This window comes from Peromyscus eremicus, chromosome X (assembly GCF_949786415.1).
Source record: "Peromyscus eremicus chromosome X, PerEre_H2_v1, whole genome shotgun sequence".
Taxonomy (NCBI): domain Eukaryota; kingdom Metazoa; phylum Chordata; class Mammalia; order Rodentia; family Cricetidae; genus Peromyscus; species Peromyscus eremicus.
Genome location: NC_081439.1, coordinates 9,752,708 through 9,824,796, shown reverse-complemented (window position 1 = coordinate 9,824,796; position 72,089 = coordinate 9,752,708).

Below are 72,089 nucleotides of genomic sequence, written 5' to 3'. Positions count from 1 at the left end.
CGCCACCGCGTGGAGGCGCATGGAGAGGGTCTTACATAAGCCAGGGGTATCTTTGAGCTTACTCAGCGACTGGGTCTTACGACCCCTTTTTGGTTCCTTTCCACCCTTTTCTGTTTCCATCCGGTCATTGTGTTTACTGAGTGAACCCAAACTGCAGTGCCTAAGAGGAGGACCCCTACCACCTGGTAGCTGCGGTGGTGCCCCAACTCTCTTCCCCACCTAATTGGTACTGCTACTAGTCCTTGAGCTCAATGCAGAAAGGTGACGTCAGTCCTTCAGCTCCGACCGGCGATGGGCTGCGTGGTGCACCTCGCTGAGGGATGCGCCCTTCTGTGCGCAGGAGGAGGGAAAAAAGGGGAGGAGGGGGCTCCGGGCTTATGCCTTACCTCATCCTGTTTGGCAATTCATGGAATCAGTGCAGGGCTGACACTGCAGTGATTCACTTGCAGAGGTGGGTGGTACCTAAAGACCATTCCCAGTTCTTTCTCTCACCACGTAGATGCCCCCCCACTGCCAGATCCCTCTTCCCACCTTAAGACACAGCCACCCTGCAAAGGAATGAATACCTGCCCCCCCCCCATAATCTGGGTCATTCCAGCTTCCAACGCAGTCATTTTGAAATGACTCTTGAAAAAAAAATCTTGCCTTTGGTTGTTTTTTTCTTGCCTTTCCCACCCCAATATTAGGCCTGTTTTTGCTTCAAATGTGGAACACAGTATTGAATGGGGTACCTATATTCAGACTGATGGTAAACTGGATTGTTTGCAATAGCCAAGAGCGGAGCTGAGATTTATTATGTATTGAAAAATACCCCTAATGTGTCTAGGCTTTTCTTTGCCACTGACATTGGTGATACTTCAGGTCTGGAAAACCATGGAGTGTGGCGGCAACACATACTGGGGCTCTGCAATAAGATAAGAGTAGCATGATCGAGACAGCCCACCATGTAAGAGAAACATAGGAGCTGACGTTTTATGGATTGGAAATGACACAGGTTGAATCATCTCAGTAGTGGAATTGTGGGCTAGCTATACATTCAAGGATCTTGTTATGTATGCCTGGAAAAAGCAGTAATGCTTGGTGACTGTCCAACTTCGCAGTAGCCATTGCTGGGAACTGGTTTAGCTCTTTATATATCTCCTTCAATCTGTTTTTGTTTTGCTTTTTGTTGTACACACTTCCTATTTGTTTCTGGAGTAAATAAATCCATGGATGATTGTCTTAGGCTCCTGAAAAAGAAGGTTTATGGTGCATGGGGAGTAAGGAAGGTTGTTTTCTGAGCATCTCTGAAGCCTGGTAAAGAAGGGGTTGTTCCAGGCTTCCACTTTTCATCTGGATTATTTAACTCTTTTTGTTTCACAGTACCCCCACCACCCCCACCACCCACCATCCCCCACCCCCCACCCCTGCGCGCCTCCATGAACCCAATTGCTTACTGACTTCGAAAACATCTTAAATGATCCCTGTGTTGTATGCCTTCTGAAAGTTCTTCATGCTGGCATTTAATTTTATATTTTGTACTTTCAAGATTTTCATATTCTTAAGTATTTACCCAGAGTATTTTCAGTAGTTTAAATATGATTTAATGATCATTTCGTACTTTACAATAAAAAGAATGAGCTCTCTCCAGATAATAGGTCATTTTAAAGATGGTTTTCTTAATAAGCCGTAGTCCAAATGCTGAGTTTTTTTTTAACTGTACCTTGAATGCTATTTTAAACAAAGCAGCTTTATTCAGACGTAATTCATATGATATATGTCAGCCATTTAAAGTATGCTGTATAAATATATTATTAACATGTAAATAGTTGACATTTTAGTGTGTTTCTTATCATTTTAGTGTTTTCACGGATACAGCCATTACTACAGTTAATTTTCGATTGTTTCATCATTGAAAATGATGAGAAGAAACCCTGTTCTGTCCTTTAGCTCCCATTTTCTCTCCCACTTGTCCCTCTTCTGGTGCCAGCCCTAGGCAACCATGAATGTACTTTCAATTGCTATAGATTTACTATTCTCAACATTTCATATATGTGAGCTCATGTATTTGCCCTTCTGTGACTGATAGGTTTCAGTTAATGAGAACTTCATGATTCATCCATGTTGTCTGTGTGTGTCAGTACTTCAGCTTTATGGTCAAATAGAATTTCATTTTGTGAATATACTATATTTTGTTTACCCATTGATGAATATTTGGGCCATTTGACTCTTATGGATGATGAGGTTATAATGATTTATGTGCTATTTGTTTGTGTGTGTGTGTGTGTGCCTATATTTTCATTTTTCTTGGTTATATACCTGGGGGTCTGTATGAAATTACTAGGTCATATAACACTACGGTTAATTGAAGAATGCCCATACTGTCTTTCAGAGCAAGTGTTCCATTTTATATTTTATATTCCCTTTGACAGTTAGGGTTCCAGTTTCTCCATATGCTTACCAGCATTTGTTACTATCTGGCTATTTAATTGTTACCATCCTTGTGCACTTATATATCTTACTGTGATTCTGCTTTGAATTTCCTTGATGAATGCTAATGTTGAATATTTTAAAATGCTTAATGGTCATTGGTCATCTCTTTGTATACTCATATTCTTTGATCATTTTATTTGGTCTATTTATCTTTTTATTACCACATTATTAACCACTCATATTCTAGGTACAATCTCCTATCAGTATGAAAATTTTGCAAACATTTTTTCCCATTCTGTGGCTTCCCTTCTTCTTAGCTGTCTTTCGAACTGTGAACATCTATGTAAAATATATCTATGTGTATATATTAATGAAGTGCAAATGGATTGGCTTTTCATTTGTTGCATTGTTCATGCTTTTGATCTCATATGGAAGAATCCTTTGCCAAAGATCACAAGAATAACCTGTTAAAAACTGTTTATAAGAGTTATTTCTCAATTCAGTAAATATAATTGATATATTACTATTTTTTGAATACCAAGTACTATGTCTGGCACATGGTAAGTACTCCATTTTTTTTACATTTCTGGAATTAAGCCATGTAATATAGAAAAGGATGACCTTGCACTCTTTTAAGGGGAATGTGGAGAGATGACTAGTCAGAATTATTTCCATCGTGTTCCTAGTGAATTGTTTTAGACTTCTTTTACTTCAATTTAGGTTTAGGAGTAGAAGGTGTTTCATCTTAAAATGGTCATAGGTTAGTAGCATCAAGAAGTACTTTGGCCTGTACCAAACCAGAAGACTACTGTTATGAAAAAGAGATCAATGTTTTTATTTGTATTTTTTGTTTGCAACCACTCTCCCTGGCTGCCATATTTTGCTAAAGTTCTGATTCTCAACAGGGAACAATTTCTGCATATTTGGCCATGTCTAAAGACTTTTTTTTTTGTTACATCTGAGGTGGGTTCCACAGGCATTTAGTGGGTAGAGACCACAGTGTTGCTAAGCAGCTACATGACAGCTGATGACTCCTTTTTGGGGTTGAGCCCTGCCCAATATCTGGCTCAAAGGGTTAATAGTGCCAGTAACCTTTACTGTATTGGAACTGAGCAGTAGAGTGCTGTGAAGAAAAGGAGAGCCGGATGTGAAATTCACTGTATTTACCATACCACAGCATGCTCAACACAATTACCTGTCAGAAGAAAAACATTCTCTATGATGTGCCATAATTGTTTGAAGATTAAAGGTAAGTGACTCTTTACAGATTGTGTTCTAATGGATAGGATGGTGTTCCTTCCAGTTCAATGACGTCACCTGAGTGCTAATAACACATTCTTATTTCCCTTGATTTTTATGTTTTATTTTCAGGTTTGGAGTTAGAGGGGAATAAACACCTAGGAGTAAGTTCTCTTGTGTGTAGTTTAAAGACTAGAAACAGTATTCCATGGTAGTTTACTTGGGAAATATTTATATTCTTAATAAATGAATGAAAACTGAAATTTAGTGATTACTCCTGGCTTAGTTATTTAACACAGCACAGAGGAGTAGAGCTTTCAAAGGGGTACTATTTTCAGTCTATCTGTGGTGGATTAAATGTGTTCTTCCTATTCACATGTTGGTAGATGACCAGGGGTCTTAAAAACAAATGGCTTACAATAAAGACTGTTAAATCATTATATCTTTGTGATTTCTTTTGTCAGATATTTTAATGAATTGTAATTTATCTTAGATTTGCATAAAATATCTCTTGCTCTATATAAAACAAAGGTTCTAATTTTCATGAGAAATGTAATTCAGAAGCAAACAAGAAAACCTTCTAATATGTTACTTATGAGAAAACTGTTTTGTTTTATAATTTTTTATGGACTTTAAGTACTCATCTGCATTTCAAGGTAAGATTTAAGTTGACTACTTCTGAACAGTATTTTGTAGAGAAACATCCTTTGCTTCATTCTAGTGAATATTGGATTTGATTATTTCATTGTATAAGAATGTAATTAGCTTACTAATAGTATTGCTAAATCTTTTTATGGTGAAATACCAGTGATTTCTCTTTTCCTTTGTAAAACATCATTAATCATTTGGGAGTAATTAAAAATAATATTTTTCTCTATTTTCAGCTAGGAACTTTCAGGGATTAGGTTTAATAAAGAGGAGAAAATCTAACATTTACAGTGTTTGAGAAGGACACATATTCCTGCCAAATTTTTTCACATATCAGTTCAGTTCAACGAACATTTATTGAATATCTGTCATATGCCAGATATCATTTATTCTGTAAGATATTATCTGTTCACTGCATGCTGCATTTGACATTTTAGTTGGATTTATCAGTAATAGTCACTTCCAAATTGTTCATTTTTAGGTATTATCTAATTGTTGTCATAGTATAGAAAATGAAAATGTGGTTTCTTTCTTTTTGTATGTGTGATTTTTTTTCAAGACAGGGTTTCTCTGTGTAGTTCTGGTGCCTTTCCTGGAACTCACTTTGTAGACCAGGCTGGCTTCGAACTCACAGAGATCCACCTGCCTCTGCCTCCCAAGTGCTGGGATTAAAGGCGTGTGCCACCACTGCCTGGCAGAAATGTGATTTCTTTGAACTCTTCTTTTTCTCTCAGTTTATCACACATCATTTTGTGTAAGCAGTGGGTTGTGATGAGCTGACTAGGAAAGTCTCTTTATAGTGGAGCCATGTAGTATGGATATTATGAATACTTATTCAAGTTTTTGTTTTCCCTATAGTTAGCAACCACCTTGCTTTTCCCTTTGCTTTTAGTATATTTACTAAAATTCATTTCCATATTCTTTTCAAGAATTATATGTCTTTGTTTAGTGTATTAAAGCACTGCATGTATTCTTTGTGTGGCCTAGTGTGAGGGAGATTTGTCTTACATCATTTTTGGCTTTCAACTTGGACTAATGTTCTCGGGCCTTCTGCTATGCTGAATCCTCAAAGTTCCTAGATGTTTGTTTGTTCTCTTTCTTGATTTTTTTTCTCTTCATTTTGGTAGAGCAAACTTTCAAGTAGTTTTCTTTCTGGAAAAGGGTATATGGGAAGTCATATAGTGAAGCCTTTACAAATTCAGAACTCTTATTTGATGATTAGCTTGAGAGTTTGGCTGAATATATAATTGTAGTTTAGAAAGCATTTACCCTCAAACTTTTATCTACTTTCTACCAAAGTCGTCTTGTTATTAATGTTGAAAAATTAGATATTGCTATGATTCTTCTTGAATCCTGTTTTCCCCCCTCTGGGAGTTTTTTTTTCTTGCATATTTACAATGCTCTGAAATTTTTCTCTGAAGATATTAGAATTTTTTTTAAGTTTTTCTTTATTTCTTCATTGTTTCTTCCAAACTATTTTGTTTTGGACCATGTTATAATCACAGATGTCTGGGGTTTTTCTGCTAATTGTTTTATATAAGTTTAAGAGGGAGTCATTTAAAACAGATTTGGGAGCTGTTAGTATGAATCTATTCCTATGTTTGTTGGTTGTAAGTTGTGTGGCTTTGTTAGACTAGATGAGCTTTAGGACCAAGATCAAGATTTTTATGCCTTTGATTTTTCTGTTGGTCTGATCATATGACCTACAGAAAAATCCTTTCATTTCTCTCTGAACAAGAAGGTAGGGATACAAGAGAGACACCATGTGCAGTATACAAATATCCATTGCGCTCCTGTCCTGCTTCAGAGACGTTCTGCTTTACTCTCCAGAGAATACATCTCTGAACCTATGGTAGAATGAGAGAAAAACCAGAGATAGGAAGTGCTCTTCAAAACGTGTTTTACCAGCTCCTCCTTATTTCATCCTCCTCTAAGTCAGCTGTCTATGTCTTCTGGAGTGTAAATACTTTATTCTAGGCTTTTCCAAAGCTACTGCCATAGTTTTTGTTAGCCCTCAGGATATTAATATGGCTGTCTTTTCCACTCTCTTTATTATTGTGGTTTTTAAAAAAGATCCCTTTAGTGTCATGTCTGTGGAATTTTGGGAGTTAGCCAAGATAAATGGATGTGTTCAATCCATCATCTTTAACTAGAAATCCTTTCTATCTGTATCTCTACTTTGCATGCTTTTAAATAAGCAGTTGATTCTGAGTGATTGTATAGAAAATCTAAAATGGTAATAGTTGGATTATCATAGTAAGTATTGGTATAAACACACACACACACACACACACACACACACACACACACACACACAGAGTTAAACTGAACCTAGAGTTTTAGGCATGCTAGGCAAGCACTTTATCCTATTAATGTATTTTGAAAAAGAAAACCTTTTGGATGACAAGGAAAATATTCTGTGTTGGGATAGGCTTACTAAAGCAATCCTCTAAAAAGTCCTCTGGTTATCAGGGACAGAACAAATAGGGATGAAGCCCTGAAGGTTTCTGGTATTTTGTCTCATGGGTCATTTCTTCCCACTAGGAAACGACTCAATGTGGTGTTTTCTGACTTAATTCAGACTCTACTTGACTAAATTAATGTGCTTGCATAAGAGTTTAGCATATGATATGTGTGTGTGGTTGGAGACTTGATGTTAAATCACTATTTTTATGCTATTATGGTTATGGGGCATGCATATGATAATCTGGAATCTTCTCTTTTTTAGTCAACTTATTTCCCATATACATTGTTAAGTTAGGACATGCGTATTATCTTCTATACCATTTTGGGGAACATTAAACCATTTTTACCTAGCAGCTGCTTAGAAACTAGCTGAATTTTTATCAAAACCAAATGAAATTCATTTCATTTTAATCCCAGCAAGAGTTATTGATTTGACCTCACTGTGTGATACATTATGATGACTCATTGGCTCTTCAGCATTATATCCTGTTTTAAGTAAGTATCCCAGAAGGTGCTGAGAACTGGAAGTCATTTGTGACTGTTTCTTTGTTTAAACACATTAAACCCTTGAGATCGATGACTAATGTACTGCCAAACCAACTGGAAATACACTTTAAAAATATATTCTTAAATTTTTCTCCTTTGATTCCATTACAGCAGTTTCTGATATGAGTTATCATCTCATGGTAGAAAGCAGATCACTGGACTGATGTGTAAATTCCTGCTGTGACAGAATGCTTTTCATTCTTGGCAAAGCATTTTATTCTCTTTTATATAGTGCTTTAATATTCATCAAGAAAAGGATGAAGGAGAGGGGAAATAGAAGAGGAGTTTTTCCTTTTTATTGTTTTCCATTTGGTTTTTTGATCAGTTGAATATGTAAGCATTTTAAACAATCTAATGATAAAATCAAGGATCCTATTATGCCTTGAAATATTTTCTGTAATGATTTTAGAAGGTGAGTATTTCCCATCATCATCTATTTTATTTTAGGAGAAGTTTGTAGGTGTCCATATTGAGATGATTGGTTGGGTCTGGAATAGATACTAATTGAACAAACTTAAATCGGTGACTCTTAACACATTTTGTCAACCAGAAGACTTGCCTTAAGTTTCCCTAAAATAAATGTCTAAACTACATCCTAAGACATCATGATTCGGTTGGTCCAGATGGGGTTCCAGCATTAATAGTTTAAAAATAAGTGCCTAGAGATCCAACTGTGCAGTTGGGATTGGATTGGAAACCCCTGATCCTGAGAACACATAGTAGCTAACAGCAGGCCATTTCGTCTTGAGTCTCCTGCACTTGGAGGTAGCTAGAAAGTATCCAGAATGGATTCACTAATTGAATCTTCTTTGTCTGGGGCAAGATCTACAGTGCCTCCCCCAAAACTAAAATAGCTTTGTCATCCTTGAGAGACCATGCTTGTCATTGCTAAATAAATCGATGCTTAGCTAGTCATCAAGGGTCTTCTTTTGGGCATTTATTTAATTATTGGGGTAGGGGTGCATCACAGTTTGTAAATGGAAGTAACAAAACAACTTGCACAGGTGACTTCTCTTCCATCATGTAGGTTCTTGGGATCAAATTCAATTATTTATTCTTGGCAGCAAGTGCCTTTATCTGCTGAGCCATTTTCCTTTCTTTCTTTTTTTTTTTTGTTTGTTTTTTTTTTTGTTGTTGTTTTTTCAAGACAGTGTTTCTCTGTGTAGTTTTGGTGCCTGTCCTGGATCTCACTCTGTAGACCAGGCTGGCCTCAGACTCACAGAGATCCTCCTGTCTCTGCCTCCTGAGTGCTGGGATTAAAGGCATGTGCCACTGCCGCCCAGCTCTAGATATTACATTTTCCTTTACAAGCTCATGAATATCATGTGATCACCAACACTTGGCTATGGTGGGTAAGCATAGATATTCTAAACTCTAAAGAGAGAACAGAGACTCAAAGAGATTATGTGATTCACTTGATGTTATAAAGCACATGTCCAAAGTCCAAATAAAGACTTCACATAAATATAGTTTGAAATCCCCTTCAATAGAAGGTAATAGTCAAAAGAATTACAAATGAGTGATAAGTAGAATATGAAAAAGAAATTAGGAATGGGGAATGCTTAAAAAAGCTTCATCAGAGCTGGAACTTGAACCCAAGCAGAGACGGGGAATATAGATTTCCATTCAGTCTCAGTTTTAGGAAATGTTGGGTTCACTTTCAATCCAACGAAGTCATTGTCCAATCACTGGAAACAATAAACTCTCAAATGGTGTCTGTGGGCCAAGTTCTAGCTCTGTATTCTTGAGGATGAAGTACCAACTATCATTTTTAACAGAAACGATTTTCATTCACACAAATATACTAACAGTAAAATGCTAACATGATTTTAGTCAATCAGTAATTAAAAAATAATTTTTGATTACATGTATTTATTTACTTACTTTGGATTGGGGAGACATGGTTTCACTGTCCTGAAACCCCACTGGGCTGGCTTCAAACTTGTGTCTCCAAAGTGCTGGGATTACAGAAGCAAGTCACCATGTACCACTATTATTTATGATTTATCTTTCAAATGCAGAAGTACAAAACATTAAGATAGAAAAATACAAAATTATCTTTTTTTTTGGCTATACTTGTCATATACGAAAACTTCCAGAGAGTCTAGTAAAAAGCTAAGAATTTGATATGCTGGCTAGATATAAGGTAAGGATAAAATATTAGCTGCCTTTCATTAGTACATCATACAAACCTTAAAAGAGGAAAATAGTTCATTTGCAATACCATCAAGAATCATGACTATTGCAGAATAAAGTTAATAGGAAATGCAAAGAAGTCTCTGATATGATGGAATGGAACAGAAATTTCACGGAAAACAAGACCTCAACAGATTGAAAGACACTTACCTATATATTCTTGAGTTGGGAGATGTAATATCATAAAATTACCAGTTTTCTAAAGATTTGTTTTTAATAAATAAATAATATATATATATATATATATATATATATATTTTCATATACAATCCTGGTAGAATTTTGGAAGAGGGGGCAGTGCTTGATTAAATTATATTGTTTATGTAGGAAACAAATAACTGAGAAATTTAGAGAAAATTGGGAAGTGTGTCCCTCACATGTTAATGGAATATACTGTTTGGGGGGATACAAAGACAGACCTATATAATCCTGGCGTTCCTGGCGTTCATGCCTTGTGCCACCCCTGTTTCAGTGTCAGGAAGGTGGAAGACCTATGACTAACTTCTCATAGAATGTAATAAAGGTGATCACATGTGCCATACAATTAGACTATGTAGAAGTTTTACAGTCAGCCTTCCTGAGAGGCTCTGTCTCTTTCTGGCTTTGAAAACTTTGGCTGCCTTCTGGACAGGGCCAGAAAGTAAGGAACTCTGCCTTGACAACCAGCAAGAAAAGGAAGCCTCCAGTTCGGGAATATGTGAGCCACTGCCAAGAACTGGGTGACCTTGGAAACAGATTCTTCCACCCACTTGAGCCTCCCATGAGACTGCAGCCCGACCTGAGGCTTTAATGGACGTTTTGTAAAGCCAAAGGCAGATGGTATCACTTAGACTAAAGACCCCACAAAATCTGTGGAATAATAAATGTATTTTGTTTCCAGCATCTATATTTTGGCATTGTTAATATTATTATGAAATTAATATTATTATGACACAACTAGAAAGTCACTAATCAATTCAGTATCATGTTGGTTTAGAGAAAGGTAAATAAATTAATAGGACACTGAGGAGTCCAGAAATAAGGACGTGTGTATATTGCTTAATAAATGAAACAGTATGTTCTTTCTAGTAGGAGAAAGCTAGTTTTAAATGCTGCTAGTGCTACACAAAATTTTCAGTTAGTTTAAATATTCAAATATAAAATAAAGCAAAATTACATTTTCATATATTTAATATAAAAATATTTTTATATAGAAGTAATAGGTAGAGCCAGGCTTGTTGGCGCACGCCTTTAATCCCAGCACTCAGGAGGCAGAGGCAGGTGGATCTCTGTGAGTTCGAGGCCAGCCTGGTTTATAGAACGAGTTCCAGGACAGCCAGGGCTGTTACACAGAGAAACCCTGTCTTGAAAAACAAACAAGCAAACAAGTCATAGGTATCATATAGGTGTGAGAGAGATAGCTTACTAAATTAGACACTCTAAAATATTGATTTATTTGGTTACCAATTTTTTAAAGTATGGAACAAAAGTTGTAATAAAGTCAACTAAATTGTGGTGAGGTAAAAAAACTTGTGTCGAGTTTAGACCTCACACAAAAGCTCTAATTCACCTTCTAATTTAAGATGTTTTCCATATAGACCAATGACTAAGTTTTCTGACCAGCACTAAGTATACTTGAGGAATTGCTATTTTAGAGAAACAGTTGGCACGGCTTCTCTGTACAGGGCCAACAGTAAATATTTTCGGTTTCATGAGCCATGCATCTAATTAGCACCAGCAATGTTAAATGAGGCCTGTGCAGCATAGATGATAGTGTAGATAAGTGAGTAAGGCTCCATCCCAAACGAATTGTATTTACCAAACTAGATGGCCAGCCAGACTTGACTGAAATTGATTGACTCCTGCTCTATAGGATACAGATATAAGGGAGGTCCAATCCTTACCTTCAATAATAATTGTAATGTAAATTTTACTATGGGCCTGTGGGAGTGGGAATGAAGCAAGCCTCACATTTTCTACCTTGAAAAGGCTACTTAATCCCTGTCCAACCAAGTAACCACTAAATTACTTCAGATGTGAATATTCCAAAGTAAAATTCTTTGTAAAAAAAAAAAAGCGTGCTAGAAAATGTAAAATTCACATTAGATTTTGAAGATTTAGTATAAAATGCAAAGCATCTCATTTTGTATTAATTGCATATAGAATTGGTAATATTTTAGATATATTGGCTTAAGAAAAATTTATTAGTACAATTAATTTCATATGTTTCTTTTTTACTTGAGTGTCATTCAAATATTTAAAGTTATAAATGTGAGCTGGGTGTGGTGGTTTGTTTCTCTAATCCCTGCATTCGTGAGATCGAAGCAGGATTGCTATGAATACAAGGCCAACCTAGGCTACACAGGGAGTTCCAGGCCAACATGGGCTACAATGTGAGACCCTGTCTTAAACACATACAGCTTGCCACTCTTTATCTCTTTTGGATAGCACTGAGCTAGAAGCGGTATAGATGTACTCCTGTTTGTTGGAACAAGAATGAGTTTGGTTGTACTAAAGAAAAAGGTGTGTGGTAGATCAGTTAGGCATAGGCTTTATTATGGGTCAACTAGGACTGTTTGGCTGGCACAAGGGAGACTCATCAATAGTTTGGAACACGTAGATGAGAGCTACCCTTTATTGGTCTAGCCTGGAAGTAGGAAGTTGTAATACAAAGGCAAGAGGAAGTGAAACTAGGTTACCTAGCTCGGAACTGAGGTCTAATGTAGGGGGACAAGAACGAGCAGTGGAGGACTGCAAGCGACTTCTTTAGAATATGGCAAGGACATTGTAAGAATGAATGCCAATATTCTGTGCTTAATGAACCTGGCTGATGTTGATACCCTCATGACAGTGCACACCCTAAGGGGCTGTTTTGAGATTGATAGGCTGTGCTATATTTTGTCTATGCTTAGTTTGAAAGAGCAGTAACTTTGAAGGTAGGTTGAATCGCAGAAGTTTGCTGTTTTTTTTCTGGCTGATACTGGTGAAGTTCTTTGTTTTGGCCGTTTCTGTACTGTGTGGCACTCCTCACCTCCCACCCTCCATGGTCACAGTTCATTGACTATTTGTACGTTGGCTGGTCAGTGGAACGTTTGATTGGGCAAGCAGAACAGAACAGCTCTTTTTATGCTTTTGAATGTGCAATAGAATAGAGAAAGCTTTGCTGATGTTGGGCAGGAGGCAGAAACCCAGGGCAAGGTAATAGCAGACATATGCATGCTGGAGAGCTAGAATGGACCCCATGAAGTCCCAATCAGTAACTCATGTAGGTTCCTGGACAGCCCAGGCATTTTCCTTCCAGCCTGGAAATAGCTTTTCACTTTTCTGGGGAGGCCTGTCCAACTTGGTTGGGAGTGACTCCTGGGCTCCTCAGCTCCTCTTGTCTTCAATTTCTTGTTTGACCAGGAAAGGTGATGCTTGAAGTGGTTAGAAAGACAGGGGTGAAATTACAAAAGCATTACAAGAGCAACGTGAGGTTGTCAGACAAGGTTGGGGAAAGCCCATAAGGTCATTTAAGAGCCATGAGATAGTAAAGTTATCCTTTGCAAATGTGTGGTACGCCCAGAATTCTAAGCACAGTTAATGCTACGTTGCTCGCTGATAATAGGTGTAGCTAAGTATTGCGCCACCAGTGCTAAAGGAAGCCTGTGTTTCCAGTAAGTCCTGTCTAAGGAATAAAGGTCCTCCTTCATGTAGCAAATTATTTAAACAAGTTACTTATTAAGCTCCTTAATAGCAGCTGCTCTTTTTGAGAATTGAGCTTTGCAGCTCTTTGAGTTTGTATTCTTCAAAGATGTTTCAAAGACAAACAAGTAACTGCTTTGTGTGGTGTATTTTTCAAAATATAAAGGCCTAGAATGCAGTGGGATTACCCACCCTGACGGGTTTATAAACAGTTTCAAAAGGGCAGCTTTGAGTGGTGTCTCCAAGGCTCCTTGCACTTGAGGGTGGCCGGTGGTAGAAGGGACCTCCTTAAAGTCTATATGACCAATGGATAAGAAATGCACTTCTCCATGCTTTCAGGAACCCAGGTCAGCGTCTGAGATGTGGGAAGTGACTCTGAATGAGGAGCATCTCAAATATCTTTTAGACAAATATAGGGGTTTGTAAATGAATACTCTGTTTAAGAAGCTATTCAAATGAGGTGTCTAAATGAACAGCATGTGATACAATTTGCCAATGTTATAAAAAAAAATAAGTGCATGGAACAATTACTGAAGAGGTCTCGACACAAAATGTTAGCAGTTATGGTTAAGAGGCAGAAGAATTTTAAATATATATCGTCTTATTTATCATGGAGCAGTTCATCAACCCAGTCTGCTTTTGTTTTTGGTTAAGTTAATGCAGATCAAAACCAAATTTAACTTGAATATTTAATACTTCTTCAAAATTAATGCAAATGTCTGTTCCTATTGTGCATTAATTTTTTGTGTTAGAAATCATGTAATTGCTTGTTTGTCTACCAACTAGCGGTATCAGATCTTATCATTATGCTGTTTTTGGCTTAAGCAATTAGTTCTTAAAGAATATGAAAAAATTTACAGTTGATGTCCTATTCTTTCTTAAATACAGTTCATCAGTTGAGTCCATTTTTGCATATTTAATCATATGTATATCCATAATTACTATTAAAGTATTATTTTTATATCTTTTAAACTCCACATGAGTGAATTATTCTAAGTGTATCATCTTGAAACTTGTCATTTTCTGGTGTGTTTCCATGTTGGTAGATGTGGCTCAACCATAGGGGTTTTTAAACTAGGCCTCATGGGCCAAATTTACAGCCTCCTCTTTTCGGAAACAATCTTTGTGTATCGTCTACAAATGCTTTCACACCATAACAGTTACCACCGAAGACTGTTGCAGGGGAGGCTGAACACACACCTTAGCACATCCTACTTCAATAATGTGATCTTTGGCTGATTAACAGGAGAATATATTCACATTGTGTTGACTTTACATATATGTAGGGACCTTGACCTCGCAAGAGATCAGCAATCTGAAAGCTTTTAGACTTTTAAAACAAATACCAATAAATATATGAATAAATGATGGAATAAAGAGATCTAGACAAGTGACAGTGAGTTCTAGTGATGTCATTAGGAGACATATGGGGGTGTAAAGAGAGTGGAAGATAAGGGTTATTTCACTAAGTTTATTTGTATGAGTCCATTGTGGCATCAATTCCCAATCTCTAGTGATTAGGGGTTATTTCTTATCCTGGTATGAGGATACATCCCCCCAAAGTAATCTTTATAGTTTGCTACCTGTACAAAGAGGCAGACAGTTCTTCTGAAGCTACAGTTTCTCAGATGTTTCGAGATTGAAATGATCAGTATAATCAGTGGGCATCTTTGGGATGGTACGGTCTCTACTCCTTCACTGTGTGCTATGGAAAACCTAAAATATTTACTATCTGTCCCTTTACAGAAGTCTGCCAAGTCCTAATTCTTTCTTTGTGTAGATATGCCATTGTTTATTCATTCTTCTCTCCATTATTTATAAGAAGTCATGTTTTGGTGAAATTTTAGATACACACACACGCAAACACACATGTATGTGTATACTGTGTATCTCCTTATTGTGTGAGTTGAGGATCTTCAAAATAATATATTGAACATTAACATTAACCAACTCAACTTTTATGCATCTTGGTCCTATTTTTCACAGTTAGAAATAGTGAATCCAAGATAGATACTGCCCTGTTAGCTTCTAGGTATTTTATTTAGCCATTTGGAAGGACACAGTATCTTATTGTTATTTCGATTGTTTTTGTCACCAAGTAGACAATTACCACTTGAAGGGAGAAGAGGGCTGTTTTGTCCGTAAGGAGCAAACAGGAGAATCATGACTGGTCCTGGCAGCAACAAGGAAATATCTGCTGTATGCAGTTCACTGGATTTAGATCAAGGTGATATTATTGGTCTGAATCAACGTTACTACTGTATGATTATTAAGCATTTAGGAATGTCAAGGATAGGGTTGACCATCACACATGTATTATCTTGTTTACTCCTCATACCAACCTGCTGAGGTGGTAATTACTGCTCCTCATTTTGAGAGGAGCCCCCTGAGGTCCAGAGTGTGGCCCACAGTGATGTTTGAAATGGGGTTTTGGTGTAGACTTTTTTACCCCAACTGGGCCTAGTGCCCTGTGTCCAGGAGCACATTTCTCCAGGGAAAGCCTTTGGAGGTGGCTAGAGGGTACTCAGAGAATCCTTCCTACTCACCAGTTCTTAGTCACCAGTTCTTTTCCCTGCCGCCTTGGCTCCTATGAGCTGCCCACAGCTTCCTTCACAAGAGAGGATCCTCCGATTTCCAGAATGGTCCAAGTTTACAGTTCTAGTGACTAATTATTTTGATTTATGTTTCGTAGAAATATTCTATCTTTTTCTGTCCTTTTAGCTCTAAGCTTTAGTTTTCCTAATGAGAATAATAATGCAGGACAGATTGGGATACAGGCTAAGGGACTCTAATAGCAGCAACTGAGCAATAGCTACTGGGTCTCTTTCAAAAGTTTGAATCTATGATGGACCTTTCTTTTTCCTTTTTAGTTCATGGCTGATGTAGGTAGGTAAGACGTAAGAAGTCCTGAGAATTTCTATGCGGCTAGACGATATTCTCACTCTGTCATTTAAGATCAAATTATCTTATGCCTAAAAGATTCTAAATTGTTGCCCCAAAGTACATGAATATTATTTATCCTGCTGCTATGAAATATGGTACACATGTGAACTTGATTACTATGGCAACAAGCCCCAGACCACTTTGAACAAGCCAGAAGCCAAAGCATTAAAAACTGCTAGAAATGCAACTTTTCCCTCTGTCTTTGCCCTGAAGAATGCTAAAAGCATTGGGAACCACCAGACATTTTTCTTTGGGGCTGACACTAGCTAAACACTTATCTATTCCGCACATGGACACATAGATAAGGCTCATTTGCACAGTTGCCAACTCGGGGTTTGTCAGTTTATGTGATCTCGTTTCCTCTCCCTGAATCTGCTTTTAGGGGGGAAAATCTGACCATTCATAACTTCTGTCAATATTGATGGGAATTTTTGCCAGTATAAAGTTAATTAACTATGTTATCTCTGGTGAGAAGAATGTAAGGCACTACAGAACATTGAAGAAAGTCTAGTTCAAAAACAGAAATTTCCCAAGGCTGTTGAAGTCTAGTTTAAAAAAAAGACATTTGTAGATAGCGCTTTCCATTTTCTGCTTTTAAGAGCAACTCTACAGTAGCAACAATGATAATAATTCATGATGCTTTATAAACACAAAGCTTGATAGTATGAATTATTCTTTAAAATATTAGTAATGTAAATATGTTCACAGAAAACTGGGACACCACCCTCCTTCTCCAGTTCCCACTTCATAGATGGTAAAAGGAACTTCTGAAGACCTTAGGGCTTGTCAGCTTGGGCCTAGCTTCAACAGATCTGGCTTGAGTCAAAAGTTCCTGTGTAACCATGGAAATATATATATATATATATATATATATATATATATATATATATATATATATATCCTTTGTGCTTGGATCCCCTGACTTCTCTCTACATCAAGTCTCTGTAATTGTAATATGGATTTTGGAATATTTGTATTTTTTTTTAAAAAAAATCTATCTGTAGGGCCAGCTGAATGGCTCATCTGGTAAATGATCTGAGGTCAATTCCCAGGACCCATAAGGTAAAAGAGAGCTCACTCTCAAAAGTTGTCCTCTGACTTCCACACTCATGCTTGGCATGTCCCCACCACCACATGAAATAAATACCTGTAAATTAAAGTATTAAAAACTACTTGTCTGTCTCTCTCTCGCTCTTGCTCTCTCAAGATTTGAGAGATTTCAATTAATAGAAATGGCTGTACCTAGTCTTTATTTCTGTCCAAAGTAAATGGACTGAAAGCTTTTTAATCCTTCAGAATTTTATCTGGCAGTGACCTCAGAAAATCTTTGCATCCCACCCCTTCTCACCATCTCATTGCCACTGGCTTTAATTTTTTATTATTCATTTTCATTTATATTGTATAAAGAACATGATATATTGTATAACAATACAATCAGTACTACCAACTTTTCTCTTGAACTATTATAGCAACTTGTGTTCCCTACCCCAGCCCCTCATTTCACTGCTATCTATTCTGTTGTGACTTTTATGCTAAACAAAGCATCTGATTTTTTAAAAAGTCAAAATGAAAAAAAAGCTACTATTTTTATATTACCTATAAAGTTCAAATATTTTTGTGTGCTGACAAATCATTAGGATCCCTACACAGCCTCCCTCTCCTATTTTTAGCTTCCATTCCAGTCACTGTCCCCAGTTCTCTGGTTACTAACTCTTACTAGTCTTCACGATTTCATTCAGTTGTCACAGTCCCTGGGAAGCCATTTTGTAACCTTTTCCTCCCCTGTGGAAGCAGTCTGTTCCTTTGACCTTTGCCCAGCTATTATATTGCTCTTGTTGTATAGTAATCATTTGTTTGCTTACCTGTCAGCCTTCCTCATTCATTCTCTGCTCTTATGCAGGAGATTTGCTCAGTGCCTGCTAAATGCTAAGTGCTGGGATTCAACTGAACAAAATGAGCAAGATGATCCCTTGCAAAGGGGAGAAATAGACAGTAAACAAGAAAGTAAAGAAGATAATTTCAAGCAGTGATAAGTGCTCTAAATGAATAGTTCAAGAAGTGATGGTATAGTGTTCTACTTAATAGAGATATCATGAAAGGTCTCTCTCTCTAAGGACGTGGCATTTAGGATGAGGGGTGAGGAGGCTCAGAATGGAGATTTAGATGTTTCAGAATCCTATGTGATTTTTGTTATTTGCTGTCCATTGTTAAGCTGATTACTCCAGTTATCTGCACTGAAGCAAGTAATTTAGAAGTCAATTTATGGTTTGAATTGCTATTACTTGACTGCTATTGACAGCTGGGCTAGATTTGCCCTCCGAAAGATTAATTCTTGTAACATGCAAAACAAAACAGAACACATGAACCTAATTTTGGGTAATTGGTATCTTGCTTTGTAATAGCAAGAAAAACATTTTGCCATGAAATAGAGTTGTCACTCGATGATTGTTTATGGCTAATGTTTTTCATTTGTAGATCTGGCCCACATGGAGGCTTATGTACACAATCTTAAGTCTCTCAAATCCACCTTGCCTGTTTGCCATCTGAAATTGCTTATTAAGCATCAGTTCAGGCTTTAATTATTCTAAACCCATTGTCAATTGAATCTTTTCCGTATATTGATTTTTTAATACTACCAGCTCTAGAGTTAATCTGTTATGTGACACTGATCAAATTGCTTTGAAATTATGAACTTGTGCAGGAAAAGCACATTGTGAACTTGACCACCAAAAGCACTTCCAATTCTCTTGTGGTCTTTGTTCTCATACCTTCCTAGTAGTGTAGTTAGAATCATCCTGAACACATGGAATTCTGCTTTTCCTAGTGAGTGCTATTCAGCTGTGCATGTGCATGCATCTTGTTTTGTGTCTGAGATGAAGTCTTTATTTTGTGGGAGAAATGTAAAATATTTATGCCTACTTTTAAAACAATTAAAAATCAAGTAATAAAGCAGTTAACTTATTAGTGCTTCTAGAAGCCCTCTAAGTTCCTGTGATATATCCTACTCTTTTCTCTATCTGGTGTTCCATGAGATTCTATGAAGATGTTTTACCTTCTTCTTGACTTTCTCTAGAATTAGACCTTTTGTGAGATCAGACTATTTAGTTTTCATAATGTTCAGATATACGCCAAAGAGGAAGGAAGAACAAAGAAGGAATCAAGAAAAGAAAAGCAAGTGAAAACCCCTGATTTTGAAAGTTATATATATATATATATATATATATATATATATATATATATATATATATATATATCTCGGTGATAATTGTAGGTCTTCACCTGTTCTAGTGGTCTTTCAGTCTAGCAGATGTGGAATAGTATTGTAGTGCTGCTGTTGTCTGTCTTGCTGGTTGATAATGAAGTTTATTTTTCATATCTTTGCTATCCATTCTTATATCAATTTAGGTCCATATTTCATTTTCCCCTAAGAGGCATCTTATTTTTCCATAAGTATTATGATTTGAAAGGTTTTTCAATAAGAAGTTACATTTTTAAGAAAGAATGTTTGAACTGGGCATGGAGGCACACAGCTGTGATCCCAGCTGAGCTGAAAGGATCATAACTTCAAGGCTAGTTTATCAAAACAAACAAATAAACAAACAACCCCCAAACCAAAAAGGACCAGTGATTCCATCATTCTAACTGTGTATACAATGTTTGTTTAAATGCAGCTGTGCTCTGTGTAAACTGCAGTGTCTGTATGGATAGACAACTGTTCATCAGGTCATCATCTGGCTCTGCTTATTTGCCTATAGCTGAACCTCATAACCTGGAGTGTTGGCCTGTGCATGTCTATGTAAAGTCCTAAAAGTGCCAAATGTGCTGCCTTCTACTCCATTCAGATCTGTTCAGTGGTCCAGAGACCTATCCTGGGATTACGTGGTTTATTCACAATATTTTCAACCACCATTTTGTGTTGCCTTGTCTTCACCTGCAGAATTGGGAGTTGTAGAATATTTGATAAGCAGTAATGCTTTGAATATTTTTGGTCTTGTTTTGAGGGAAGATTATTTCTTTAAATAAATTTCCAAATGTGAAGTTATATAACAGTTTGTTTCTTTAAAACTGGTATGGCATATGTTAAGAAATAAAAAGATCAGATTAGCTATTTACACAGAGTCTGTCTCATATGAGGCCTTATTTAGTAGGCGTGATTGTGGCACAATTAGTTGTTAAGAGTACTATGGATTTTTCTTAATTGGACTCTGCATTGAAATTAGAGGTTAAAAATTTTAAAAGCCAATTTCATGAAAGTATATTTATTAAAAGTCTAATATATACTATCATTCTCTCATCAGTATAGGGGATAGGATCAATTCTTTGAATTTCTCTGTGTTCTGCTGGAACAAATAACCAATCTATGAAGCTACTTGGGAGAGGTAGTCAATGACAGTGATTAATGGTTATAAAATTTATCACCTGAGCTTCGTGACAGCTCTTGGAACAGTGTACTTGAGGCGTTTCCAAACTTGTATGTTCACATTAGCTGGAGAAGAAGCATTGACTACATCTATTGCCTGTATTTGAAGGTGTCCCAAGGGACAGTTAAGCCATCTTCATTCTTCATTTCTTGCCCTTTCTCTGAAACACTAACATAAACATCTACTTTTGTAATTAATGAAAACAACCACAGGTCAGTGTGGCATTTTCACTCTCTCTTAATATTAACTTGATGCTGCTTTATTGTACTAAAGGGTCACATTTAGACATCTGGGTGATTAGCAGAGAAGATGAGGTTTCACATTATAAAACAGAAACTCTACATTTAGCCTATCTCAGAAAGTGCCAAGTTTTATGGCCACAAGTTTCTGGGTTCCCAGTGTATTTTCTAGAGCCAAATGTTTTTCCTGCAAGTATAAAACAGAACTATGTATCTGATGCAAAAAGCAGAGTATATAGTTCTTTCCTAAAGGATAATTTCTGGGACATTGGCTGTTTGGGAGGCTGAATTTGGCTTTGATAGGTAGTAGCAGCTAGTGGTGTGTTGTGAAGCAGATGGGAGCTCATATTTCCATGGCTGAACTGCTTTCTTAGAGTGAGGTTTTCCTTGACCGCTAGCACCGTAAATACAGTTGGGGAGGTGATATTGTATGGATCTTGAAATGGTAAGTGAGTCTGCTTGCTTGATGGGTGTTTTCTTATCCCCATTAAGTCCTTTTCTAGTCAATGTGGAATTTTCTTTCATGGTTCCGGGGTAAGCTTGCTAATGTATCTCTAGAAGAAAATACAGACAATTTAGAAGAAAGGTGGCTGGCAGTTATTCTTGATTTATGTTCTTCTATTTGTGTTATAATGAGAATACACCAATTCTCATATGGTGGGGAAAAGTGAAGTGCACACCAGAGCATTGAGTCTCTGAGAGGTATTTAACTACATGCTAACACTGTTAGCTATGGCTTGCAGTAACTATGGTAATGTTTCGGGTTTTATTTGGGTGGCTTATTGTAGGCCAACTATTAACAGTACTAAAATGATACTCTCTGAAAAAGAAAAAAAAATGTGCATACAAATTGAAAATGTTGTGCTTGCTGGTTTTTTACCCCTCTGAAACTTACCTAGCAATCATGAACTGCTGGAGAAAGAAATTGTACTGGAATAATCCTGCCAAATCCACTATGTAATCTTGGGATTATTTGTGTGGCTCTACATGGTAACTTGAGTATTTCAAAGCATTCCTGATGAAAATAGCCTTCTAACTTGACAAAACCTAGGGCTATTGTGGCACAGTGTTTCAAATGGTAAGAAAAGACTTTTGAGGCAGGGCCTGGAAAGATAGCTCAGTGGTTAAGAGCATTTGTTAAACTTTCAAAGGACACAGGTTTATTTCCGAGTACCCACACGATGCTTCCCAGCCATTTGTATGCAATTCCAATTGCAGGGGATCCAATATTGTGACCTCCATGGTGCATATACGTATATGCTAGAAAACACTTAAACATGAAATTAAGTGAATAAACTTCATAATTTTTTTTAAAGAAAAGCCTTTGGGGACTAATGTTTGCCCTTAGTCCCCTTGTCCTTGGTCTCTGACCCCAGCTGTCATCTTTTCCTAGGCAGCTGAATTCCAAGAACGACTGTCTTATTCAGAGGAAGTGATCATTTGAAATGACCTTCTTTTTTTTTTTTTTTTTTTTTTTTTTTTGGTTTTTCGAGACAGGATTTCTCTGTGTAGCTTTGCGCCTTTCCTGGAACTCACTTGGTAGCCCAGGCTGGCCTCGAACTCACAGATATCCGCCTGGCTCTGCCTCCCAAGTGCTGGGATTAAAGGCGTGTGCCATCACCGCCCGACCTGAAATGACCTTCTTAAAAAAATAAACTCCAAACAAAATGATTCCAGTTGTTTTCCTGATAAGAGGAAGTGGGCACAAAGTCCCATACCTAACCGAGAAACGATTCATAATAGATGGCTGCCAAGAGATGGAGAAATCAGCTTTCTTCAATGGAGTGACACTGGGTATACTAGCCACACTCCAGGACAGGCCTCATGCTCAGGAATAGTTGTCCAACACAAAAGGGACTTCATCTTTGTGATTTCTTTTGTTATAGCTTGGTGGATTTTTGCCTTTTGGAGATTTTGTTTGTTTGTTTTATTTTCTTGTTGGATTTTTTTTGGTGGGAGTAGAGAGAAAGAACATGAAGTTGGGTCATGGAGGGATTTGGGTGGAGTTGGAGGAGGGGAAATATGATCAAAATATATTGTATGAATTTTTTAAAAATTAAAGAAATATCATTAAGTTAACATCCATTTTTTATACTTGAAGTTCACTTAGCAATTTCCCTGCTCTTTCATATATATATAATGTGTGTGCACATGTGCACACATTCTTCAGAATTATGCCTAGTTAGATCTCTATAGAAAGATTAAAGGACATTATGTTTAAAGTCCTCTGTAACATTAGATCTGTTTATTAATTTATTTTTTTTCAAACTCATAATTTACATAAAGTGTGTGTATATGTGTGTGTGTTGTTTCTAATTTTTTGGTAAGATTGTGAGTGATAGCACTTAAATTGATCCCTTCACATTTCATTATTTGCATAGCTAGCTTCCTTGAGGTAGAAATAAGTATGTTTTCAGATGCTGAAAGCTTTAATTGCAGGAGCCTTCTGAAAGAAAGCTTACTAGTATCTTTCTATTAAGTGCATAAGGATATCCCAAGTATAAGATTGTCTCCCCATTGACCAACGTCTTTGAAACTTTCTAATTCACAGATTTTAAAAGTGATAAATTATGTATGACTTCTTAATTATAAGATGAAGTTAGACAATCTTTGCTATTTTAGGTTGTCTATTATGTAGCTCTCACTATTGATGGTATTTGATTCTTTTTCAGACTGTGTATATAAATTAAAGTTAATTATCTAATGTTTTATTGCAAATTAGTAATTTTTCCATTTCTCTTGTAGTTTACAATATAGATGCTGTTTAAACTGCATTGGATGGACAAGGGCATACATACATTCATACATACATACATACATACATACATACATATATTTGTATATATCTGCAATATTAAGGATTACTTAGAAATTAATGACCATTAACCTTCATATAAAGCCTGAAGTAGGCATACTATTAAGATATCATAGCTGGGAATTGTGGTCTGTTTTTGATTCTGCTTTACTCAAAATTTTTTGTGATTCTTTTTTCTACTGACTTCCTGGAAAAAGAAAAACTACTTCATTACGATGTTTTCCTTTCTACATATTGTGAGATTCAACTCCCTAAACTGTGATTAAAATGTATACAACCAGAATATGGCCATACCACCCTGAACTCAGCTGGGCTTGTGTAATCTTGGAAGGTGCACAAGGTTGGGCTTGCTTAGTACTTGGATGGGAGGATTTATACATCCTTGTCTCTGAGGGTTGTTGTTGAGTAAGTTCCTATATTCTATCTTTGTGCTGGCCTTATAAACTGAGTTGGTAAGCATTTCCTTTTATACTATTTTATGGATGTGATTTGTAGCATTGATATTCATTCTTCTATAAATGATAAGTAGATTTCACAAGTAAAGCTATTTAGGCCTAGAGTTTGCTTTGTAAAAAAGTTATTAACTATAAATTCAACCTCTTTAATAGAACAATTCATGTTATCTACATTTTTGTCAGTATGGTATGGTCATTTCTGTCTTTCAAGGAATTAGTTCATTTTATTTATAATAGGTTATTAGATTTATGAGCATAAAGTGTTGACTAACCTAAAATCTTGTGATTATGATTTCAACATCTGTAGAATCTATTGTAAATTGCCTTAATCCTCATATTGATAATTTGTATCTTCTCTCTTACAGATTATGATGAGGACACTTCAAATGCACACTTTGCTATTTTCATTTAACAGTTTCTCCTGTAAATTATAAATTATTTCATATTGCATCTAAAGATAGATCTTCATTATTTTTTATACAAGCATCTCTCCGTCATGTGGCTGTATTATAATGACTATTATCCAATGACTATTATTCATTTTATGAACAATTTTGGTAGTTTCCAATATTTTATCATTTCAAATGAATTTTTAGTGAATAATTTTGAATATCTACATTTTCATATTGAGGATATTTCCTTAATATAGCTACTTTCTAAAACACAGTTTATTCATCATGTGTGTGTGTCTGTGTGTGTGTGTGTGTGTATGTTTGTGTGTGTGTGTGTGTGTGTGTGTGTGTGTGTGTGTGCATGCATGTTTTGCAGTTGCCTGCAGAGACCAAAAGAGGGCATGAGATTCCCTGGAGCTGAAGTTTCTTGAGTCACCGTGTGGGTGTTAGGAACCCAACTCTGGTCCCCTAAAGAGCAGTACAGGCTCTTAACCACTGAGGCATCTCTCCAGCTCCTTGTATGAAGATTCCTGAGAGAAACAGCTCTTTATGTCCCTTAGATTCCTTGAAGAATTTTTTATTTGTATCAGAAAATAGAAGGTTCCTCCCATAATTCTGAGTAAAGGAAAAACCAAGTTTGTACGGGGCTATAAATAGGATTCTTGTGGTATTCTTCCTAATATCTATAATTTTCCCTTTGAGTATTAGATTTTTAAATTATTTTCTCCTCCTTTTAATCATCACTTTTCATATAATTCTCTTACATTCTGAAATGTTCTCAGTTGTAGCTTGACCTGAGATTTGCTTACAGTTAGCAACATTTTGGTTTTTTTTTCTTATCTTGTCAAATAAAAAAAATAACAGCAGCAATGCTACATTATTGAGATATTGGCAAGTGTAGACTATCACTCTTTGTGGTACCACATGTGCAGACAGAAACTCGGTGTAAGGGAAAAAGACAGCTGTGAAAAGTTCTCCAGTAGGGTGGAAAATCAAACTGGCTTAAATGGTGTTTGATCTCTAATTGAACTTGGAGTTTCTCAATTATTAAACACAAACCATCAAGTTGGATTTGGTGATCTGAAAGGATGAGTGTTAAGCCTTTCTTAACCTCAGCCTCCCTCAGATGTCTACCCATTTGAAGTTCCCATGAACACATTCTTCTTATCATCTGCTTTGTGTTTGTTTTTGTAACTCTGCAAATCTTTGTGTTCTTCTGAATTTTATCTTATAGATCAAATTTCCACTGGGGTGTTTGCTTCCAACTGCCCTTCTCCCAGGCTCTTTGGTGCCAGACTTCCTTGCAAAATGACAGGTCGCCTGATCTGCACTTCACTGCACTTATTTCCCAAAGTTGTCTTTGATTTACTGTGTGTATCTCAGGGTAAGAGCAGGGAGGTAGTGAGAAGCAATGTCTTCATCTGCAGATAACGGCTTCCTAATCACCCCAACCCTTATCTGCGTGTTAAAACAGACAAGGGGTGTTTTTGTCTGTTAGTGTCAGCTGCTTGCAAACTAAGCATTCTGTGCCATTCAGATGGTTGTGCCTTGGCTTTCTTAATGGTAATGGTCTGTTGGAAGAAGAAGAAAACTCCAGATGGGAGGTCCTATTTGGAAAGCAATAATGAAATCCTACTATACATTATTTTATCTTCTTTACAACATTGATCGATATAGACAGATATCATCGTCTGTTATAGAATATTTTACTTGGTTATCTGTTGATATTTTCAAAGCTTATTTTCAAAGTAGTCGTGAGCAGAAGAGATTTTGTGTCCCCTAAGCAGTTAGCATCAGTGGGACATACGCCCATGCTGGCACTGGTAAATTTCTTGAGGGAGCTTGTGATCTACACCCTTATTACTCAAAGCATGTGCACCATCAGCATTTACTGGGAGCTGGGTAGAAAGGCAGGATCCTCAAACACCACTTCAGACCTCTTGAGTCAGAAGTTAAACTATCTACAACATCCCCAAGGGGAGTGAGCATAGCACAGTGGAGACGGTAAACCTGCTTAGGAATCAGCGAGTCTACATTCTCTCTCTCTCTCTCTCTCTCTCTCTCTCTCTCTCTCTCTCTCTCTCTCTCTCTCTCTCTCTCTCTCTCTCTCTCTCTCTCCCCAACAGCAGTATGTTTCACAATTTTCTAGAGCTTTGTTTTTCTCATTTAAATTGTCAGCTTTTTTTTTTCAGGCACATGGAAAAAGAGTGGAGAGGCCTGAGGTCTAGAGATCCATTGTGAACTCACTCAAGGAGAGCATATACCTAAAGAACTGATGTTGTTGTTACTTTGCTTGGCATGTCTATTAAAGCACATTTTGATGCCTCAAGGCAGGTCATGATTTCTTGAAATGGAATCAATCCTCACTGTTCACAAATTGTGTATTGAGAAGTTGCCTACTTGCTAGAATTTATTTGTATCCTCAAATCACTATTTGCAATGTATTTTTAGTCACTCACAGATATACATAGAGGTGAACAAAAATTGGATCGCCTAATAAACATATATTTGAGTAAGATCAAATAAGGCAGTACTCTGTCTTCTTGTTCTGCCTCTCATTATGTAACACATACTCTTTTCACAGCCTGTGTAGTACCATGGTCTCCATAGTTTTGTTTCTGGCTTTTGCTATTTACAGTAGCCTCCAAGCCTAATGTTAAAGAGCTGTTTATTGTTTCTAAGTCTAAAAGGGTGGTGATATACTTTACAGGGAAAATATGTGTGTTGCATAAGCTTCCTTCAGGCATAAGTGATAATAATAGTGTCTGTGAGGCAATGCCAAGGAACTAACAATATAAACAACATATATTAAATAAAGTATGTTTCAACAGAAACATACATACAGGAAGGCTTGTGTACTGATCACTTAATGTGGTAACCCTAATTCAGCATTTTCCCAAAGAACAATGTTTTCATAGACACTTCAGTATTTGAAGTGACTTTGGAGAACCTAAGTGCTCCAGACAATGACAGGGGACTTTATAGAAAGCAACTGGACTGGAATTTCAACCCACAATCTTTTCCTCCTTGGTGCTTGACATTGAGATGTGCTAGAAGGTTTTGCTTGTATTCTGAGCACAGTGACAAATAAACTTTGGAATTTACAGAAGCACATTTCAGTGTTTGTGGATGTCCTTGTGATAAAGTAGTGTTTCAGGGAGGGTCTTATTGTCCTGTGGATGAAATGACATTCTTACGGGCATGGTATTTGAGACAATTATATTGCTATTGTACTAGAACAACCGGTTTCTAGGTTAAGCCCATTTTTTTAAAACTAGGGATTCATGTTTGGAAGGTTTTACATCAGCTCTTACTATGGTCCACTCTGCACTGGCACCCATTTTTCTGGTACATATTCTACCCCTCCTCTATGTGAAATCTGAGTGCTCCTGTGGGATACTACTACCTTGGAATACAGTTCCAGATGATCTGAGATTTGACCCCAGGCTTGCTGCTATGTTCGACAGCCTCTGACTGCTTAATCCATCTCCCAACTGTGTAATTTTGTACAATCTGTCCCTCCACTTGGTACATCATTTCTTTTTCATGTGTCTGGAGGTGGCCTCCCAGGCTAAGACTGTAAATTGCCTATTGTACTACTGTCGTTTCTTATTGCAGTCCTGCATTAGTCAGTGAGGGCTTTGAGGGACAGGAATGATTTTTTGTTGTTGTTGTTCAGCTTGGTTTCAACAGTCCCTTTTACCTTGTGTAGGAGTGTCTGATTATGACATTGTAGCAGCTGCTTCTAAATTAGAATTTAGGGGTAAGGCTAACTCGAGTAGTAATGAACTTCCTGTATTAGCAGCTTTGCGTCTGTTCCATGGTGTAGAGCATATAAGCATTTACTATTGGACAGTGTAAAAACAGCCGAGGTTGAAGACATTAGCTGTGAAGGCCAGATAAAACAGGGGTAACTTGTTTTCTGTGGCCAATTATTTTCCAGCTAATGATGTGGAGTGTACCAACTGTTAAGATGCCAAGAACATAGAGTAAACTGATGCAGTAAAATCTTAGTCTGCTAATATTCCTCTTCTTGTGTTTGTTTGTTTATTTCAAGACAGGTTCTCAGTGTGTAGCTCTGGCTGGCCCGAAACCATTACAATATGCAAAACTGTAGATGAATGCAAAGTAAACCGTCAGGGTTACGTGACTGGAATGTATGAAAGGCACACACGTGATTCCTGATAGTGGTGTCTTGGGATGAAGGTAGGGTGACGAGATGGAGAGGATTACATAAAGGAAGATGAGGTATTGTCCATGATCTAGTCTCTGTTGAACACTGGATTTGTGTATATGTGTGTGTTAACATAATAAATACAAGTAAACAAGGTCATTGTGAGTAGATTATGCCTCAGAGATTTAAGTTTAATATGATTTATTCAGTTCTCACCACATTTCAAAAGCTCCCTCTCAGGGACTATTAAGGGAGCCCCTACCCCTTTACCCTATTGAGATAATGACTTAATGACATCCATAAGAATTTTGTGTGTTTTGTGTGTGCAGTGGGAAAGAAACAAAATGACCAAATATAAAATGTAATATTAGTGGTGAATTCAAAGACAATAGGTTTTATGAAAATAAGAAAATAATGGGGGTACTACACAAAGAGCTGGCCTTTTTGAGTCAATCGGAGACTGAGGGTATGGAGATGAATTGCAATCAACTGTAATGGCGTCCCATTTTCTGGTGCTTGTATTAGCTTGTCCTACATTTTCTTGGCAGCAGGGAGGAAGCAAAGAGCACTATTCAAAGAAAAGCAACTGTGCAAGGCTTATAAGGAGAATGTTCATCCTATTCTACGTTCCACATCACAGAAAGAAACCCTTGCCTTCTAATTTGATGAGAAATACCCTTTATTGGGAAGTCATTCTCCTTTCTATTTCTTCCAGCAGTACTCGTTCTCTGTTTTTTCAATTTCCTGTCAATCATACATTCTCTTTTCTACTTGAGTCCTTGAAATTGCTTTTTAGTATCAGTTGGTACAAGACAATGTGCATTTATTTTGGTGACAGCTTTTTCTAGTTACCATGCCAGAATGTCTGCCTTTACAATGAGCTGGTTTTAAGGCACTTCAGATTTCTGCTGGTTCCTAGCATCAGCTGCACACAGACAAAATTCTGTCTGGGAATAAACTTTCTCATTATGAATCAGGCACTTTAGTTAAACTCTTGACAGAACCAGAGAACCAGAGAGAAGAACTGGGTATTGTTTGGAGTCCCAGGTCATTAAAGACTATCATGGGGCTCTTCCTGTCTCCGTGGAGATGTGCAGCCATTTTCTTCATAGAACAGCTAACCCATGTATTTTTAGTAGCAGCAGGGGAGGATGGCTATTTGGGTGAGCTATCTACCCAGCTGGAAAACCTAAACATACAAAGGGTCTTAAGTTTCCCTTGATCTTGTTTTCCCCAAATCCTCTATTCCCCCCCAACTCCCCACCCCCCTACCCCCGCCCTGGAGAAGCACACAAAGGGATGGCGCACTTGTGAGCGTCGCCCTCCAGCCTTACTGGCTACAGTTCTCTGCGCCTTTGTGCAGTTTCTTCTATCAGTGGAAGAAGCACATAAGCTCTGCCAGCTGTTTGTCACTTTCAGAGATATTATGCTGTTTCTGTCACGTCTGTCTGGCCAAGCGAAGAGGAGAGTCTTATGATTTGACCAGCTATAAATAGTCTGAGCAGAGGATAATTTCACTTGGCTTTTATGTTTTCCAAACTCCTTCCTTCTTGCTTAGTTGGAATAATTTCTAACTAAATGCAGTGTTTTTTTTTCTTCTGATAAATAGAAAAGCCAGTTTGTACTCTTTCTAATTGCATTTGGGCATGATATCTCCAGATCACATGCAGGATTTGGAGTAAACTTGATTTTTTTTTTTTTGCTTGGGTTTTTTTTTGGAGGGGGGTTTGGGGTTTGGGGGTTTGTTTGTTATGTTTTGTTTAGTTTTTGCTGTTGTTGCTTTAATTTAAATATGCTAGTAATGGTGTTTTTGTTAAAGGCATCTTCCTGATGTAGGTTAACTTGTCCATTTGGGACCAACTTGAACACCATCATCAATGGATTCAGCATCAAGTTGTGCTTTTTGAATTTCCATTCATTGGAGACAGGGAGAAGTGCCCTGAGTAGATCTTTGGTTTGTCATTCCCATATCTCTTTAGCAGAACGTGATTCCCATGAACACCCTAGGAACTGGGTCAGGAATAGTGAGTAGAAAATGCAGAATATGCTATTCTGAAGCAGATTTGGAAACTGGAAGTAAATAATCTATGTAGTTGTTAATTACTAAGGCAAAGATATTTCTCTTTCTGGAAGTGAATGCTGTACAGGACGTGTCATGTAATGAACTCACTATACTTTAGGCATTTCTAATAATAAAAACCTGATTAAATAAGAATGGCAGGTTTCATTCCTGAGGATACAATGATGGAGATGATGGCCCATGCCATAAAATAAGGTGTAGTTATAAGAGAAGCCATAGATTACAAACACTGCAAATCTATCTTAAAATGGTTTCTCTAAAAGAATTTCAGTTTACAAACTGCAGGAGCATTTTATACAAATTGTCCTAAGTATATAGCCTGGTCAGGTCTGTGTATTCTTTAGAAGACAAGGCACCAAAAGTGGTGAATAAATTTAAAAATAGACAGACATGCTAACGAGGAAATGTTATAAAGCAAACACCGTGACATGAATAACAAGAAAAACACAAACTGGAAAAATTATTGATGGCAGACAAATGAGCAATATTCTCAAAAATTAATGCCAGTGAGAAGGCAAAGGATATGAACAGATATTGTACTGAAATGTGTCTGCAAATGCCAATGAACACATGAATAGTACTTAGTATTATATTATTAATCATTAGGAAAATGCAAATCAAAACTACATGATTCTAATGTCTATAATAAACAAAGTGTTTCTAGCAAGGATATGAAAAAATTGGAACCCTTATGCATTGCTGGTGGGAACTCAGAATGGTACAGATGATTTGGAACACAGTCTGGCATTTCTTTAAATGAATGACACAGTTTCCCTGTGCCAACACTTCTACTGTTAGAGACAGATCCAAGAAAATTGAAAACACTTTTATGGGGCTAGAGAGATGGCTCAGCGATTAAGAGCCTGTGCTGTTCTTCCAGAGGACCTGAGTTCAGTTTCTAGCACCCTTGTTGGGTGGCATACCTATAATTCATGTGATCTGAAGCACTCTTCTAGCCTCTGTGGGCACCCACATGCATATGAACATGCACACAGACAAACATATACATATAAGCATGTCTTTTAAAACACTTTTTTTTGGGAGGGAAGAAAGGGTTTATTTGGCTTACATGTTCTGATCATAGTTCATCATAAAAGAAAGTCAGGGCAGGAGCATTAGAAGCCTGTTCTTATCATTTTTTTTCCTTTTTAATTTTTAAAATTTTATGTGTATGGCTGTTTTCCCTGCATGTATGTCTGAACCACATAGAGGCTAGAAGAAGGCATTAGATCTCCCTATGACTGGTGTTATAGGTGATTGTTAGCCATCATGTGGGTACTGGCAATTGAACCCAGGTTCTCTGCAAGAACAACAAATGCTCTTAACCCCTGAGCCAACTTTCCAGCTCCCAAAGCCTGTTCTTTTCTAATGAGAGACGGAAAGGGAGTGGATCCAGAGAGGAGAGGAGGCGGGGAGGAGCTTTTAAAACACTTTTATATAATCACTTGTTATAGAAATGTTTATGGAATCATTATTCACAATAGCCCCAGAGTGGAAACAATCCAAACATTCACCAATTGATTATTAATAAAAGTTACTACATTTAAAGTAAAATGTTATTTGACAATTTAAAAGAATGGAATATTGACCTATGCTACATCATAGATGAACCTTGGAAACATGCTGAGTAAAAACACCAGTCATGAAAGCCCATACAGTTTATGACTCAACTAATATAAAATTTTCAAATAGGCTCTGTAGAACCAGCAGTAAGTAATAAGTGTTTGCCTTAGAGTGGGGGTATATGGAGGACTGGGGAACAACAGTTAATGAAGAGAGAGTTGGAAAAGATGCAAGATAAGGCCGTTGATTTGGGCCCTAGGAACGAGAAGCAGCAGAGCTCCTCTCTTCTTGAATTCATTAGGTTATAGTTTCTAGGCTGGTAGCTGGTGGGATGACTATATTCTCTTGGTCTTGGATCCTGAATCTTAAGTCCCATAGTATCATTGCTCTACAACCTGGAGGTTATGCTTGTAACAGAGGGTGCCTTTCCCCACATCTCTGTCTTATCAGAGTTACTGCTGTGACCCCATACCTAGTATGTCTCCCTGTATATGCTGTGCCTTATCTGCAGCTTGAACATTTTCCCTAAGAAAATGCATTTTTTTAATGATTCGGTTTCATTAGCATGACAGTTTATTGCAAATCTAGTGTGATTTCAGATCATCTATTACATGGTGTAAAGAATGTGTCCAGGTTTCAAATACATGTCTCACATAGAATCCTTTTGATGAGATGAAACTGCCTGTATTCAGTTAGGGAGGTAATCTACAAAAATAAGATGAAGAACTTAGGTTATTTAGGTTAAAATATAGTCACTGTCAAGTTCCCATTTCTAACTTTCTGGGAGTTGATGTAGAGATGTGCACTGTAGCTTGTTAGATGTGATTAGTATGCAGCTGACATCCAAGAACATCCATGTGTGATGAATTTCATTAATCCAGTGATTTACAAAAGGAGCTTGAATTAAGCCCTTCTTCATGCTCCAGAGACTTCATTGAGCTGCTTGCTATTGGTCACCAGTTTCTCCAAATACAGTGAAGTAACAAAAATCAAAAGACAGCTAGGAATGCAAGATGACTCAGAGACATATGGGCATGGCATTGCAGATCGTGGAATAGGGAAAAGAATTGTAACTTTATTTAGCTGTCCCACTTAGAATAACTGCTTTTCTTATTTAACGTTCATGAGATAAAAAGTTATACCCCTACTCGGCTTCAGTTTTTTCTTGTCCTGAAGTAATAATCCTCACAGATGCAGAACCCAAGCTCCTGGAGAGCTTGTATACATGTAGATGCATAGACCTAACACTTGGTCCTGTGGTGAGGCCATAAAATGGACATTTTAAATAAATGCCCAAGCAATGCTGTGGCTGATCCTCCTGCAGCTGCTAAACCAGCTGCTCATCTATCAAATTTAGAAAATTACTTTCAACTCTAGGGTCCTTTAGTTTGTGATTTCGTGTTTGGATATCTGAGGCACATGCTTACGACTGGATGAGCGCTGATCATTTATCTTGCTCTGAGGGTTCTTTGTCTTTCTGACCCTAGAGACCAAAGCAGGACCATGGGTTACTGTGTGCAGAAAGGCTGCTCTCTGGTCTAATTTGGGCTGTGAGTGGGGAAGAAGTAGGTGGGAACCAGGAGAAGCTGCTTTGAACTGAAATTAAGATTCTCAAGTGAGTTCTGAATATCTTCCAAGGCTCTCATTTTTCTTTTTAGGCATCACCTGGAATCTCCTGAAATGACCCCTCACTTACTTAGCTGGATCTCGGATAGGGAAGTACTGAAGCCATGAGGAAGTATGGGGAAACAGGGAGAGAAATAAAGCAAATGCTGAGGTTATAGGCAGGGCTGAGAGTTGTCAAGGACATTGGAGCATGCTTTGAAAAACATGGGTTTCCTTTAGTTTGAACGTGCAGTAGCTTTCTGGAGATGATGCTGTGTAAAAAGAACAAAGGGAGGTAATGGAACTGATAGCTTTGACCTCAGTTATGATCTAGGCAAACTAATATACCAAACAGTGTGTCTGCCCACCAGCACTGCAGCAGAATCAAACCATGGTAGGCACCTGCCCTTTCAGAAGACATCGTTTGTTTGGACATGCTTAGTACTGCTGCTTTGCTTTCTTGGCGCTTTCTTAGTGGATGAAAGGTAGCATCTCACAGTTACACGGTTTGAGCTTGTTGCAGGTAATTGTTGAGAAATGTGAGGAAAGGGGGATGCTTTGTTACATATTATATTATGTCATGTATTTGTTATAACTAATTTAACACCTTGGTACATATTTAACATTTTGCTGCACACCCATTTTCTTCAGTGCTCACAAAATGGAGCCCTGCTACTCAAATAATGTAACCACTCTTTCCTGAAAATAATATTGTATGCTTGCATTTCTTGCATTATTATGGTGACATGCATGGAGACTGTTGCATAAATACATTGTCCCCTAGGTAATCAATGCTCTATAATAGTCTTGGTCCCATTGCGTTTTTTTGGCCATTATGCTATGTTGGAATGGTCCTCCCTGAAAGTGCATTTTTCCGTGAGTGTCTCCTTATTTCCCCAGGAGAGCACCCTAGAAGCTGAATCTTCAGTTAGAGATATACATGCTTTGGAATTGCTTTTGGTGCCCAGTGCTTCATTGCCCTGTAGAAGTGAGAGTCCTCTCATAAGCTCTTAGTAGTGTCTGAAGCAGCCTGCATGCTACAAAATGAGCGCCTGTTATTTTAAGAAGGGCTGTCACGGCAGTAGAGAGCATTGGGGTTGGTTTTTTGAATGAAAGTGTTAGGAAGCAGAATGTGTCTGAAGTGTTTCTGGGTAGTATTATTGGAGCTTCCTGTCATCATACAACCCCTTTGCAGCATTTGTGCACTGCTGGGATAAGGAACAGGTTCTATTCTTGGTGGAAGACAGTGTGAGAAACACCAAATGTTTACCATCGGGGTTCCGCTGTGTTTAGAGCTTCATCTATGGAAATAGTTTTCCTTAAATACTATTTTATATTTATCTGTAGTTAGTTGAAAAGCTTATGCAGCCAACTATCTGCTCACACATTCATTTCGAGAATGCCTTCAGTTTTGATCGCTAACTTTGATATCATTCAGAATTAATGAACTTTTGTGCATTGAGTTTGCCTGCAGAGTTTTTTTTGGGGGGTGGGGGTGCTTAAGAACAATTACAGTAAGGAAATTCAGGGACCTCTGTTTCTTAAAAGAGTGCAGAGAATCCTTTAAGGGAAAAATGTTCCTTTATTTTCCAAGTGAGGCTATGGCATATACCCTTGAAAATAAGGCTCATAATTCTAAAGCTCATGGTCTCACCAGTCCTTGCAAATGCCGTGTTCAGATTTCACAGCAAATTATTAACAAAGACATGGGTGCCTGAAAGGAGGAAGAGAAGGGTGGATACAGCAAGAATGTCTCTGTGTAATGTTAAATTCCCATCTTGGATCTCAAACATGCCTCCTTCACCAGAGCTAAAATTCTTTTGTATGAGGTTGTTGAAGAAGTTTCAGAGATTTTTATTCCCCATATATGTATCTCTGAGACAATTCCATTTGATTTTATGATTTGTTGTTAATTCAATTGCTGGGAGTTTTGCAATTTTTTTATTTTATGTTATTAGTATCTGCCTGCATATATAAAAGCATGTACATGCCTGATGGCTGTGGAGGCCAGAGGAGGGCATTAGATGCCTGGAACTGGAGTTACATATGGTTGTGAGCCACCATGTAGATTCTGGGAACTGAACCTGGGTCCTCTGCCAAAACAGCAAGTGCTCTTAGCTGCTGAGCCATCTCTAGTCCCAAGTTACTAATTTTTAATGGTTTCTCTTTCAAAGAAAGTAATGACTAACTAATAGTCACTCATTTAACAAACATTTCTGTGGTGTATTCCAGATATTAGTCATTTTTTTTGAGAATTTTATAAGACTCAACTAAGTTAATACTTACTCATATTAGCCCATTTCTCTTATGAGGAAGCAGAGGCACAGGGCCCTTGACAGGTTATTCAGAATCACCCACCCAATGAATGAAAAAGCTGGTAAGTCCAAACTGTATGGCAGCCTGAACTGCCTGGCATTTATATAGTTTGCTACAACTATGACAGTTATAACAGTTATAACAAACCATGACCGGTTTTTTTAATACTAATTTATATAAAGAAGAAAAACTCATTTTCAGAAGGTAAAATCCAGACACTAGGAGTTTTGGAAGATGATTCTAGTGGCAGCCAAGATTAAGAAACTCTGATCTCAGTAAAGAGACATTTTCTGATGGCCTATAATTTACCAGAAACTTCTGATGAAAATTATCACTGGGCCTTTGTCTTGGTTCACTTTACTGTGTCTTCTAGGAGGTGAAAACCTGTTCTCAAAGGGCCAGTCTTCTTCAAGCACAGGCAGTTGAAGGTGGGGAAAAACCATTCCTTCTGAAGATTCTGTTTCTGACAACATTGTAGAAAAGTCAGAACGTGGATTCATTTGTGTTAGCATACATCAACTAGCTGTTTCCATTTATTATTCTGGTGACTGGATGATGTTACTTTTATTGAAATCAGTAGCCATGTTTGTTTGAATTTTTCACATCTGAACTTGGAGATGAATCTAAAAAGAAGAGAATGCCAATGATGGTAGGGTAGACACAGGAACAGTATGAAGTGGGAGCATCTTCAGCCCTCTGTGAGTGCTGTTCAGTTGTCCATTCCTTTGTTTGACTGGCCAAACATTCAGTACATGACAATTTGAAAAGAAGAAGTTTTCTATTAGAGCAACTTAGTAAAATTAAACAGCAAAACAGCTCTGAAGACATGTGGCTCTTGGTCAAGATGTGTGCATAACATACATAGCATTTAAAGGAACCCATCAAGCATGGCTCAGTAATTAATGCAAAACACTTTTTCTCGGCTTCATCTCAGTCATGCTGGGAAAGTGAATTTGTTGTTCAGGGAATTTATTTTGGAATTACCTTTTGTTCAAACAAGACTAAGTCATGTTGGGGGAAATGGTAAGAGCAGTCCCTTTTGAACAGACACTCGTCTCTTGTTCTTAGAAGCCTGTCAGCTTGCTGGAATCCTCTGGGTTAAAGAGCGTGAAGGCGTTTTTCTCGTTATGGCTGTACATGAAAGCTAATTAGAGAGAGCCCTGTTTCTGTTTGCTCCTGCCTGAAGTGTCTTCTAGACTTGCATTTTGGTGACTGCTGTTTCTGAATTTATAGTGATAAAAATATCCTACCCCTGCTGTCTGTGGGGAGAGCAGAGACAAATAGCGCAGATTGTGACAAACTCTCTGACTCAATTTATTTTTAAATTGTGAAATGTATTGGAAATATAAAAAAACATTAGTGAAGATGCAGTATAAAGAATGATAAAAACACATGCTCATGCATCCAGCACTCAGTTTCAGAAATGGAATAAGAATAGCTATTTCAAGGTGTCTGTCCTGTGTCCTTGCCCACTTGCATTATCCCCCCTCCCAGCACAGATAATCCCCACCTTGACTTGTGTTACTCCTTTTATTGCTTTTTTATTTTAGCTTCTGCTGAACAGTATGTTGTTTGATATTTGAGAACAGCATCCAACATAAATCTAGCTTTGTAAGGAAGGGGAGAGATTGCTGTATTCAATAAAAAGCCCCAAAGGGAAGGGAAAATAAACTCAGTCTATGAGAGACTCTCCAGTTTCCATGAGTTTATGTGTGGGATAACTGCTGTGTGAAACTCTGGGTGAATCTGGGGAAGATGGAGTTCCTCACAATCAGGACATTTGACCGCCACATAGAGTGAGCTATATTTCGAGTGTCAGCAAGAATGTGGTCACAGGCACAGGTCATTTCTCATTCCCTCCTCTTGGAGCTCACGGACAACTCTCAGGAATAGGTTAAGCAGAATGCTGCCATGAAGTAAAATGAGGGTCCTTGCTGGTCCAAACAGCACAAAAGATCAGGAAATCACATCAGCCTATAGCTCCCCCAAAAAAGCCAAACAGAAAAATCTGGATCCAGTTTACTTGGTCATTGGTTTTCACTTCAAAGACAGCGGACATATAACTTGTGCTAAACAGTCCTCAGGGTGCCTATCTTTTGAGTGACAATGCTTCAATTCGAATTGTCTCCCCTACTTTTGGCTCAGGAGTCCATTCTTCACTTTTATGCATAGCTCCCCTCAACCTCTATCTCATGTTAAAGCTTATTTTATTGTGTGTTAATTCTTTTTTAAATTTTACTGGAATACATCCTCCAGTAACTTTCTGAGAAAGTATGATGGGAAATATATTTTTTGAGTCTTTACTTACTTCAAAATATTTGGTGTTCTATTATTTCATGAGGGGTTAGGAGAATTCTGAAGTAGAAACCTGAGGACCGAGGTTTAGTGATGGAACATGTCCTTATCCTGTGTGAGCCCTGTGTTCATCCCTAGCATCAAAAATTAAGTAGAAAACAAATTTCTAATGAAAGTTCGCATATTGCCCTCTGTTATTTTCTGTTTTTATTGTTGTTAGTTATAGGGGGATGTAAAGGCATTTAGATTCCTTATGGGCTACATATGACCTGACTTCTTTTTCTTTGTGTGAGCATGTGAAGTCTTTTAATGCTACACTAAAGGGCCATGGTATGGCTTTGTTTTCATCCATCCACTGCTTGGAGCTTTCTGTGATCTACTGTATGTTCTTTCATTCTCATACCTCAATTCCTGAAGGATTAGAAAAATTTCTCAAATTATTTTATTTTTTTCCTCTTTTCTCTTGTCATTCTGAAACTCATATCCAGAAGCTGAAGTCTCCATAGCAATTATATTTTGCAATCTAGGCTGGTCTTAACCCCCTGACTCTCTTGGTTCTACTTCCCATATTCTAGGGCTATAAGCATGTGCTACCGTACTCAGCTTTTTCTCCTGTTTTTAAGCTCTTTATATTTACTCTAGCATTCTCATAGGGGGTAGCTGTAAATATTTCTGTTGTTTTTTATTTCTCTATATTTTTCATTTCTAAAAATAGTTAGGTTTTTAAATTTTGTTCTTTTTGTTATGTCATGGATACCATAGGTTATCTCTTTGAGACAATGACTGTTGTGTGTTTGTTTGTTTTGTTCTAGCTGTTCCATTTAAGTTGTTCTTTTGTGCACTTGTTTTGATCTGTCTTCCTTGGCAGAGGCTTTTCTCACATATCTGATAATCCTGGGTTGCTTGGAAACCAGATAGCTGCTGAAGCTCTTAATAGGTGGGTGGAACTTTGAAAATTTGATCTGGGTTGGGCACTTATTGGGAAACTTGAAGGTTAGTATCTTTAGGTCATTCTCTTACCTTAGGTCACTTACATGCCCCAGAGAAGCTGAGAGAAGTTGGGTCTGCTGTCCAGTCTGGGAGACTCTTGGGGCAAGAGGCCTTGGAGAATGTCTCTACATTCAGGATTTCTCACGCATTTGATCACTTCATGCCCATTGTTCTAGGAGCACGCTTGTGCCTCTGCCCTGCAGGCATGGATGCGGTCTTGGGGGGGGGGGGGCAGTCCCTCCATGGAATACAATGGGGAAGTAGGTGTAACTGGCTTGCTTTCCAGCCCCTATGCTTTTGTCATGTCTTCAGCCCAGTTTCAGAGGCTCATTGTCCGGTTCCCTCCCCTCTGCTTTGAGGTCGTCTTTCCGCAGTGCCTGCTGAGCTGCTTATTGTTTACCTTTCAGCTTCTAAAGCATTGTTGCTGTTACCACCCGCTTCCACCTCCTGAGTTTATCTTGTGGGGAAAAAAAGACAAATAATTTCTTTTGGTGATCTCGGTGTGGTTTCAAGGGAATGAAATTATAAGTATATGTTCTGTCCATCTTGGTAGCTGGGGATTTGTTTTCCTTTTTGTATTATGTGAATCTGGTTCAGTTTTGATTCAAAATCAAAGGCTTCTGGGCCTTTATGGAATGTCTTTGGGCCAGATATTGTGCAGCTCTTTGTGCGTATAGAAAGGCCTGTTGAATGAATGCCATCCTTATTTTACAAAAGACAAAATTCAGAATGGAATTTCCAATAAAGCACTGCCTCAAGGGTGGATCTAAGTGTAATTCAATGGGCTGGAGAGGTGTCTCAGCTGTTAAGAGCACTGGCTGTTCTTCCAGAGGACCCAGGTTCAATTCCCAGTCACCAACATGGCAGCTCACAACTGTCTGTAATTCCAGCTCACAATCACCTGTTGCTTCCATCCCAGAGGATCTGATGCCCTATTCTGGCTGCTGTGTGTCCCAGGTACCCACTTAGTACACAAGCATACATGCAGACAAAACACTTATACACACAGAATAAAATAATAATGAAAGGTTTTTTAAAGAATATAGAGCTGGGCATGATAGCAGGTAGAGGCAGGCAAATCTCTTGAATTCGAGGCCAGCCTGGTCTACAAAGCAAGTTCTAGGACAGTCAGTCTACCCAGAGAAACCCTGTCTCATCCCAGCACTCAGGAGGCAGAGCCAGGCAGATCTCTGTGAGTTCGAGGCCAGCCTGGTCTACAGAGCGAAATCCAGGACAGGCACCAAAGGTACATAGAGAAACCCTGTCTCAAAAAACAAAAAAGCAAAGAAAAGGAAGGAAGGAAGGAAGGAAGGAAGGAAGGAAGGAAGGAAGGAAGGAAGGAAGGAAGGAAGGTAATCTAAGATGTGGTTCAAAACCCTGTGAAAGCTTTGGACTAGTCTGTTTCCTTTGCCAGGGGCTGAATTATAATCATGTCTGTGAATCCTATCAATATCAGCATGAGTTAACTAACTAGGTCTTGAAGGAGAAAACTATTCCAATATGTTTTGAGTTGACCAAGCTTGCTTCCCCTTTCTGGAAATGGGGTCCCCAGAGAGCATGAGAACTATCTGCTTTCCCCAGCTGCAGGAGCACTTCCTGCTAGCTTACTGTGAGGCTGAAGGTCGTTCATGGTCGCTGTTACACTATCAGTGCAGAGAACAAAATACACATGATGTTCTGGCCCACCCAGTGGAATATATATCCTATAAGTAAGATTGTGCTGTCATGAAGGCCTTGTTTTCTATATGAGTACAAGACTAGGTATCTCCTTATCCATTCAGTGTCGTGGGCATCAGCATCTCAATTCCCTGCTGAGGCTTTTGCTTTCTTTGTGCAGCAGTAGGAAACCATTGATCCATAAAATGAATACCGCTGTTAATGTGATCTTCAGAGTCTTGACAGAGTTAATTACTTGCTATTAGGTATTTTGTGCAGACCCTTTGTCAAACTGACCAAATTAGGTATCAAAAATACTTCAGAGCTTTAAGTAGGGGCAGATAAGTTTTATGTTAGAGTATTAAAACTATTGACAAAAAACATTTTCTTAGTTTTCAACAGCAGAGAACTTTCTATGCATGGCTGCTTAGTTATTAACAGTAAGATTCTGTCTATATTCTTTCCCATACCTATAGATAGTCTTTTGCTTAGAATAATATAGTATAAAATATGGTATAAAATACTTATACATAGCTGAAAATATAAACTATGATCACCCTGCTGCTGCCTGTGAACCCTGGACATGTGCTGGACTTCCATTTCAAAACCAAGTCTTAAGACAAATTACTTTTAGTACCTATAGAGAGAACCCTTTTCAGTTAAAAGGATTAAACAAGTGTTGGACCAGTTTGATCTGTTCTAAGATACACATTTGGGTCAAGTTCTAGCAAAAACATTACAAGGACACGTGGTAAACTGCCTTGCTCTCTTTAACTAGACCTTCTACCTTGGAGAGACAGTGATGGAGTACATATGTCTTGAGTATTTCATTTGATAGCTATGATTTGAGCTTGTATTTTAGTTTGTTGTTACTGTTATAGGGATGATCTCTACCATTGTTACCCAAAAGAAAAAATAATAAGTCTTTCAAACTAGAAAAATTTGCTGTCTCAAAAGCAGATTCTGAATTCTAGAGAACTTTAGAAGACTCGTGCCTATAAACCTGGGGTTTTTGAGGATATGATTACTTCAAATCTCTCATGAGAGAGTACATATTGGACTTAGGAGTTAGACTTAGGTTTTGAGTCGGCCTCCATCTTATATTCTAAAAAAAAGTTCTTTGACCTCTATAGACTTATTCTATATCATAAAATAAGGGTAACTGGCAGTTTGAATGGTTAATGTGAAGTTTAAAAAAAAAAGGACATCACTAATGGGTACAGTTGAACAACTATAGTGGACTTGGGGGCTCTAACCATAGTCATGGCATTGATCACCAGTACATTGTGCCTGTTAACCTGTATTGTAAGAATACTGTATATTATGAACTTACCAGACCATCTCTGTGGTAGGCACTATGTTAATATTCCCACTCTACAGAGGAGAAAGCTGAAACACCGAAAGTGTAGGTCACACTGCCTGTGAGTGGGAGAGCTGGTCTTTCCACTCAGGTAGTCTGCCTCCAGAGCCTGTCTTTACTACAACGCAGGAAGTGGTTAATAACGATGTGCTTGTTTGTGTTCATCAGTAGGACAGTGTTCCTGCCCTGTTCATTTGCCTATTCTTGGTGGTAATAGGTCCTCCACAAGTGTATAATGGATAAGTGGGTGAAGACATTTGCAGAACCTACTGAGGCCACTCTGGGTTCCCCAAACCTGACCTGCTGTGTTCAACTTCTACACACCTCCACAAACATCCTCTCACCTCTGAGTGCGGTGTCAAACATTGTGTTGATATTTTTACTAAGCATTTCAACCTGGCCATAACCACCTTGTGGTGGCTGTGAAAGATTTGCTGGATGGAGACCTTTAAAAGCTATTTCCTAAGAGCATAGGTTAGCCAATTTCATCTAGAAAGTACCAGATAGTAAACATTTTAGGCTTTGCGAGACATAAAGTCTCTGGTACTACTCCACTATAGTTGCAAAACAGCCGCAGACAGCGTTTGCGGCTTTGTGCCAAGAAAACTTTATTTACAAAGAGCCTGGCTGGCTGCCATCTGCCTGAGAGCTGTCTTTTGCTGACCCTGCCTTACAGCGCTGCCTTTCCCACTTTGTATTGCTGAAGAATCACCTTTTAAAAATAGAGTTTCCTGGACTTGTCCCTGTTCAAAGATAATATTCACAAAAAAGTAAAGTCATTACTTTCATACAGATAAAATTGAACTTGAGTTAAAGATTTCATTTTATTCCTGTGAGGAAATCTGGCTGATGCTACAAACAGTTCAAAGGGGGAGAAGTCAGAATGCACAAATTTATACTGAGTAAAAGAACTGAATTGCAAATGAAGGCAAAACTGATTTTTTTCCCCTTGTGGTGGGAAAAATGGCACTTTTTGTATCTGTTGGTGGCCTATAACTTATAATGATGCAAGGAGGGCTTAGAACTTGGAAATATGAGTGTATTCCTTGTAGTGTCCAGGTTTTTCTTTGAAGTGAGTGGTTTAGACAGCCCAGTTTTTAACACATTGAGAAAGCAAGGCTTGGTGAAGCAGGATGGCTCCACGCCACACTTGGAGCAGCATTGTATACGTCTCCCTTGCTTACAGGGTCTTCTCCATCCTTTGTGCCCTGAAAACTTCTTCTCTGACTTAGGGAGATCAGCTCTTCATTGTGAAGCTCACCCTTCCATTTGACCAAATGGATGACAAATGGTTTGCTCTTTTCTTTCTTCTTTTTTTGTAGAGGCTAATGGAGACAGAGGAAGATTGGGTATTAGAGGAAATCTCATCCTTCTATTTTTCCCATTTGCTCGTGTCAAAGATAAGGACCAAAGAAATATAACTTGTATTGATCATAAAAAAATATTTTAGATAGACTAAGAAAAAGACATTTGCACTGGAGAGAAACTAAACCTGGAAGTTCTTGGTGCAGTTATAAGAAGGAGAAGAAATGGAAATGGGGAGAAACAGGAGACCTCTGAGCAGGACTGTCATGTTGCACAGGAACAATCAGGAATTTGTAAATAGGCCAGAAGAGAGAGACTTCGGTAAATATGTCATCAAGGAACCAAAACTCCTTGGCTTGTCAGCCCCATATACATTTGTGTTCCTGGAGAACTTGGATTGCAACAGCTGTCCCATTATGTTGAATACTGTTTCTCCCTGGATAGAATAGCCAATCTGACTTGTGCATTTCTAAACAGAGGATGTTCAGAAAGCTCCTTCCTACCCACACTTTTCTTTACACACATTGCTTAGTGTTAAAATGCAACGGAATAGACAGGTGGACAACTAGCTGTTTATAATATAATATTTGTAAATTCTTGGTTAAGTTAGGGTAGAGGGAGCAAAATTTGCACCTCTGATGTTATTTCCTGTAGAAACAGTCATGACATGTGGGAATGGTGGCAGACTGGTAGGGAAAGTTCAGTTCCCCCCACAAATCATTTGCTAAAGTACGTTGCCTTCTCCAAGTCTACCCACTGTCATGGAGCTGCCTTGAGACTGGTGCCATTTCATACTAGGCCAAGAACCCTTATGTGAATCTCCTTGCTTGATGAGCTTACAAGCTTTTAAGGCAGACATTTCCCCATCCTGTTCTGAAAGAGGTCATGCTATGTCCAAGAGATCCAACAAACCACTGATACAGATGACAGGTGTGCAGGCTGGGGAGTGTAGTATCTCCGTGGAGAGACAGAAGAGGGAAGGTATGCCAGGGTGGCAGAGACTGTGGGCCAAAGCAAAGACTCAAAGTTGGAGTGGGCAAGGGGGCTTTTCTGTCTGGAAGTGAAACTGACTGGAGTTCATTGTGCTACTGTGCACCCGTGACCTGCTAAGGATTCCATCCCAAGTGGGTCTTTTCCCTGACATGTGATCTTAGGACCTGCCAGTTTTCCTGGAAATATCAATTCATTATTCATTTTGAGATGTTAGACAGGCCAGAAGTGCAATTTTGGGCTAGGGTCAAGATCCTAAAGAATAAGGCTGTCCCTTAGCCACTGCTGGCCACTGCCATATCTCAAGCCTCTTGCTTAGCGAGAGGCAGAGAAAGCAGCTGTTTGCACCTCGTGGGCCACCAGGAATGGACACTGGAATCTGGTCTGCTGGGATTTGGTATGCAACCCTGCTGCTGGGTTCAACCAGCTCTGAGTACTTGGTGTTTCCTAAAAGAGCACAGCAAATGTGCGATATTCTTTTTCTACACGCAGTGTGCTCTCATCTTGTTTAGACGCCAAAGTCTGTCCGTCCCCAGCATAGGGTGCTCATGAGTATTACTTAGCTAAGGCACAGGCTTGTCCTTCAGTCCCTCTCTGAGCACTACAGGAATGGCCTTCTTCTTGTCTCTGAAACAGTCATTTGCTGCAGGTTTTAGAGTTGTGGCCACAGAACCCGTAAGGGAGCTTGGAGCTGCATGCAAGACAAGAACCTGTTTTCGGGTGGCACTTGTTGCCGTTTTCGATTCATAACACTGTGTTCCTAATTTAGACTGAGAATCTGAATGGCTCTGTGACTGCCATAGCATTGACATTCTTAGTTTGGTGTCCATGTGTTGCCTGCGCAGAGCACGATGAAACCAAATTGAATCTCTCTATCGCTCTGTTTTTTAAATTTTATTTTTTGTTGTGTTTTTAATTGACAGATAAGTGTGTGTGTGTGTGTGTGTGTGTGTGTGTGTGTGTGTGTATGTTTTAGAGTGTGATGCTTTGCTACATGTGCATATTGTGGAATCATCAAACCAGGTCAGTTGGCATATCTATCACCTGGAGTATTTCTTGTTTGTGACAAGGGCAGATAAAATCCTCTTGACTCTTTTGAGATATGCAATGCATTTTGTTAGCAATAGTCACTGCTGTGTGCAATAGGGCACTGGAACTTACTCCTTTTATCTAATGGAACTTTGTCCCATTAACCAATATGTCTCTCCCTGTGCTGTCTATTCTCAGCCTCTAGGAACTTCCATTTTATTCTCAACTGATATAAATATGACTTTTGGATTCTACATCTGAGTAAAAACATAACGTATCTCTGTCTTTCTGTCCATACCTTATGTTTTCTAGGTGTATCCATGTTGCCATAAGTAACAGCATTTTTGGTTTTATAGCTGAATGATACTATTCCATTTTTTGTGTGTGTTTGCATGTGATAATTTTTTAACCTATATTTCCATTGATAGACACTTAGCTCTATGTCTTAGCTATTATGAATAATGCTGCAATTAATGTGGGGTTTAAGCTGCAAATCTTTATCTAATATACAAGTGAATTTTTAGAACTGATGGGGCTTTCTAATATTGCACAAATTATCTTTTATTTTGTAGGTAGATATAATAATAAGCAAAAAGTTTTAAAACCTTATATTGGGAATTGGGCATGATGGCTCACACCAGTAAACCAGCAATTGGGAGTCTGAAGCAGTAGGATTGCCATTGAGTTTGAGGCCAGTCTGGGCACTTAGTGAGTCACTGTCCCCTGCCTGAGCTACAGTGTGAGCCTGTTTAAATATAAGACCAACAAGAACAGCAACAGAACCATATGTTGGGAGATGAAATTTAAAAAAATTACTAAAGCATTTAAGCTATCCAAACCAGTGATATGTGATATAGCTACTCAGATCTCTCTCTTTTCTCCACCCCTCGTCTGTCTGTCTGTCTCTCCTCTCTCTCTCTCTCTCTCTCTCTCTCTCTCTCTCTCTCTCTCTCTCTCTCTCTCTCTCTCTCTCTGTGTGTGTGTGTGTGTGTATGTGTGCTCATGCTTACTCATACTTGTGTCCTGGAGCAAACACCCATGACATAAGGAAACCCATCATCAGGCAGAGCCTAGTCTAGGGCAGCTGGGGTGGACTGCATTTTGGTACCCCATTTGGTAAAGAATAATGAATGTGGGAACATGTGTGGCTAGTCTCTGTCCCTTGGCATTCAGAAATTGCTGACTCATAGGGGCGGGGTCATGTGGTTTTTACTGCTCTATTTCCAACACAATACTTGCCACACAAAAAAACTCAATAAATATGTACTTGGAGCCTGCCAGAATTAGGGATGCTTTCCCATCTGAATAGATTGGATCCTATGGATCTTCTTGACAGGCATGATATAAGCAACAACAATAATACTACTTCACATTTTTTTAAAGGCAAGACCTGCCCATGATACAGAATTTTGTTTTTTACTGTTATGGACAGTGTTCTTTTTTTGTGTGAGTTCTTTTAAATATTTGTTTGGCACAGTAGTTAATAAATCGTATCTCAGCTTTTGAATAAGATGTTGTCTATCTTTGTAGGTATGTAAGAACAGTGATAGACCATAGCTAGTCATGGTTCTTTTTAATAAAATATTTAAAATTAACAATATAACAAAAGTGCTGCTAGACAAAAGAGAAAGAGCATTGTAATGTCTATATCTGCAAAGAAAAGAGGAGAGGACCAGAGGAATTCTCATCTGAACATAAGCTGGTGTGGACTTTAACCTAAGGGAATAGTGAGAATTAAGAGCACCGGATGGAAGGCAGATCCTCTTCAATATCTATCTCTGTGTCTTTTACATGTTACATTGCACTTATTTCTGATCTTTCAGAAATAAATTAATTAAAAGCAACCCTGCCATGACTTCTGGATAAAAAGACAGAGTAGTTTCTGTGTCACTTTGCCTTTCAGAAACATACCAGGCAAACTGCTGGTGGCTGTGCTGAGCTACCTCACCTGGCTCTACTGATGTGGTTTCTGGACCTAGAAACAGATGGAGATATAGAATTTTAACTCAGTATATGCTGAAGATATAAGAAACTTCTTCCTTTACAACCCGCCATTTGCCTTCCTATAGCTAACAGTCTCCAAGATAAACTAACTTATTAAGCCAAGAAGAACCCATTTAATGTAGTACATACATTAATTCCAGAGCCCTGAAGTGAGTCAGAAAATGTTCAGGTTTCTAGATCTTCACCATGCAAATTATTGGCATGGAATTTAGTTCTTTATGACAATGTGAAACTGTTGATGATTTGTTATAGAATATAACATTCTTTGGTTTGTCTAGGCTTGAAAAGCTCAGAAGAACTGAATTTCTTGGCTCTAAGTATGTTTCCATGCCTTTGATAAGGAGTCTGACTGACTGGCATGTGCTATCTTGATCATGATTGGGCACTGTTAAGAGTGGATTGATTACAAGGTTAGCCGTTCCCCCTCAACTGAGAGTAAATTAAGACCATGAAAGGAAAAAAAAAAAACAGTGCCAGATCTTATGTTCATCATTAATTTTAGTTCTCCTAACTTGCTCAATTCAAACTTAGTTTCCCCCTCCCCTCCCTGATATTGGCCATGCCACTAATATGATCTGAAAGAGCATATGCAAATATTCCTTGTGTCCAGCTATGGCGGCATATATAATTACAGCATCCAGGAGACTGAGGCAGGAGGACCATAAGCTTGAGGCCAGTCTGGGAATCATGCTGAAACTCTATCTCTTAGACAAAACAGAACAACAGATTTTAGTTGTGTGCTTATTTCTGTGTTTGAGATTTTCTCAATTATTAAGGCTAATAAGCAGAGATTTTTCTTAATTATTAAGGCTAATAAGCGGAGTTTTCATCATTTGTATAACAACTCAGGGTGTGAGAGGCAGGACCAAAGATCTAAGGTCAGAAGATCCAAATGCTAGTCCATCTTTTCAACAGTCTATGGTTGATCTTAACTCTGTTGAGTTGTAGGCGATGAAGAGTTTTTCATCTTCACGGTTGAAGCCAACCTTTCTCTACCATGGGGACGTTGTGGAGATCCAAGGGAAGCTCTGTGAGGCATCCCTTTGTCTACACTGACGTGTGGGCATGGTCAGTTTTAATTACTCTGATTCATGAGCTCCGCCAGCAGAGCAGGCCCTTTGGTTTCAGACATGGGTTTGATGGCAATAATGAGATAGGCTGCTGATGCTAATGTTATTATTGCGTGGTAAGATCAAAGGTTCCAGTCCTCCAAATAAGCCGGAAGAGGATGCAGTTTTATCCCTGAAGCTTGTATGTGTCACCCTACATTCTGGACCTTTCTATTCTTGACCTTCCAGAGTATTCTGCCCACTCAGTTTTCTTCTTACATCATTTGTTGTTCTTTCTCAACCTCCTTTCCTAGCTCTTCCCCTTTGCCCTAATTTCTCACAGTAGGGCAGGTCCCAGGCCTCAGCTCCTTGATGACCTCATCCAGCCTTATGATTTTAAATATCATCTCCATCTTCAAAACTGACTTTCTCTTGCTATCGAGGCTTGCAGCCCATGCCTTCCCTGCTTTGATATCTGAAGCTCAGTGTGTTCCCAAGCTCAAATGGTCTTTTCCCCTCAAAACCAAACCAAATGTGTCTCGACCTACAGCTGCACCCTTCCTCACACCTCCACTTCTTTATCTCCAAAATTATATTCTGCATCCTTCTTCTTCTCCTCACACTCTCATTCAGTGCCAAGGGCAAGAAAAGCATCAGAACTGAAACACAATACACGTTGTTGCCTATTCCTCAGATTTGAAGGAGGAGGAAACAGACCCGAGGTCAGATAGCCAGATTATGTAGATTCTTCTTCTCTCGGAAAAGAACTCTGCGATGATTTGGAGGATGATTTTATGTTTCCAGAGCCATCCAGAATGATCCTTTATAAAGATGGGATATCCCAGGCTGATTCCAAGCAAGAGAGATAACCAGTGAAATATAGCTATAATTTTCTTTTCAGCATTTTTCTTTGTACCTGCTAAGCTATAACCTCCAGCCCACAAAATTCTATTATTAAAACACTGAATCATAGAGTTTAATCAAGCCAACCTATTGGAAAAATGCTGCCAGATTGGCTCTGAGGCCTTTGAGTCATGAGGAGAGGTGCTGTGGAACAGCAGATTACTGTATTACGTTTAGGTCATCAAGTTATTCTCTGCTTTTTGGCCAATAAATATTGAAGTCTCTTTGTAGGGTCTTTTAGTGCTTAGTAATCTTATAGGGCACATAGAAATGAGATTCAGTTATTGATGTTTACTAAGCACAGAAGTATTATTTATAAATAATTCCTAGAGCCTAAAGGATTAAGACACAAATATTAAGGTAGGATCAACCAAATCTGGTCATAAGTACCATATTTGACTTTTCTGCATGTTGCTTACTTGAATTAAAAGGCAAACATATCAGATTGAATGTACTTATCGCTGAGATTGTGATTATCTACATTGGCTGCGCGTTTGCATTCCTGGAGGCGCTTAAGGAGTGCTGATGCCTAGGGCTCACAACCAAAGTGTCTGCTTGTATTGTCTTGCAGGGTTCCCCAGGCACCCGAATTTTAAAAGTTCCTTGGGTTATGCTAATATGGAATCAATGGTAGAGAGTCTTATAAGTATGGGACTGAAAAAGAGACACAAAGGAGATGGTAGTTGGTGATCAGTGCCAGTGATCTAGTCTATTGGAGATGGGATTCATGTGAATTTGTCACTCGATGCTGTTTCTCCAGTGCTTTGTGTGATGCCAGTGAGTGGCCGGTCACGAGTAAATGATTGACTAACTGATTAGTAAATACAGTGGCGCTAAAGAAATGAGAGCTGGAACAAAGTGAGGAGGGCAATGGGCAAAAGGTGTGATTTGTAACTGACTATTCTAGAAGTAAATTATTCCCAGGCGCTAACAAATCGTATGTTGTGGACATGGGGCTAGCTGCCAGGTATGGAGTGGAGGTAAAGATCATTGCCATTGGAGGTACTTTGGAGTGAGGTGCCAAAAAAAAGTTACCTGGATGATAGGGCATGGAATGGAGAGCACAATTAACCAGCTGTCAGTGCTTATAAAGTCATAAAGGGATTGGTAGTTGAAGCTAATAGAAAAGGATAGACTGTGATAGATGGTATAGCCAGATGGTCTGAGCATCAGGGGAAAAGGCTGGCTGTCAGGGAGTGGAAGGACAGTGGTCTAGAAATTGTACCAGGGCACCAGAAAGAAGCCAACTGTGTCTGATGGCAATGAGTGTGCTAAGGGTAAGAGAAACGGGACAGAAGATGCTGAGGAGAACTAACTGTGTTCCACAAAGTGCCAAGAACTGAGGGACACTTTCAGAAGACAGGAGATTATTCCTCAACAAAGGAACTGATTTCTACTAGAACAGGCTTTGGATGGGGGTTTCAGTATATACCAGTATTCCTTGCCAGATTACTGCTGCATAACAAGAAACCATAAAACCCCAGGGGCATACAACAGTAAGTGTTTATTGCATATTTATTGTGTCAAGTTTTGGAGTTCAATGGGAGTCACTTAAGTAGCTGTGGTGATGTTTTGGCTGGGCTTAATCACATGCCTGGGAGTTAACTAGCTGTCAGATGATCTCTACTGGCTTGGGCTGGAGGCAGTTGAATGTACTCTGTGTGTATCTCATCCACCCCTTGGGACCTGTGAACTTGTCTGGACATGGCCTTATCAGAGTGAAGATGAGGGCAAGGTTAAGAACGAGTTCAACTACTCAGTTCCTTTCAACTCTCTGTGTGGGTTACATTTGCTACCATCCTGTTGTCTACAATTGTGGCTAGGCTCTGAGTAAATGATATGGTTGTATGGCAAAGGGTAGGAATGTTTGGCAAGGTTGAGAATTGAGGCCATTTTTGCCATCTGCCACATGTTGGGAAAGTGGACAAGGAAAGAAGTTGAAGACTATAACTGAGAAAGTTCCCATCTATGGATGAGCAACAACTTGTATGTGAAGCAGGCATGCTATTTTGCTGGCAGAAGCATAGTTTCCATAGTCATCTTAGCAGAACATTGGATCTACTTACCCTCTTTGCCTTTGTTCTTCTGTGGTAAATAAGGATTTTGACATTTTTCCCCAAATTGTTGGGTTATACTGAGATAATAATTTTGCGTATTATGAACTTAATACCGGGAGTAGTACATACCTCTCCTTTTTTTCCCATATAGATCAACTGATAATTGGCTGACACCCAGGTATGTAAGTCTGGCCAAGATAAGCAGAGCTACTTTAAAGAATGTTGTGGTCAAATTACTACCTAATTTTCTCTCTAGTGGTATCAAAATCCTACTAATACTGCAGTAACTCAAACCACAAAGGTCTTGAAAAAAATTCTTGTTTTTAGGCCATCAAATTGAGTAAATTTTGTCCTTGGGGTGAATTACATTAATGATTCTATATTAGTTTGTTCTGTTTTACTGTAACAAAAATACTTGATGCTGAGGATTTTTTTTTCAGAATAGAGGTTTAATTGGATCATAGTTTTGGAGGGTAAAAGGCCTGAGCTGCTTGTCCTCTGGTGAGGAGGCACTTACGGTTCTGACACAGTATGACTGATGGCACCATAGGAGTATGTGTAGGTGAGAGGAGGGAACACGGGGAATAATTCATATAATAAGAATCAAGACACTGGGGATGGACTAGGTTAATTCTTTCATAAGAACTCACTTTCATTGGGCTAACCTGGCCCTGAAAGAACTACATTAATACCTTCTGAACTTGATAGCCCTAGAACCAAATCACCTTCTTGTAGGACCCCACATATTCTTTTTTATTTTAACTTTTATTTTGTATGCACTGGTATTTTGCCTGCATATATGTCTATGTGAAGGTGTCAGATCCCCTGGAACTCGAGTTACAGAGGGTTGTGAGCTGTCATGTGGGTGCTGGGAATTGAACCCAGGTCCTCTGGAAGAGCAGCCAGTGTTCTTAAACACTGAGTCATCTCTCCACCTTGAGACCCACCTCTTGAACAACTGTTACTTTTCAAAATCATTACATTGGTTTGTAATTACATGAACTTTTCGGGGACACACGCAAACTCGTATCCATCACATAGAATTTACAGATTCTAAACCTATAGTAATATCTATTTCCTCTAGAGGGCAGTGCTCTCTATACAGCCTCTGGGGGCCCATGGGCCTCTACTCAATTTTCTTCAGAGAACCTGCTCTGGACTTGAATATGGGTAACAAATATATCTAACTCCCAGAATGCTTTGCTAGGCTGGCTTTCTAATTTCCTATGGTTCAAGAACTTGCTGTCTAGACAAAATTTTCAGATGCAGGAATCCTGAGAGTTGTCCGAGAACAGGGTTCTGTTGGCATTCATATTAAGTGCTCTTCCTGTTCCTCATTGCCCACCATGGTGTATGGGGTCTGTGTTTGTAACTGGACGCTGAGCCAGATGTTCAGGTGACTGGAGTCATCACAGTTACATCTCTGAACAAGGACAAGCTTGTAACTATGAAGCACTGTGCCATATATGGTTTTTTTTTTGTTTTTTTTTTTTTTAACCTGGGATACACTTATGATGGCCATTCTGACAGTTTGGTGTTATCGTCTATCCTCTTTTGCTCAACAGGGAAAGAGACCTTTGCTGTGTGCTGTGTGGTCTGGGGCATGGTGTTCACTTGTGCAGGCTTGCCGGGGAATGTCATGCATTTTGCTTAACTGGCATAGTAAACATTGCACATGCTCACTTGCACTGTTGCCTTGTTCGTCTGTGAGTCATTTCAGGTCAGGATTCGAGCTGGATGGGAAAGCTACTTGTTTTCTCTTCAGCTGGCGGCCGGCTGCTGTCGTGGTTCTTAACGCCTCCCATTTCTTGGCCATTTGTTGGTGGATTTTGAAAACTGGGCTACTTCAAATATTCATATTTATCAAGTTATTGACTTGATTTTCCTTCATGATTACTAAACATTTGTTTTCTGAGGTTTTATGATATCATCTTAAAGAGGAGCTCCATGAACTAGCTAGTATGTGTTTAGATTTGCTTTATGAAACTGACATACGGGGTGTACATAAAAACTGGTATCTATAAAGTGAAATTGCTGCCATTTATTTTAGAAATAAATATGCAACTTAATATTGGCCTCGAGTTGATAATGTGAATTCCTACTGTGAGGCTTTATATTTTGACTACCATCCAACCCATTTACAGATACACTAGAACACAAACATAGAAATCTGGCAAACAGTTCAGAAACTCAAAGGATATTCAGCCTATTTGCTACTTGTATGTTTAGGAAAAGGTATCTGCCATTGAGCGTTGTGGCGTAGAACAGGATTTAAGAGAATTAGGGCAGGGAGTACAGTGCTCTCAGCCCTCCAGAGGCACTAAAGTACGTTCACGGCTTTCATGGTTAGAGGTCTACAGTCCCCGGGAGGAGTGGTCAGTCCTGAGCTTCTCTCTTGCTCTGCCACCATGCTCTGCTAAGATTGATGGCTGTAGTGTAGCCTGATTTGGGCTGGGGCATTTTCTTCACAAACTATGTAATGCACTCTATTTCTGCCAGTCCTTTGTTTTTATACCACCTATCTAAGTCGTTTTCATATCATAATGAGGAGTTATACTGACAGATACCAAGAGTGTTTCCCTTACTTATAAGGAAAATGGAGAAACTCTGACACCAGGATAGTGCAATGCAGGGGGGCTTGGCATTTTGACAGCTACTTATAGTGGTCAGTAAGTTTTAGACCTTAAATAGTATTTGTGCTTGTACTAAGTAACAGATATATGTATGGTCAAGAACCATAGTATAAATTTCAGATGTATCTCTTTCATATTTCTCTTTTCTTTTTAAAGAAATCTGCAGGAGTTTTATTCAATAGGAATGTAATATATGTCTCATGTTGAATGTTCTAGCACTCACATTCAAAGAAAAAAGTAGATAAGGGAGATTAGGTGTTTTTTACTCTTATTTTTTATTTGCTGAAATCCACGGTCTATTTTTACACTTACAGTACATCTCAGTTTTCACCAGCCACATTTGACGTGCTCAGTAGCCCCTGTGGCGAATGGTAGTGTCATGGTAGTACCATGTTATGAAATTGAGAAGGTATGTATGTCAGGAGCATTGGCACACAGCTGTAATCCTGTCTCTCAGGAGGCAGGGACAGAAGAATTTTTGGTTTCAAGGCCATCTTGGGCCACAGAGTGAGATCCTGTCTTAAAAAAATTCTGTGATACAATGTGGAGAGCCTTTTGCCACAGTTCTTGTGGACTATTATGGTATTGTTTTCTCACATTTTTGTCATTAGTAGCAGCATCTTGGTTAAATTTGGGAGAGTTCACCTGAAGTACTTCAACTGCACCCTCAAGTATCTCACCCCTCACCCTTCAGCATCATCTTGCTTCTTGAATAACATTTGAGAAAAAAAATGAGAACTAGTGAGATCCCTAACAAAGCTTTTTTAATTAATATTTTATTAACATGCAAAACAATGGGTTTGATTATGGCACAGTCATCCACCTGCATCTTTATCCTTTGCTCTTAGCACTCCCCATTGCCCTCTCTTCACCCTCCTGCTCATCCCTTTCTCCTCTCTCCACTTTCATGTCATTTTTTTATCTAAATTGCACATGAGAAAATACATTAGCAATTGATCTGAAAATGTCTCCTAATGGAGGCTGAAATTTTAGGGACAGCTGTAATGTGGGACAGCACTCATGTAGATACAGAGACATGATAAAAGTTTCACTACATCAGTCACTCTCAAGGAGATGAGAAGAGGGTCAAAATGTCCAGGCACATTAGAGCTGGTTCGATGTATTGCCACTTTGACTTGTGGCCCTACAGCGACCCGAGGGATGGTTCCCACCACACACGTAAATAGGAGCATATGGGACTTCCAGACATTTGTGCCGTCTTCTGACATCTATTCTACTCCAGACTTGTTTCATCTGAGGTCTGTTCAGTTTGCTATTTGCTGTTCTTCAATGGTATAGTGGCCTTCAGAGCCTTGGGTGTCAACTCTGGAGATTAGTTCCTTCTTCCCTCAGTATCACTGGTTCCTTTGCATGCATGTGCTCTAGAATGGGCAGTTGGATATTTATGACTAGAATGTTCGGCTTCTAACAATCTTATACTATGGAAGATTTAAGACTCTTGTCATTATCCTTGAAAAGGGACATTTTCAATATTTAGAATGTTATTAGGAGAAAGGGGACAAATAATGATAATGCTAATTTATGAGTTTAGTTTATTTTTTTTTTCTTTTTTCCTTTTTTTTTTTTTTTTTTTTTTTTTTTGGTTTTTCGAGACAGGGTTTCTCTGTGTAGCTTTGCGCCTTTCCTGGGACTCACTTGGTAGTCCAGGCTGGCCTCGAACTCACAGAGATCCGCCTGGCTCTGCCTCCCGAGTGCTGGGATTAAAGGTGTGCGCCACCACCGCCCGGTGAGTTTAGTTTATTTTTATGTTAAGATATATTCCAAAACATTTTAGGACATGATTGTATCCTTCATGTAGACTATAGAGTACTGTCATACACTGCTCACTATGATTTGTAGTTTTGATTTACTGCCAAATATGTAACTGTTGAGAGTAGATGATGTCTCTTTTCTAGTTATCTTTATATTAATGCTTTTTGAAAATCAACAAGCCATAGGCTTACAGTAATAGGGACCACAGAGGCTTCTCCTAACAGTGACTAATCTGACAGATTTACATCTTAAAATTGAAATTTAAATATCCCATAGTATGATTGAATTTATCTCCATCTAGATTCATTGTTGGGCCTATTTGGTCTGGAGGTGACTAGTTTTGAAAATCGCAGCATCCTTGCTATGATGTCATTTGAAAAATACATACAAATGTGGACCTAATATATATATAGTGTAGCACTTTTGTGTAGTCTGCTATTGTGAATGTTTTATTTACTGTATACCTTCAGGTGATTTAGGGAGCTAGCATGCCCTTTTCCTCTTCCTCCTATTTTTCTTCCACCTTTAGCAATTTCTTTTTGTTGTTTCTCTGTTTATTGGTTTGGGGTTGTTGTTTTGTCTTATTTGTTTTTTGTTCTGGAGACCAGGATGCTCATGTAGCCCAGGTTTTCTTCAAACTCCCTACCTTTCCTAGTGCTGAGTGGGATTATAGGTGTGCACCACCATTCCCACCTAGGGCTTTCCAGATGATCTCCTTCTGTGTGTGAAATGCCTAGAGAAGACTCCTGCGACAGAGCAACAGAATGGCAATGGCCCATCTGTAATGACAAGTGAGTACAGATGATGTTTTTGTCTGCCCAGTGGGAGAGCAGAAACAGCACCAAGAGCAGGACTGACAGACAGCAAATCCTAGCCTTCTTGCTTGTGCTGCCCACTTACACACTTCTTCGGGGAGAACAGACGATTTTCCTCTTAGACAGTAAAAGATCAATTCGCTAAAATTTTCCATTAACTAGAGATATAATTTTTAAAAATATGAACTACTTTTGAATAAATTGCTCTAAAATTTTTATTCTATCAACCTTGAAGTACATATGTTTCCACTTGAATCCTTTGTTTGCCTGTCAGCCATCTCAATCTGTATTTTATTTCTTTATCTTCTTAGTTAGCCCAAAGTCACTATAGGAAGAATGGGCTTCAACATAGCATACATGATACATATGTAACATGTACTTTGATCAGATGTACCTCCCCATTTGCTCTCTTGACCCCCAATACCCTTTTTTCCTTCCTAATAGTCCCCCTTGTACTTTTAACACACACACACACACACACACACACACACACACACACACACACATTTTAAATCTTGAAAACACATATGAATGAAACATTGATACTTGTCTTTCAGAGTCTGCCTAATGGCCCTTAACATGGTGATCAGCAGTTCTACTCAATTTAAAATGACACAGTTTCAGCTGGGCAGTGGTGGTGAGCACCTTTAATCCCAGCACTCAGGAGGCAGAGGCAGGAGGATCTCTGGGTTCAAGCCCAGCCTGGTCTATAGAGTGAGTTCCAAGACAGCCAGGGCTACACAGAGAATCCTTGTCTTGAACCCTCACCCTCAAAAGACACAATTTCAATTTTCTATGTGGCTGAGTAAAATTTCATGTGTATTTATCTATCATGGTATCTTTATCTATTTTTTTTTTTTACTTTCAGTACATCTTGGGATATTAAGTTCATAGAACACCTTAAAGCATTTGAGATTGGTGTGATTGTGGTTTTGAATTACTGCATTCTTTTGGGAATTTTGCATTGCCCCCGTTTACATAAAGACTATTTTAGTAAGCATAGTTTTACTCTCTTATTTTTATGTTTTTGTTTTTCCACCAGAATTTAAGGTTTAGAATAAAGTCATTGTTATTATCTAGTTTGAGGAATGTGGACTGACAAAAAAAGTAATTGCTTCTTGACTGTTTTTCTTTCTCAGTGTGACATTATCCTATGAAACCATTTTTCAGTATGTATAAATTTTCTGAAGGTTTTCTCTGCTGTTTTGCAAGTTGAATATATCATTTGTAATTATTTTTGTATTAATAGCTCTTATGCCCTGCCTCATGGTAAAGTATGAAGACGACACATTACTTAGAGGATATGCTCTGGGGGATTGGGTCTAAATTTAGACCATCTTTAATTGGTGTAAAACGCTCACCTTCTAATTGTGCTAATGCTATTGAAGTTTCAAGAGCACTGAATTCCAAAGCTGTCCCAGACAGTTAAGCAGCATTTTGTACCTGTGGCAATGATTGCACTAATTAGTAAAATGCCCTGGACTGGGTTGTAGGCTTCTTGGCCAGTGCATTTTTTGTTCAGTTTGCCTAAAATTCACCTTCTCTTCTTTGCTGCTCCAAAAATCCATGTCTAATTGACTTTTTCAAAAACTACAAAAGAGAAATTTTATTACCAAGTGATGCTGTGCTGTGGTTTTAGCTGAGGGGTGGTGGGGCAGAAGAATTGTGTTAAAAAGAAGAAACAGAATTCGTTGCAACTGCTAAGTCTGTTGAGCTGTTCTACCTTTCAGAGTTCACTCTTACATGCCTGCTGGCAGCCAGAAAGGAAGACTTGAAGAGGTTAGCCTTGTGACATTTAATTTATTTGGGGAAAAGTTGAAGTTTATTTCAGTTCAAGATCCGTTGCCATTATGTTCATTGACTATCATTTGCTCTCGTTATGTCAGGGAAGGAACGCTACCAAGTGTTATCCAGATGTTATATACGTATTTACAAAACAGCTGTTGGCAGGGAGGGGACCATACAAGGCTTAAATATTCACTGTTTGCTTTCACCTATTAGAAAATATATGTTGTGTATGTTCTAGAATTCAAGAATATGACCAAGACCAATAACTGAAAAAGAGGCAAAGAGAAGATCTCTCAGAGAGTAAACTTAAGGAGAACATGTAGCCATAGAGTGAGAGCCAAGGCTACCTGGTGTTGATTTAACTTCAGCATAGTGGCTGTGCCTTAATCTACTGCTATCTCAGCTAGCAATTACAACTCTGTAGTTACTGGCCTGCTTCTCTGGCAGTGGCCAAGCTGCTCAGGCCACAGCCTGGTAGGAATTCTGTTTCCACAGGCACAGGCTCTGCCACTGCCACTAAAGGTAGCTTTAACTAAATCTCTGTCCTTCTATTTATAAATAAGACTTGAGATTCAAAGGCTGGGGTAAAAACTTGCTAGCTCAGAGAGGTTGAGTAGCAACTAGCTAATTTTCTTTCCTTGCTGGTGTCTCTGAAAGAGAGCATCCTTCCACTCCACCAAACAAACAAACAAACAAACAAACAAAAAGGCACCACTCCAAATCCCTCCCCCACTGCCTCTGGTGCTTCTCTCTATCTCTTCCAGGTGCCCTCTGGTGTTCTGTGATTACTTTCTGTCATCTAGTTGTTAACTCAGCCTCCTGACCCAAGGTTAATTTATTTAATTACCACAAATGCCAACTCGGGGTTCACAATGTGATCGGATATTTCCCAACAACCTAGTCCAGTCATTAACTATGGAAGTATCTTTTACCATTTCCTAGCATCCAACCTCCAGAGATGGAGGGCACACCATCTGCTTTGTAGTTTTGAGGCAGAGTGTCACAGATTTATTTCCTGGGATCTATTCTTAAATATGTCTTGAAATGGCAATCTTTTCCGTCTTGGTTTTGCAAAGAAGAACAAAGCACAACGTGTATAATCACACTTACATCATAAACCTTTGAGAATATTTAAAGAAGTTGAAGTTAAGTCATGTTAAAGTAGTCATCAGGGAAAATATTTACATTTGTTTTTAGGGCCTTGCTATTCCTCCACCATGTAGTAATTGAGTCCAAACTGTGATAAGGTCTTAGAAACTTAAGCACTGCCTGAATTTGGCTTTAAGAAAACTTGGTTAATAAAATCTATAAGCACAAATAACAATTAAGAAGGACCCCCAAACAAACATTCTTATAGAGGTTTTATTATATATAATTCTTGATGACATCTGTAGTTCTTCCAGCAAACAAAGTACTTGTTACTTCAAAACAGCCTGTTACCGGTTAGATTTGCAGTGTTGACTGAGGTTGTGACAGCTACTTCTTCAGGGAAGTCTACCATGCTAACTAAATCATGAACGTTTTCTTCAGTGGTAGACATTCACAAGCAGCACTTTCTTTGACCTTCAGTTGTTACAGAATTGAAATTTTTGATACTTTGTTTATTTCTACAAGAACTTTTTATGAAACTTATGATTTCTTAAATTGTATTTGCATGTTAAATTTCCAAGAGTTTTCTCAATTTGAATGAAGTAGACCATAAAGGGACTATTTTAATAATTGTAGATCATGTTGATTTTTAAAAAGATTTATTTTTATTTTATGTGTATGGGTGTTTTTCCTGCCTATATGCCTATTCACCATGTGCATGCAGTACCTGCAGAGGCCAAAAGAGGGCATTGGATCTCCTAGGAATGGAGTTACAGATTGTTGTTAGCAGCCATGTGCGTGCTGTGAACTGAACTCGGGTGTCTGCAAGAAAAACAAGTGCTTTTCACTGCTGAGCCATCTCTCAAAGCCTTAATGTTTCTTTATGTTTATTCTCTGACCACGTAGTCTATGTTCCTCAATATGCCCTCATCTGCTAATTTTGTTTTCTTATTGTATTATTTTAGTGAATATTTTATTACAGTTAACATATTACTGGTGCTGATTAATGGATTTCACTGTGATATGCCCATACATGTATGGTTTGTGCATTGATCATGCCCATCTTTCCCTTCTTGCAAGTAACTTCCCCTTTGCACAGCTCACTCCAGTGTCCAGTGGTTCCTCTCATAAACATGAGCAGCTACAGTTCAAAGGTACAAGAGCAAGTGCTTGAACCTCAACCAACTCAGCCTCCTAAACTGCTGCTTTAAGTGCAGAGACTGATAAGAAGCCACACTTAAGTGGGAACCAGGAAGCGAGCTCTCTGCAAAGCATAAAGCGAGGCCATTTCTCTAGGGCAAAAGCCACAGGGAAGCAGGATGAGGCACTCCAGGGAGAGGCCAAAGGTCTGGTTCCCAATCCATGCTGAACTTCCAGGCAGTGGCCTTGAGCGCTGCTGCTTCAGATTCTCCTTCCTGTCCATGTCCTTTCACAGCTGTGGATTGGAGGGAGCATTTCTGTGACTTATGACTTCCCTTAGCAGAAATAGATTACCTCTTCAACTTAAATTCTGAAGACTGTACACAAGAAGGGCCAATCCCTCCATCCTGGGATTAGTTTTAAATAAAACAAAGTCTAAAGGCAACACACACCATGACTGAGTTTTCATTTTCCACATTAGCTTTGGAGCAAGGGTTTCTAGAAGAGACCAAGAAACCTTCAAAAGAAGAAAACGTTATGAAATGTCTCTTCTGTTAAATGTTGGTAAGACTTAGGGGAACAGAGGTGGTGTCATAAAGGGATGTTCGGTAATAGTTTCATTTCCTGAGGAAGATTATGTAGACATTGGTTGACATTTCTTAAGAAATAGATACTATTTCCCATCTCTGTTGGTGAGTACTAATATTTTGTTTTAGGAAAGATGGAAATAAAGTTTACTCTAATAATCTAAAGTGATAATGACAACACTATCTCTTGAATGTTTACCGCATGCTTCAAAGGACCTGGACATTGACCATGGAGTGAGAACCTCAATTGTCAGTACATCTTTCTGGAGATCACAGTCATGGTAGTAATGTTGCCATTTAATAGATGAGAACACTGAGGCAGAGAAGAAGTCACTTGGCCTAGTTTCCACAATAGCAAGCTGTGAAGTGAGACTACTGCAGCTCTGTCTCCACAGCTGTTAGTATAGCTGTGTAGGCTCCTTTGGTTGAGGTGGGCTGTGGGTCAGCATGGATACTGCACTTGGTACTTCAGAGATGCAATGCAGGCCTCCTTTCATGAAGACCACACTGTAAAGTTTGTTGCAAGCATCTCATTTCTACCAAAGGATTTAATGACTCATGTTTAGACAGTACTTTTGAAATTCCATAATGGCAGCACAAATAAATTTATTTATGCTCACTAATTAAAACTGACTGACCTTCCTTCCTTCCTTTCTTTCTTCCTTCCTTCCTTTCTTTCTTCCTTTTTTTCTTTCTTTCTCCTTTTCTTTCTGGAAATTTAAGTGGGTCACAAACTCAGAGTCAGTGAGTAGACATGGGTTTGTCCCCTACAACTTCTCCAATAAAGCTATAGTCCTATTGAAAAAATAAATGTAGGGCAGCTAGCCAAGAAACTACAAATCCTGTGACTGTGAGAAATAACTCCTTCCTAATCCCGGCTCATTGTTTCATCCTGACTTTCTGGAAGGTGTTTCCTTACCCTGCCACACTGGAAGTTCCTGTGTCTGGCTAGGATTTCAGCTTACTGCTGCATTTTGCTATCTTGAAAACTGGCCTTTGGGTGTTCTGATGGGCCAGTCTCCTTCCTGTAAAATTCCAGAAGTGTTATTTCAATTTCTTGTGACATGTGTGTTCTTATGAATGCAGTTACTCAAAAGTCACTTTAATCTTGTGACCCCTGGCAATGTTTGCTTACTTTAAGACTCCTTCCAAGGTTTGTGTCTGGTTTATGTGCTCAAGGCTGGTCTATTCTAAGCGATGTATAATCCGATGTCCTTGGTCTAAGACTTAGAAATGCCCTGCCAGTTGTTGCTATAGTTCAATACCAGGTTCCCTGGAGGGGGTCCGGTCCACAGGGCTTCTCTTCCTTCATGTGTTCCTTAGTTATGCTGAAGTCAGTTTTTCCTTCCCGCTACCTCTTGAAACACAGCCATCTTTCCTCACAGGACAGAAGGCCCCTGCTGACAGGAAATCTTGCTGCGTGCACATGCACACAGCAGTTTGCCAGCATGGGTGGCCGCCAACAGTTTTCTCCTAGTTGCAATGACTTTATTTTCTCTGGACAGCAGTGCTGTGCAACCCAGGTGGCCAGCAACACAGTAGGCTCCCAATGATAGAAGCTTCTTTATGGCCAAGTGCCTGAAATAGACTCGGGGTTCCCACAGACATGGGTGACGCTTGAGTGATGAAAAATGTTTTCACAATGCAGTAATTTTTGGTTTTGTTTGTTTGTCTGTTTTATTTTTTGCTTATTCTGAGGCAAAAGGTGTGTCAGTGTTACAATACGCTGTAGGTCTCTCAAGAGGGATTGGGTTGCCCCAGATCCAAGAAGGTTGGCTAGCTCTTAAAACAGACTTGGAGCCACTAGAGAGGCCCCAGTACCTATGACAGATCTATTGAGTGGTGCTGGTAAGAATTTGCCATTCCTACCGTGGAAGGCATTGCTTGGCCAAATCTGTGAAGAGGAAAGAAGGAGCAACCCTAAACTCTCTCTTCTTCCTTACCAACTTTGCAATTTGAGAAAATGGTGCAGCTTTTAATCTTCCTGCCATTGTTTTTTTTCCTTTGAAGTAGCCTCTCCTTAAGTAGCTCAGGATAGCCTAGAGCTCCTTACGTAGCTCTAACTAGCTTGGATTTGGGGATCTACCTCCTTCAGCCTCCCTAGTACTTCAGTATCAGGTGTGCGACTACACCTAGCTCTTCTTGTTTCTCTAGAATTACAGGTAGGCCCCCTGTGGTCCAATCCAGGTGCTAACTAGAAGATGCTTTATCAGGCTCTGGGATACTAAGATGGATTTAGTAAACTATAACCAGCCATTGAAGACTGAAATACATAAAGTAGAAAATGCATACATGTTCATTGTGAAGCAAAGTATAGGTTTAAGAAGCCCTTCAGTACATATGTGTATATTAAGGGATTCAGTATAAGTCTTTACTTCTTTTTGCTGTTTTTTTTTCAAGTCAGGTTCTCACACTCTACCCCAGGCTGGCCTGGAGTTGGCTAGTATCCCAGACTCATCTGACAACTCAGTGATCCTCCTGCTTTAGTCTCGTGAATGCTTGGATCACAGACACATGCCAACATACTCAGCTAAGCCTTATTTCTTATGTGGTTCATAGTCAAGTCTGACAGCCTAACTTCAAGGGCCCTGTCTTCTTCCTTTGTCTCAAACTGTCCCCTTCACCCAGCAGTTCATTTCTGCAGGTGGTCTGGATTTTGATCTTCAAAGTGTCAATTATGTGGAACTTTCCTTAATTATCTGGACTAGCATTGCTAAATCATCACAGACAGATGAAATTATAGCCACTTTGCATGTTATAAGGCAATGAGTATACACATTAACTTAAGGGATTTTTGAGTTAAGACAAATTGGTTTTATATTAATTCTTGGCTACTGAGATAACTCAGTGAAGCCCCTGTAAATATTTTTTTCTCATTTTTAGCTTCTTTCTAGAATACAAGACTTTAAAGCCAAGGCCTTGCTGGAAAATGGCTGGGCGCCTTTTGTTTTCATGGTTTAGTGGACAGAAGCTCCCTAGGGCACATAGAGCAATAGCTTCAGCTGTCTATAAACAACATCTGCCGGGAACTAATGGCATGGGTTAGAGAATTATTGTAGCTAGCGTGCGTGTGTGTGTGTGTGTGTGTGTGTATGTGTGTGTGTCTGTGTGTCTGTGTGTCTGTGTGTGTCTGTGTCTGTGTCTGTGTTTTGTGTACATGTATATAATCATGCAGGGGGCACACTTGCCTGGTGCGTACATGTGGAGGCCAGAGGCTGGTATTGAAATGTCTTCCCTAATACCTTCTCCACCTTCTTTTTCTGAAACAAGATCTCTCACTGAATGTGGAGCTCATGGCTTTGGCTAGACTGTGTGGTCATTGTGCCCATGGGATCTGCCTGTCTCCATCCTCCAGAACTAAGATTATATGGGTCCTCATGGTTCCGGTGCTTATGAGATATAGGTTATTTTTAATAGGCACATTAAGTGAGGAAGGTTTTGCCTAAGGTCACATGTGAGGGATTCATAGCTTTGTAGCTCCCAGTACTTGGTCTTTCTCTGAGGGAGTTTGTAAATTTATTTTGGGGACTAGTGCACAACCTCCCAGTGGAAGACCTCAGATGTGTCTGTAGTGTGACTGATGCTGAGTGAGTAGAGTACCCCAAGTATTTCTTCCCTCTGCCATTCCAAAGAAAGGCTTTAGACTTCTGCAAGTGAAAGTTTGTCCTTTCTGATGTTTGTAGTTGAGGAACAAAGAAAATTGTGTGACATGAGTAAAGCCAGTTCCCTTGCCAGTTTACTTGCTGAACCCAAATTCTGTCTTATTTGTACCTTCAGAGTGATGGTTCCAGAGTTAGCTGAAGGAATGAGTCCAAAAGCCCGCCGCCACCACCACCCAAAGCAGCAGCTGTCCTCTGAACAGCTCCATGCAGAAGGAGGGCTCTGGTCATTGTGTTTTCCAATGCTCTACTAGAAAAGGAAGAAAGCATCTGCCCTGCCACCCGCCATTCCTTTTGTGTTTCCCTCTTACTTTACCTTTTGGTCCTTTCACAGACTTCTTCAAGCCCCTATGGACAGCAAGTTGTGAATTTTGGTAAACTTCAGGATGCCCTCCCATGTTGTTCCCCACTACGCAAGTAGCCTCTTCACTTTACAGTTTGAAGGTTGAGTCAGCAATGTTAGCCAGGATCGCAGCAAGGAAGTGACCAAGGTCAGATGAAAGGGGAAACAGTAGATAGGAGCCAAAAAAGAAGAAATGCCTTTCTCCATGACCTCTTCCTCTAGGAAGTTCTCATCATCTCATCTCCACAGTGTGAGCGGTCTCTACTCTTCAGCCTCATGCTGCCACTGCCAGCTTAGTGTCCATTCCAAACTGTGAGCTAGTGGCCTCTCAGGTGGGAAAAGTCCCCTCTTTTCATTTCCATTGAAAAAAAATTATTTCTTCTTTCTCAACTCCTCTCCATCTCCCCACCCACTCAAATCCGTGCCCTTTCTTGTTTCTCTCTCTCTCTCTCTCTCTCTCTCTCTCTCTCTCTCTCTCTCTCTCTCTCCCTCCCCCCCCCCTCTCTCTCTCTCCCTCCCTTCCTCCTTCCCTCCTCATCTCTGGCAAACAAACCAGAATTTAAAAAAAAAACAAAAAAGAAACACATACTATAAAAACACAAAATCGGAAAACATAATATACAAACAAAAGACCATTTTTATCCTAGATAGTTGTCATGCTTTCCTGGAAGCCATTAGCAGTTTCTTCTGTCTGTTTATGAGGTGTATTGGGTGTGGATGTATTTTGAGAGCCGATCTGCCGTTTATCTATAACTCTCTTGGTTATGATTGCCCAGGTTAAAAGGTACACATGTTGAGTTTGCAAGTGCCATTATGTAAGATAGCTATGGCTAGGGCATGTCAAGGCTAAGTGTAGCATTCATGGTGACTGTAATTAACTGGGAAACTCAGAAAGCATATGTTGAATAAGGGAAAGTGGATAATATTATCATGGCAGGGTAAACACCATCCCATCTTCCAATGGGTATTCATAAAATAATTGGCTTCTCACTGTGATCAGTGAGAATAGTCCTGTGATGGGGACTGGTGGGGAGTTATTTCTACCTGCTACTTCTTAATGTCTAGGCCAACAAAGAGAGAGGCCCAGAATGACGTGATGGGCTGGAGAGGAGTCTACAACTGTTTGGATATTGTTGTGCTATCAGATTTCAGTGTAGGACATTTAAATCCTGGGGAAAATGTGACCCTGGTTAGACTTTAAAAGATTAGTAGAATAATTATTATTTCAGATTAGGGAGACTATATAAGCAAATATATGATCAAATAATTATAAAAGAGTTTGTCCATACAACAAAAAAGGTCAAGAAGGGTTATGTGTTTCTGCAATCTTTGATTGCTAAGACTCAGAGAAAATATTTAATAATACTACAACATGAAATTTAACCCGTAATAAACTAGAACTTCCTCTGTTCTGCTAAGGGAAGCAAAATTACTGCCTAGGAAGCTAGATATGAAAGGAAAGGGGTTGTTTACAAGGGGACAAAGCCAAAATTAAGATATTTAAAGCAAATTGGGAGTTTATATCCATTTTCTTATGGAGTCTTGTGTATATTGTACAACTGGCTACCACTAAGTGACCTGCTCACCCTAAGAATGCTATCTTGGCTGTGAAAGACCAATAGGGAACTCTGCGGTTCATGGGAGCCCAGCAATAGGAGCCTGTGCTTCTCTGGCCCTGATGTGGTAAGTGTTGCTCTTGGAATGGGACAGTTAGTTCCACTGGATGTGAAAATTTAGCAGAACCCAACTTCCACCCCTCAAGCCACACACTTTCCAGACCCTGCTGACCTCTGTAAACTATGCTTCAGAGAGAGGGTTTAATTCCAAAGAGTGATCTATAGGCTAAAATTATTTTCAGCTGTCTGTTTGGAGGAACATTTTGCTGACAAGAGCTGATGCTTCTGACCTCGTGTTTAAGAAATACCAGCCCTATTGTTCTGATGCTATTTCCTGATATTAATTCTTATCTCAACCTTGTATGACCACCAGATAGTGATTGAGAATAGAAATAAATATTAAAGCGACATACTCTAGTTTTTTCAACTATTTCATATATCCTTTTGATTTCTATTTTTGCATTTCCTTAATAAAGTGAATCTCAGATTATTTTCACATAATATTATAAATATTATCACTACAAATAGTCCTGATAACTCTGTTCAGGCAACCCAGAGACTTTATAATACAAAGCACCTAAAAACTTAAAGACAGCTTGGGCTGTAGTTTTGGCAATGTCTCTAACTCGCTATGTGTTCTTGGGCAAGTACTTTGTTTCTCTGGACCCCGATCTTCTCATGTGTGAAATTGTAAGGATTCAGCTAGATGTTGATGTTGACAAAAATGGTGACTGACATCAGTCAAAAGCTGCCGATGCACAAAGTATTGAGTATTTGAAATGCATCAATCCATTTAATACTCCCACCGACACTATCAGGTAGATGCTGGATCCTAAGGTTAGCCTGCAGATGAAGATGCCGACAAACTCCATTCCCTTTCTTAGAGCTCATTTTTAAAACAGCTAACTATCACTGATTAAAAATAAACAGTGGCAAGCTTTCTCTGGTAGCAGTGAGCTAGAAATGCCTATGCAGAAAATGGGGCCCTCAGTATCCTCTAGCTGCAAAACAGGATGGGTTATTTTCCCTGAAATCTAAAACAGACCTCTGGATGCATAACTCTCTGGATATCTAACTAAATAAAGACTTTTCTCAAGAAACAATAAAATAGAAAGGGATTCTAGGAAGTACAGGTTCTCAGTAGTAGGCATAGCTATGAAAATATTCAGAAGTGCTCAATAATGTCAGCAGGATAACAAGAAAATGACAATAGGAAAACTCAGCTTCCATTTAAAATTTCCTGCTTCCCAAGCCTGGGTGCCTGCCTGCTGAGTTGGGCAGCAGTTCTATCTAGCTAAACATCACAACAATCATGAGAAATATAAAGTCGAGCTAGTTTGCACATGTGAAATTTGAACTAATAGGGATGTGGGGCAGGGTTTCTAGGATGGTTTTTGGCTTCTGCCTAACTTATATTTAAGTTGGTATGGTTCTTGCCAATCCCTGGTAATGAGTTACTGACCTGGAAAATTCCTGACTTCCGTTGGCCAAACAGACTTCAGATTCTGTTTTTCATTAGTAACAGTTGCTGTGCTTTCTAACAAAGCCTGTAAAAACAATGAACCGTTGGGGAAAGGCACCTCACAATGAATACAGAGACAATGGCACTGACCTTCTGCTGCAATCCCGTTAGTTTTACGTATTTGCCTAAGGAAGAAAAAGCTGCACGACTGTGTGGCAGGTGGGATGTGGCAATGCCTTTGTTTAACATATCGTGTGGAAGCTTGCCTCACTCACATAAGATGTATATCCCTGATGGTTAGTTTTGCACTTTCCTGGGTATCAGTGTAATCAAATAGAAAGATGGAGAGGGATGAATAGCTGTGAAAACAGGAGATGTCCGAAAGCACAGTGGAGAGGTGGATAGTCCTTGTGTCATTTCTTGGAAAAACTTCTCAAGTTCTAATTGATCTTCATGGTGGACTGGAGCCATGATGTGTTTGCCAAAAGGAGAAGCTTGAAACTTAGAAGCTATAGTTGTTTCTAGGTTCAAAGGCATACTGTATGAATTAGATGCTATAAATATATGCATTTCCATGGGGTGAATTGATTCTGAATCTCCAATTTTACATTAAGGTGATGGGATTTGGAGGTCTGCTTCAACTTTTAAAATTCAGCCCTCAAGAGAGAGAACAAGAGCTGAGGTAGCTATACTGCCGTTTCCACTGACTTCTGGGATTTCTGTGTCTTCCTGATGCCAGATACTGGTGGCCACAGGAGAGCGGGTTGTTTTCTTAGTTCCTAGTCCCTCACTGAGCTCGGTGTTCAAATTCCCTAGTGTTCTGCTTAGGAAGAACAGTGCTCACAAGCCTTTTTGAGCTTGTACCTCAACCTGAGAACCGGCTGTGCTGCAGTGAGAACAGGGCTGCACCGTAGAAGGCCCCCATCGTAGTTCAGAGGGCGCCACCTGCCTATAGACACACTTGTTATGACACTCAGTAGGAAAGGTGGCCATTGGAAAACTCTTCCTTCCTATTGTGCTTCAATACATTTCTAAAAGTTGCTTTTGCTAATTGCACTGCTCCAGTCAAGCTCTGTAAATGATTCCCCTACTTGGATTAAAGGGGACGAGCCTATGCAGTGAACATATAACCACTATAATAACATTGCCCTGACTTTAACTGAAATTCTTTTTGTTCTATGATATTGTTTTGTGCCAGAGAACTGTCTTCTTGACACTTGTACCAGGAAGGTACCAAATATTGCAAATATATTGCAAAACCAGCATTGATTGAGTATGTACTCTATGGAAGATGCCATGCTGCATGCTCCTGGAAGTATAAAATGATTCAGTCCCTAACTTCAACTGATCACGTGCTATAAAGAGGACGATATTGACATTTATGAAGCTGTAACAAGTCGAAACTACAGTTAACAAAGAGACATAGTAGTGGTTTAATTTAATAGAATTTGTTTTAACCCAATGAATATCAGCTTTTAATACTGTAGTTTGATTACTGGATAGCCTGTAGTACTGAATGTTAGACCCAATGGAATGCAGCAGTTTGTAGACTTGATCCATGTATATTTAGGTAATGATGATGTTAATAAACACATTGCTCCAGGGACCTAACCACTTAGAGAGAGGCAGATCAGTGGAAATCAGATATACAAAATGCAGTGAGTTAAAGCAAGTAAGCAAACTGAATTTATAAATATTTCCAGCAGAGTATAGTCCAAAGGACTTAGAGTATTAACTTTTTATTCTTCGTCCCTTAGAGACTTGGAGTAACATTTAATTTTCTCTGAGCTTGCTTCCTTGTCTTACAACCAGGCATGCCAATAATTTGGGCTTCATGCAGGGTTGTTGTGAGAAGTGAAATTTCCTGAGTGAAAATACTGTACAAATTGTAGAGCACCTTGCAAATGCTCCAGGATAGTTTAAATTGTCAAGAATCCAAGCCACTTGCTTTCTCCAGCAGTCAGTGATCATGTATTAACATTTTTTGCACTCACTTTCTCTGCTTGTATTGTGAGGGCCTTCCTTGCAACCCCACTTGAGCAGACTTTTTGCTTCGTCATTATTTCATGAACATAATAGCTATTTAAACAGCATTTGCTTTATATTAACTAGTACCAATAATGTATGGATGTTTCAAGGTATTCGGAACAAGGTGTGGGGATTGTAAGGGAAAACTACACCTATTACATAAGAAACTGGAACTTAGGAAACTTTTGGTTTCCACTGAGGTTCTAAGAACCAAGACCCTAAATAACAACTGTATCTGCTTGGTAGTTAGGCCTTTTGACTTCCCAAATGAATACAGTAGCAAATTGTGCATAATGAGGCATCTCTCTATATACTATGTTCTGTGTGTGTGTGTGTGTGTGTGTGTGTGTGTGTGTGTGTGTGTGGTTATTTTGCTGACATGTAGGTCTATGAATCATGCTGAGTGCCAGGGGCCAATGGAGACCAGAAAAGGGTGTCAGATCCCCTGGAACTGGAGTTACAGGTTGTTGTGCATCACCTGACATGAGTGCTAGGATCAGAACCCAGATCCTCTGCAAGAATGTCTTCAGCCCTCTCCTATTAGCCAAGCCCTTGTTCTTATGTGCTCCAGTAGTGGCAGCAACTGTGGGCTAAACTTGCAAGTTAGAAATGGGTAGTGTCCAACCAGCTGTGAGAGGGTTGCTGTGAGTTAGAGGATGTCCTTAGAATCCCACCAATGACATTGGCTCATTTAAGAGAGACGTTCTGTAAATGGTACACAGAGTATGGTGAGTTTGGCAATAGACCAGTTATTTTAATGTGTCTTGATTTATTTGTGCTCGTTTGACATGGAGCCTCATATAGATAGTCAAGGGTCCAAGCCATGCTTTGGAAGAGGCTGAGGGAAGGGAATGTGAAGGGTTTTTTTTTTTAGGAGTTGCCTGTGCTGCATCTTCCCTCACTCAGTCTGGTTAACAAGCCAGGGTTCCCACTCCTGCAGACTGATCCTAACTACCTGACTGGGGGCCCCCTAGAGTCTTTTCTGATCGAAGACTTCTTCCAATAATTGGTCTGACACTGGAATTTTCTAGTTATACATAGACTACAGACTGTTTCAGGTCAACACCTACCTATATTGCTTCATAGTCTTTGTACTCTATCCCAGGAGGGAATCTCATGTAGCAGGCATTTGTGAGATGCCTTGATCACAGCATGTTCTGGGCCACTGTTTTTGCAGCACTTACAGATATGATAAGTGTCTTGGGAAAAGGTTCTTCCTGTGGTACCAAAGAGGTCACCTGACTTGAGATCCCTCAGTGACTCTTTTCCCTGGATTTGAAATTACTGTCCAAGGTCCCTCATTGGTCTCTGTTGGATGTTTGGATTGGGAGGTGATCTAATAAGA